At 35.2% G+C, this 56,169-nt stretch overlaps 7 protein-coding genes and 1 pseudogene across 8 annotated transcripts; 5 read left to right on the top strand and 3 right to left on the bottom strand.

Moving 5' to 3' along the window:
* Window positions 1-3,050: 3,050 nt before the first annotated feature.
* LOC108996755 lies at window positions 3,051-4,111 on the top strand. The gene is made up of 3 exons (XM_018972773.2): window positions 3,051-3,132; window positions 3,501-3,827; window positions 3,951-4,111. The coding sequence occupies exons 1-3, from the start codon at window positions 3,051-3,053 to the stop codon at window positions 4,109-4,111; spliced, it is 570 nt and encodes a 189-aa protein (XP_018828318.2).
* Window positions 4,112-5,132: 1,021 nt separating this feature from the next.
* On the bottom strand, window positions 5,133-8,168 carry LOC108996735 (annotated as a pseudogene).
* A 3,537-nt stretch (window positions 8,169-11,705) lies between these two features.
* Window positions 11,706-15,941, top strand: LOC108996846 (uncharacterized protein C683.02c). Its single transcript, XM_018972884.2, has 5 exons — window positions 11,706-12,157; window positions 12,599-12,740; window positions 13,887-13,978; window positions 14,155-14,248; window positions 15,659-15,941. The coding sequence occupies exons 1-5, from the start codon at window positions 11,849-11,851 to the stop codon at window positions 15,862-15,864; spliced, it is 843 nt and encodes a 280-aa protein (XP_018828429.1). The 5' UTR covers window positions 11,706-11,848; the 3' UTR covers window positions 15,865-15,941.
* A 176-nt stretch (window positions 15,942-16,117) lies between these two features.
* Window positions 16,118-18,311, top strand: LOC108996847 (actin-depolymerizing factor 7-like). The gene is made up of 3 exons (XM_018972885.2): window positions 16,118-16,580; window positions 17,000-17,259; window positions 17,858-18,311. The coding sequence occupies exons 1-3, from the start codon at window positions 16,578-16,580 to the stop codon at window positions 18,006-18,008; spliced, it is 414 nt and encodes a 137-aa protein (XP_018828430.1). The 5' UTR covers window positions 16,118-16,577; the 3' UTR covers window positions 18,009-18,311.
* Window positions 18,312-20,349: 2,038 nt separating this feature from the next.
* Window positions 20,350-21,290, top strand: LOC108996742 (heavy metal-associated isoprenylated plant protein 39-like). 2 transcript variants are annotated; one of them, XM_018972762.2, is made up of 3 exons: window positions 20,350-20,494; window positions 20,591-20,672; window positions 20,965-21,290. In XM_018972762.2, the coding sequence occupies exons 1-3, from the start codon at window positions 20,486-20,488 to the stop codon at window positions 21,204-21,206; spliced, it is 333 nt and encodes a 110-aa protein (XP_018828307.1). In that variant the 5' UTR covers window positions 20,350-20,485; the 3' UTR covers window positions 21,207-21,290. The 2 variants fall into 2 exon arrangements, with proteins under 2 accessions (XP_018828307.1, XP_018828308.1); XM_018972763.2 differs by having other exon boundaries at window positions 20,352-20,494; window positions 20,594-20,672.
* A 1,615-nt stretch (window positions 21,291-22,905) lies between these two features.
* On the bottom strand, window positions 22,906-25,079 carry LOC108996738 (pentatricopeptide repeat-containing protein At3g60050-like). The gene has a single exon (XM_018972756.2). It carries the CDS (start codon window positions 24,662-24,664, stop codon window positions 23,204-23,206), a length of 1,461 nt encoding a protein of 486 aa, XP_018828301.1. The 5' UTR covers window positions 24,665-25,079; the 3' UTR covers window positions 22,906-23,203.
* Window positions 25,080-31,635: 6,556 nt separating this feature from the next.
* Window positions 31,636-47,390, top strand: LOC109020469 (protein SHORTAGE IN CHIASMATA 1-like). Its single transcript, XM_035694809.1, has 11 exons — window positions 31,636-31,935; window positions 32,728-32,814; window positions 32,904-32,990; window positions 33,093-33,164; window positions 34,750-36,752; window positions 37,465-37,696; window positions 39,028-39,522; window positions 40,164-41,771; window positions 41,880-42,039; window positions 42,182-42,257; window positions 47,322-47,390. The coding sequence occupies exons 1-9, from the start codon at window positions 31,636-31,638 to the stop codon at window positions 41,976-41,978; spliced, it is 4,983 nt and encodes a 1,660-aa protein (XP_035550702.1). The 3' UTR covers window positions 41,979-42,039; window positions 42,182-42,257; window positions 47,322-47,390.
* On the bottom strand, window positions 42,264-48,599 carry LOC108996833 (golgin subfamily A member 6-like protein 1). Its single transcript, XM_018972863.2, has 7 exons — window positions 47,909-48,599; window positions 47,528-47,728; window positions 47,326-47,448; window positions 47,179-47,216; window positions 46,947-47,043; window positions 44,613-46,795; window positions 42,264-44,400 (listed from the first exon to the last, which is right to left on the bottom strand). The coding sequence occupies exons 1-7, from the start codon at window positions 47,975-47,977 to the stop codon at window positions 44,154-44,156; spliced, it is 2,958 nt and encodes a 985-aa protein (XP_018828408.2). The 5' UTR covers window positions 47,978-48,599; the 3' UTR covers window positions 42,264-44,153.
* Between the last annotated feature and the right edge of the window lie 7,570 nt (window positions 48,600-56,169).

Here is a 56,169-nt window from a genome sequence, read left to right as displayed (position 1 = left end):
ATCAGACATGTATGCGGAGTATAATGTTACGTTCGGTTCTTCCTCGAGTAGCAGAGAACATGTTTCCCCTCCGTCATCTGCCCTTCCAAATGATGCTGAAGACAATCATGAGTCACAACTTTTTTATGAGTGGTTGCTAGCATCGACTGCCTCTGGATCTACAGCTACCAAAACAGAGATTGATCGATATTTATCAGATGGTTGTGAGGCATTCAATTAATCTATTGACTTGTTGAATTGGTGGAAAGTGAATGAGCCTAACTATCCTATACTTGCGAGAATTGCACTAGATGTGTTAGTCATGCATGTTTCCACGGTTGCATCAGAGTCCACATTTAGTACGGGAGGTCGTGTACTTGATCCTTTTTGGAGTTCCTTAGCTCCGAGAACTGTTGAGACACTTATTTGTACTCAGAATTGGTTGCGACATCCGTCAACGCCAATTGATATTCGAGACTCCATGGATAATGTTGAGAGCTTTGTAGTAGAATCTGGTAATGTGTTTTTCTCATTCAATTTCCATATTCATTTATTTTTATAATTTAATTTAATTTTTTTTTTCATTATCCTAATTTATTAATATTGATTATTTGGTGTTTTCTTATAGAGTTAGGAGCATCATACATCACAACTATTGATGATTAAAGAGTCGAAGACTGCAATTGAAGAATGAATATTTTTTGGGTTTTATTCAAGAACAATTGTTATTTGTTCTTACTTGCTTAAGACAATTTAGTTTTGTTTGTAATGTGTATTAAACATGATCTAGTGGAGTTTTTTTTATTTATCTACTAATTAGTAATTTAGTATATGAGATAATAAAACTATAAAATATGAGTAGTATATATGTAGTTATTATTAGTTACTAATAATATATACATGGCATGATTAAAATTAAAAAGAAATTGTACTAATAATTGCAAAAAGAAATTCTGTAAAAAAAGTATAAATGTAGATGATCTTCAATAACAAATTGAGCCCAAAAAGAGGTTGAATTGGGTCTTAAAATGGCCCAAATAAAGTAGTTCAAACCGGCCCAAAACATGTGACCCAAACCTGCCCAAAACCGACCAACCGACCGTAAACTAGCCGGTAACCGAACCGGCCGGTTTTCCTCTCATGATGGGCCGGTTTTGGCCGGTTTAATTTGGTCTCCCCATATAAACCGAACTATCGGTTTCGGTTTGGACCCAAAACCAAACCAATAGTTCGGTTTTTCAGCCCTACTGACAACGTGAATTTGGTAGCAAATTGTAATTATTTGCAACCAAATTAGATTCGCGGGAATTGTAAATTTTTTGTCACCAACTAATTCCGTTACTAATAAATGAAAATATCGTTGTAAAAAAATATTATCTACAAACTTTTTCTAGGCTAGCTTAATTTTGTGGGAAAGCGTCTTTAATTTTCCCAGATTAAAACTCGTGACAAATCAATTTTGGTCCAATATAATTATTTGCGGCAAAAATTTTCTGACGACGTGAACTTGGTGGCAAAATGTAATTATTTGCTACCAAATAGTATTCGCGGGAGTTGTAAAGTTTTTGTCACTTGCCAATTCCATCACTAACGAATGCATATGTTATAGTAAAAAAGTATTATCTATAAACTTTTTCTGACGAACTTAATTTTGTAGAAAAAAATCTTTAATTTTCACAGATTGTAACTCATGACAAATAAAATGGTTCAATATAGTTATTTGCGGCGAGAATCTTCTGACGACGTGAATTTGGTGACAAAACGTAATTATTTGTTACCAAATAGTATTCACGGGAAAAATTATGTCCCAAAAGCTACTATTTGTTGTAGTGCCTACATAACAAAATATACAACCATGATTTTACCCTAAATATTGCAACAATATCAACCAGAGATTTAGGTTTGGTTTGGTTTCACAAATTTTTGAAATCTAAAAAATTTCAAAAATTTTTCAAATTTCAATATAAATATTTTTCAAAAATCAAGTTTTTATCTTTTCGACTTTTTTATCTAATCATTACCTAATCATTACAAATTTCCTTAACTTCTAAACAAAACATAAAAAATAATTCAATTTTTCAAATCATAAAATAAAAATTATATTAAAAAATTATATTCTAACTCTCTTTTAATTTTATAATTTTTTATTCAACTTTCTTTTAATTTTATAATTTTTTATTCAACTTTCTCTCTCTAAATATTTTCCAAAAATTTATTAAAATTTTAACATAAATTATTTCATTAATATTCACAAATTATTTTATTACTATTTGTCTCATTTTATCTTATCTCATCTCATTTTATCTCATCTGTATAACTTCCGAATAAAAGTAATAATTGCTCCTAGCATTAATGAACGCATATTTTTGCCAATTTAAATGCATGGTTGCGTACGTTACGTAACAAATTCCACGTACCGACACAGCCAAGGCCGCAACGCTAGCTCAAATATTATTTTTCCTTCTAATCATCATCATGTTCATTTTTGTGGTGCAAGAGAGAACAAAATTTAGCATTTATACTAAATACTAAATTTGGGAACCTTCATCGATCGATCAGTACCGACGTCCTGCAGATCATGAAAACGATCACCTAGTGTTTTCACATGCAAGTTAAGTGAGGACATGACGATACAGCTAGCTATAGCCATGCATCCGCCATTATAGCAGCATTCAGTCATTGACTAGTATTTGAAATCTTCTGCATGGGTCGGGGATCGTAGAGGAACCATTCAAGCACGGACCTCCATGCATATATGGCCGGGGTCGCATGCATCCATGCACCAAGCTCCATACATCTAATTCGCTAACATCCAAAGTAAGGTTCACTACTGCGACCTTGATTTCTTAAACTTGAAATTCTTCTTCGTGTCTGTTTTCTCCATTCTACAGTGATCATTGAAGCAACTATAAATGCTCCTAGCTACCCACTAAGCTTTGCAGAATACTGACTCGTACGTACGTAGGAGAAACACAGATCAGTCTTTACCACTACTTAATTTTACGAAAATCTAATTAATTTAGGCATCCAGTACCAGCAGTATATATCTTCTTTTACGTTGGAACTGTGTCATGGCGTCAAAATATATTAGCTTGAAGACCGGCCTGGCGATCCTGGCTCTTGCACTTTGCTTCTTTGTGCAGATCACTCTCGGTACGTATGGTATAAGTTTTCCAACACCAAAACCAGGATCAAGAAACCTACCTCTTGTCCTCCTTTATATCCTGCACGCATGTTCTTATTAATTTCTTAATGCTAGGATGTTGGATTTATTATAGCTACCTTACAATTTATTGGTACGTAAAATTGCATTTTCATGATATATGAGATTAGTACTCGTGAAAATTCACCTATTTTATATGTTTCTAATCCACTGTGATCATCGTATATATATATTCTACCTTCGAAATCTTCACGCACTACTGCATTACATTCATGAACCATTTAAGGCTGCTAGCTTCTTATGTTAGGAGTACTTATGATTCGGTTTTCATCCAACCATGGTAATTAATTGCATGCAGGAGAAATAACATGTGAGCATCTAGACCGGGACACATGTGCATTTGCAGTGTCATCCTCCGGCAAGCGTTGTGTGCTTGAGAAGCTTGTGAGAAGGAGCGGGGAAGAAGCATATGCATGCCGTACATCGGAGATTGAAGCCGACAAATTGAAGGGATGGATCGAGATTGACCAATGCATCAAAGCATGCGGGCTTGACAGGAAAACGCTTGGAATCTCTTCAGATTCCCTCCTGGAGTCTCGCTTCACGGAAAAGCTTTGCTCGCCTCTGTGCTACGACAGCTGCCCCAATGTTGTTGATCTATACTTCAATCTTGCTGCTGGTGAAGGTAAGCATCAAGATCAATAAAGTTTCGAGCATATATTTTTTTAAATATAATTTCTGGGAACTTATTTATTAACAATTTTCTCTAATTTATATATATATATATATATATATATATATTTGGTAGGTGTGTTTCTTCCCAGATTCTGTGAAGTAGATTCAAATCCGAGGCGAGGAACGTTTGAGATCCTAAGTTCTGGTTTTGTTGCAGCAGGACCTGTGCATGAGCATGTCAAGTCCACGGATGCACCAATAGCTGCCCCAGCACTGGCACCATTGCCATACTAAAAAACAAATGATTATTCCAAGCCTTATATATATATATATATATATATATATATATATATATATATTAAGTTATGTGTGTACGTTCCTAGCTAGCTCATACTCATGATCTGTAGAGGCTTTATAGAAGGTACTTGTGCGGTATCGTAGTCATGTACTTTGTGTGCTTTTTTATATGGTTTGGAAATGAAAGGAAAGTTTATTTATCGCGCTCATGTTGTGTCCAACTTAAAAATTATCTTTGGATTGAAATTCATATGATGGAAGAAAAACATAATCCCAAACATCTGATTGCACTCTTTTTATTCATTTCTTTTGTTGTCCTGCATCTAATGAGCTTCAAGTGTGAACTTTTATTATGAGAGTCAAGAGGAAGAAAACCATGGTTGAGTTCATGGGCTGCTGCGGTTCTCTTTTCAGTCTTCCAATTATGGCCCCTTTGGATAGGTCCCTGATCTTAAGCAATTTATACCGAATGCTTTTACTGAAAGAAAAATATTTTAGTCACAAATTAATTACATAAAAATAAATCTACAAATTGATATGACTTGATACAATATGTCAGATTGTAAAGTTATTTTTAATATAAAATAAATCTAACGTATCACATAAGTCACATCAATTTGTGAACTTATTTTAATATAATCTTTTTATATTTATAGTAATTCTCTTTAAGGAAAGAGAAATATCCCTCCGAATGCACGCTTCAAGTCATGTCACATGTCAACAATGAAGTCAGCATTTAGGTGTTTCTGCCTAATGTTTTTCAGTCAATTTTTAGTTAGTGGAATTGATATCAATAGTCAGAACCGTTGTTGGAAAGAAAGCAAAGGAGTTTGGATGAAGTTACTGTCTTTATACTTTTGACCAACTTATGATGCTCCCTCCTGATTTTTTCTGGATACTTGACTTCTCGGTTCAGCTATAACTCAAATTGGGGAATTTGAGCTGAAAAGTGAGTTTTGTAACGAGATGAATGATTACAAAATCTATCAAGGCAAACTTCTTAAACGTGGAAGAAAAACAGAAGAAAACTATGGGGCTAGACCAGAAACCGATTCACTCCACCTGCGAGGCTCCTACTTGATCAAAAACATAACTCATAGTATCACGTCTCAAAAACAGAGCTCCCTAGACTATAACACCGAAAGCAAACGAGAGACAGCATGCCTAAAAACCAACCATATTCCAACAATACAAACCTCAAATAAGGTATTCAGGAACAAAACAGACACATTTACACCACAACATGACTGTAATAAGCGGAGAAACAGAAATTATATTAGTACTTAAGCCTCCTCCTGAATTTCCTCCTCATCTTCATGATCATACCCATCCTCATCCGCTGTAGCATCTTGGTACTGCTGGTACTCAGAAACTAGATCATTCATGTTGCTTTCTGCCTCTGTAAATTCCATTTCATCCATCCCTTCTCCTGTATACCAATGCAGGAAAGCCTTTCTGCGAAACATGGCTGTAAACTGTTCACTGACTCTCCTGAACATTTCCTGGATTGATGTGGAATTGCCAATAAATGTTGAAGCCATTTTCAAACCAGTTGGATGGATATCACAAACAGTGGACTTCACATTGTTGGGGATCCACTCAACAAAGTAGGATGAGTTCTTGTTCTGCACATTTATCATCTGCTCATCAACTTCCTTAGTGCTCATCTTGCCACGAAACATGTCAGATGCAGTTAGATATCGGCCATGTCGATGATCAGCAGCACACATCAGATTCTTCGCATCCCACATCTGTTGAGTGAGCTCAGGCACAGTAAGGGCACGATACTGCTGTGACCCACGGGATGTAAGTGGAGCAAATCCAACCATGAAGAAGTGCAACCGAGGAAATGGGATTAGATTAACCGCAAGTTTGCGGAGATCTGAATTGAGTTGACCAGGGAAGCGAAGACAGCAATTAACCCCACTCATGGTGGCAGAAATCAAGTGATTCAGATCTCCAACTGGAATATACAAAAATTATTAGTCAGCTGGGTAGAGGTATCAAACATCGATTTTGTCTAAAATGAAGCATATACACACGATTCAAATAAAATAAAAGATCCCCAACTCTTGCACTATACCCGAACTAATGGAAAAAGTCCAAGGACCAAACATACAAATACTTAATCTCGCTAATTGATTTCCATTCAAATATTCCCAATAATATTATCTATCCAAATCTCTTTTTCTGATAAGTAATTATCTATCCCAGCCACGCATGTTATTCTGGTTTTAGTCACTCAGTACCAATCTTCCAAGAAAGCAAGAGGCTCGAGTCTGCATGTGGAACTAACCCAAACTAGTATCTTTGTGTTGTTTCAGAAACAAGGCTGAGCCAACCAACATCAGCTATCATTTTTCAATGAGTAAGCCAGCATCATCGATCTAAGATGAGAATAGAGGATACCTTTTAAGGTCACATTCCAAGGGTTCAATGAATTAGGTAAGACGATTTATGCTTTTCACCCCTTAACTAAATAAAATATAATAATGAAAAAAAAAAAGACCAAAAAAACTCACAGCTTGGAGTGGTGAGCTTCAATGTTCGGAAGCAAATGTCATAAAGAGCTTCATTGTCTAAGACCATACACTCATCTGCATTCTCCACGAGCTGATGAACAGAGAGCGTTGCGTTGTAGGGCTCAACAACTGTATCAGACACCTTAGGAGATGGGAAAACAGAGAAATTGAGCATCATTCGATCTGGTTACTCTTCTCTGATCTTGGAAATGAGAAGATTTCCCATGCCTGACCCAGTTCCCCCTCCCAAGGAGTGGCAAACCTGAAACCTTAAGAGTAAGAAAAAAAAACTCGTTACCATCACAGGATATGATATGCAAGCCCTTCGAAATTATAAAACATGCTACTTTCATACTGAAATCCCTACAAAAGTATAAGTTAAAATCAAACAAAGTCATGAAGTATTGATCAACAAAGCAACTCGGCACAGGACTTAGATTCTATTAGTCTCCAAAAGCATTGGAAGTTTTATACAACCAGCTGGAGGCCAAGTCCCTCACTCCTAATCGCAATCATCCAATGAAAACTAGTTATCAGTAACACAAACCATTTTTGGATAATGCGAAGAAACAATAACTGATTCTTCGAATTTCATTTCAGTACATCAAATTGTGCAGCTGTTTGCATAATAATACGTGAGGTCCCCAAAATATCAATCCATTGAAGTAGGTCGGTACCAAAACAAGGATTTTTTTGAAAAAAACCAAGTACGGTTTTTCCGAAGCACAAATATTTAGCAAGCGAGCAAAGTCGGATTTAGATGTTGGAAAACAAGAGTAAGTAATCCTCATTGCATGATGAGTGTTTAACATGATATCGAGAGCGCAATATAAACCAAAATAAAATCATAAAACGCAAAATGCTCATGAAAGCAATTTCCACACTTAGAATACAGGAATAACACAAAAAAAGATGTCCCAAAAAATAGAGGCTTCCTTAAACGAAAAGAGTTAGTAATACAACAAAGAAGAGAGCGACAGAGACAGAGAGAGAACAAAGTTAAAAGCTCGGTTTACCTAATAGAAACAAAGGAGACAGGAGACTGTCGAAAATAGAGAAGAATATTGGAGTGGAGGACCTTGCAAGCAGTCACAGTTCTCGGCCTCCTTCCTGAAGACATCGAGAACGGAGTCGATGAGCTCGGCACCCTCGGTGTAATGGCCCTTGGCCCAGTTGTTGCCGGCCCCGGACTGGCCGAAAACGAAGTTATCGGGCCGGAAAATCTGGCCGTAAGGGCCGGATCTGACGCTGTCCATAGTGCCGGGCTCGAGGTCCATGAAGACAGCGCGGGGAACGAATCGGCCGCAACTGGCCTCGTTGTAGTAGACATTAACGCGCTCGAGCTGGAAGTCGTTGTCGCCCTGGTACCTCCCGGTAGGGTCGATCCCATGCTCCGCGCACACCACCTCCAAGAACTTCGCCCCGATTTGGTTCCCGCATTGCCCGCCTAGTACGTGAAGGATCTCCCGCATCTTCAAGCTTGCTCACTGTGAGTGTCCGTCTGTTTGTGTGTGTGGTGCGTGATTGGGAATGACGGGAGTTTTGTGTTGTTTTATAGGCCGTCAATGACGGAGTATAAAGTAAAAACAGCAGCCTTCGGTCGGTCGTTGTTTCAAAAAGAGTGATTTTGCTCTCAAGTGCATAATAATTAGTATCTAAATATCTCTCGTCTAACCTTATCCAATTTTATCTTAATATCTAAATATTAAATAATAAATATTTTCATTTAATTATTATTTAATCATAAATTATTATTATAATTTTTTTTAATTTTTAAATAAAATATTAAAAAATAATTAAACTTTTACAAATCTCAAAATAAAAATTATATCAAAAAATTATATTCTAATAATATTTTAAATTTATAATATTATTTTAACTTTATAATATTTTTATATAACTTTTTTTTTCTTTTAAATTTTATAAAACATCTCCATTAAAATATTTTTATTATTATTTATAAATTATTTTATTATTATTTATAAATCATTTCACGTCACTGTCGAGTGGATAATTCTCGCACAGCCTTCAATCGGTCCTTTGAGTTTCAAAAAGAGTGATTTTGCTCTCAAATGCATAGTCCTTGGTGGGTGCGCGTTTCTATATAAAATTGAACAAATTTGATATCCTTACAACACCAAAAAAAAAAAAAAAAAACTTTATTTTAGGCTCATTTTTTAGCAGTAACGATACTTCCATATTCTAAATCTATATCTATATCTATATCTATCATTCCTTCCATACCAAATGTACAGCTGAAGCCAACTCCACAAAAGTGTGGCCCCAAGAATATACAAAAACCGATAAACAATTGAGATGAACAAGAACATAAGTAATGTTTGTCCCAAAAATCAAGTGAGACCAGACGTATAGATCACTCTGAAGTCTGAATCCTTCCTCACAAAGCTAAGATGTGCAGTCTTTTCCATGGGTCCAAGGCCAGCAACAAGGGATTACAATATCATCTCCAAAGCAATTACATGGTTGACTACCCATTTCATAACGTTTTGTTGTGCATTTTATGGTTATATCTTTTACACTTTGATTCCTTGACATAGAGATATTCAATCATTCGAGGCATCTATGGCTCTGGTGGTGACCCAAAAAAGGTGTGCATAGATCTTGGTATGCTGGCTTACCAAGCAACCATGGCCTCGAATGCAATACAATACATGATTATGGGAGATGATATGGGAAGTGTACAATGAGAGTGTTAATGTTGTGTTTCGCACGCCTTTAGGTCAAGTTTCGATAACTCGCATCTTCAAAAACGAGCCTGCAAAAGACAAAGAAGAAGACAACTAAGAGAGGGTGGTCTTGGGATTGTGAGTCTTCAATGCCAAAATTAATAAATATTCTTAAAAGTTTATAAATAAGTGAAAGAGTCTAGAGATTAGATGACGTTTTCTCGTACCTAAGACTTGCTATTTATACCATAAGTCTAGGGGGACAAATTGTGTCTGCGCTCCTATGAAGTTCGTGTCCTTTGTACTGTTCTATGTGTCATAATTATTTAATGTGACGTGGCTCTGTAACAGCGTCATTAATGTGGCGTGTAGCTCGGGTAGTAGTGCTATTAATGCGGCGTGGTTTTTCAATTTCCTTCTCCTAGTTAGTATCCTTGGTGGTCCGTCGATATTCTTTCTATTAGAGGATTAAGGATTTCCCGTACATTATGCCCACTATGCAAACAAGCACTCGAGAGTTGGACACTACTCGAGGGACCTCTAGATCGAAGAGTCTCATCCCTTGCAGCATACTCTTTCCTACAGGTTGCGTTCAGAAGAGCCTATCCATGGGCCAAGTTAGAGACTTTGTTCATTCTAGACTAGGCCTTCGGTCTTAATTCCCTTAATATTCTCAGGCCCGCTAGGTAGTTTATAAACTTTTAATTTTTTGTGAAGATTATTTCTTACCTCCAAATTATTATTTTTATTGGTAAACAAAATTTTATTGATTATAAGAAAGAAAAACATTCAGATATATGAGATATATGCAAGTTCTTATTCCTAAATTATAAGTGCAAGGAATATAACCCATAACCCATAAAGGAATTACATTTACACTTATGGTTAAAATCTGACTCTCAGAGCACTCCCAATAGTTTGTGTATATTTTATTCATAATAAATCATCAAAATTCATTTTTTTTTATATTTTAACTAATAATTTTTATAATATATCATACATCAGTTTATCTGTTTTTTTTTCTTCTATATCATTTGAATGTTATTTTTGAAGTATTTTATTTATTTCAAATATTCTTTCTAAGTACAAGTAAATTTGCAATATCCCAATATATTTTTATATTTACAATATCTACTCATATACAATATAATACAATTTCTTTCTATACACACAATAAAAAAAATTATAAGAAAATAAAATCAAAAGATTAAAAAATGTGACTATATTATGAGAAGACAATTATAAATATTAGATGCATAGCAAATCATTTCATTCCAAGTTATGCATCTAGCAAAATATTAAATCTCATTTCATCTAGCAACTAATAGAAAATACATGATCATTGAAACTCTTTTTTTGGATAAATAATTGATTATTTTATGTGTTTAGAATTATTTAAATAAGCATTCATTTTTTTTTTATAATATACAAACTTGTGATTAGATGAAAGAATCATGCGATCCATACTTTATGATTACTTAAATATTGTTAGACATATATATAGATATCGATTTTTTTTTTCTTTTTATAAAAGATACAACAAAAAACAAATGATATTTATTTTAAATTGAAATTTTATTTTAGAATATTTTTTTTAATTTCTAAACGAATTTTTTTGTATATTGTTTATAATGTGTTTTTTAGTTTTTAAAATATGATGCACACGTGTCTAGAATTTAATGGTGTTGACTTGATACTTTTAACAATTGATTAATGAAATAGAGAGGGAATGATTGACTTGATATTTTTTTTTTGGATTTGAAAAATTTAAATTGTTTATTATATCTTGTATTAAAATTTTAAAAAATTGTAATGATGAGTTGAAATGAATTAAGATTAATTTAATTTCCAAATGCTCAGTAGCAATGGTCACATTTTCTCTAACAAGTGCATGTGCCACTCTTTTAGCTTTCCTTTTAACATGCTGTAATTTTCAAGAAAAACTTCCAAAACTATACTATTTTAACGTGTTGTATCAGATGAAGAGAATTGAAATTATGAGTAATATTATTATTTTAATATTTAATTCTTAACTATAAAAAATGTACCTTATTCGACCGATTTAAAACATGATTTGTGATTTATCACTCTACTAAGATTTGACCCTAAAAATGAATCTAAAATAAGCGAAATGATACGATCTCAAGAGCTTTCCCAATGAATCAAAGACAATTTAATAATTCTTCATGTATATGCCCGTATAGTATATAATAAAGGAAAAATATTTGCATCAACTTACTATTTATCACACACTCAATGCACTTAGTGTATTGAGTTAAAAAAAAAAATTGAATGCATGGTATGTGGAGAGTATAGGCTGATGCATAAAATTACTCTATAATAAATGTAAAAATAATAAATTTATACCGTGCTAATAGTGATCTCGAGAATAGCCGATTGCAGCTCCTCCTGGCTTAAACAGTTAAACCCTCTCGTTTCGTCACATAGAAAAGCCTCCCTCCTCGGCTCCTACCTCTGAATCCCTCTTCTACTCTTGCTAGAGCCTTCACGCTGTCCGTCCAAAAATGGTGAGCCAAAGACAGAGGCTAGCTCGCAAGAAGTACAGAGAAGCTCACCCGGATTTGTTCCCTAAGCCGGAGCCAACGCCACCCAAAGACCCAGACAAGAAGAAGAAGAAAAAGAATAGCATGTTCAAGCGCAAAAAGGCAGACTCTAAAGCACCCAGAGACCCAAACAAACCTGTTAGAATGGGCTTTAAGAAACACCCACTTAGAGTCCCTGGGATGAAGCCTGGTGAGAGCTGTTTCATTTGCAAGGCGAAGGACCATATCGCCAAGCTCTGCCCTGAGAAAGCTGAGTGGGAAAAGAACAAGGTCTGATTTTCTGCGTTAATTCTATTTTTTTGTTGGGTTTCATATATCTGTACATTTCATTAATTGAAGAAATTTAGTTTGATATCGATTATCTTGTAGATTTTCCTTTCCAAGTACTCTAGAACCTGTATGTACATGGTTGAAATTATCCTGGGTTTTTTATTCTTTTTATCTCCAATAAGGTTAAAAAGGGGGAGGGTTACTGTGATTGAATTTCATGAGGGTTTTTGGTAGCATTGAATCATCGGGATTGTGTGTGATCGAATAAAATGAGCGTTTTCCTAGAAAAAAAAAGGAAATTATAAAATGTGGGTTTGGTTTTGTTGTTTGAAAGGATTTATGGAATTGAAGTTTAATTGGAGAAGGCAAATTGGCTGTTACAGTATAAAATGAACTTACAGTGTTGGTTTTCTGTGTCGTGTGAATCTGTGATGCTTTCAGATATGTTTGCTTTGTCGGAGACGAGGGCATAGTCTCAAGAATTGCCCTAACAAGAATGGTACGACGGTGGATAAGAAGCTTTGCTATAATTGTGGGGAAAGTGGACATTCGCTTGCGAACTGTACCCAACCTCTTCGAGAAGGTAAACAACCTTATGTTTGCTTTATGGAACGTCAATTTGTCTTATGATTTGGATTACGTCTTTGCTGAATCAATTTAGATATCATGTTAGCTTGTCAGAGAGATTCTCCACATTGCATTGTCTTTTATTATTAGTATTATTATTATTTTGCTTTTGACCAGAAATGGGTTTATTGGATATATCTACTCGTATTAGATAGTGAGCAAACCATAGTACATCATAATTGATGAAAGTAAAAAGAGAACACTCTCTACACTATACAAGGGAAAATCATTTAAATCTCAAAAACAGCAACTCCACTCCATCAACCAGCAACAAACCCCTCATCTCTCCCAGAATATCTAGCCAATCAAAATACAACTGTTTGACACCACTTGCACCAGATTTGGCTGGAGCATCTGCGACTTGATTAACTTCTTTGCCACTTTTTCTTCTCCTACTACACTAACAATCACTTGATATTTGACTTGCCTGTGTTTGGAAATTTAGGGCAGGTTTGGAGGTGAGATGAGAATTTTGTGTTTTGTTTTGAAGTTTAAAATATTATGTTTTAATATTATTATTGTTTTGGGATTTGAAAAAGGTGTATTGAGATTTGAAAAAGTTGAATTGTTTATTATATTTTGTATGTGGATTTGAAAAAGGTGTAATGATAAGATGAGATGAGATGAGAATTTTGTGTTTTGTCTTGTGCCCCAAACCTGCCCTTAGTGTTATGGAATTTCTACAGATATTAAAACGTACATCTAGTTTCTAATCTGGGTCACTCTTCCTTTTTGTCAGATTTTTTTTTTTGTTCTGTAATGATATTAATGCTTTATTCCAGTACAGCCTGATAACAGATATCATTTTACGGGAAGAAAGAACTGCATCTCTATGACATTTGCTCTATGAACCACATAAAATTTCTATAATGCTATTGGATTGCATGCATGATTTGGAGAGGTTACTTATATACCTTAGTGTGCTATGTACAAATAAAATGCACTAACTATTACTTGCCCAAACTTGTTGCATGGCTGGCTTTGTCCTCCTTTGATGAAAATCACATGTGCAGTTGAGTCAATCTGATTAACCCAGTCGTCTGATTCTTATGTTCTGTCCTTGTTTTGTTATGAACCATAATTGCTTTGTTTGGCATTTCAGGAGGAACTAAATTTGCCAATTGCTTCATATGCAATGAACGCGGACATTTAAGCAAGAATTGTCCTCAAAATACTCACGGAATCTATCCGAAGGTTTACGTTTAAACCATCTTGATGTTTAGATTTTCAGAACCCAGAATGTCATTTTTTGTTTGGGGGAGGGGGGCTATTTATAAGGAAGATATGTCATTTGTGTCCTGAATCGTCCTGGCACTTCCCTTGCAAGTTCAATCTGACGCTTCTCCATGTTTTGTCCTCTTTTTCTTCAGGGGGGTTCTTGTAAAATATGCGGAGGGGTAACACACTTGGCAAAAGATTGTCCAAACAAAGGTTCTGTAGCTGCCCGTGGACCTGGTAACACATGTAAGTTTAAGATTAAAAATTCTAGAATATTTCTTTTAATTCAGAGTTCTCAGTATTGCAAAGGTAGAATTTTATATTATTGTCACTTGACATTCTAAAAATAAGTATGGTGGTAAACCATTCATTACCATGACTCAAGCATGCTCCAAATATGTTGTGGATTGTTGTACACCTCACATATTTCAAAATTTAGAATTTTATATACCAAAATATTGGCATCCAGAATGACTATGCAAAGAAAATGAGTCTAATTGAAGTTTGGATGGGAAAGTTACAGTACTAGAAACATACACTTTGCATAAATCGTAACCTTGTATAAATTAATTAATGATAAATAAGACTCAGTTGTTGAGTCCTTTGATAGAATAAGAAGTTTCTATGATACATTTGGCGGTTTCATGACTGTAGAGTGGTGAATGATAGGAGAACTTGCTTTTGGCTTATCTATGGTACTGCATGAGGCCCTTTAGCGATGCTGTTCTTATTTTCTTTCTCATTGCTGAAAATAAAAGGAGTGTTCAATTACATGGGATGCTCTAGGTTTTTTTAGTTGTATTCAGCATTGTTCATCAAGAACCCACGACAAGATGTGTTGAAGGTTTTCAATCCCTCATTTGTTGGAGGTGAGATATTTTTTAAGGCTTAGAGAAGAGGATTGGGGTAATCTCGTCCACAGAATACTATTTGGTATGTTGTCTGTTTTAAAGAGGCTACTTTGCCTCAGTAGCCTCTTTAAAACATTCAACATACCAACTTTAAAGAGGCTACTTTGCCTACTTATCCAAAAAAAAAAAAAGGAGGCTACTTTGCCTGGACAGCTGCTGTACAATGGACGCAAGAGAGCAGTTTGGTTGAGATAACATCTATAAGCCATATCCTATGCTTAGGGTTTGGTAACTTGGTTGTGAGAGGAGCAGTTATACCTTTGATGGGGTTCGGTTTATTTGCGTCTCGTAGTTTTCCTTTACATTTTTTCTTTATTTTTTTCTTGCATCCTAACTTGGGGTTGGTTCTCTTTTTATTATTTTTGGGGGAGGGCTGAAGCGGGTTTGGAGGGGAGACTTCCCATCTTCCTGTCTATTCTTCTTTCATCTTCAACAAATTTCATTACTTTTAAGCTTTGTAAACAAAAACTTTGCCCCTGGGCTTGGCTAGCCCAGGTAAATATGGTGGGAATATATGCAGTTCAGTCAAGCAGGCCCAAATTTGGGAATAAATTTTATATATTGTGGATAATTCTCAGCGGATATGCAAAACATTTCCCCTTTCCCCTTCTATGTTTGTTTCATTTTATTTATCTTCTCATTATATAACAATTAAGTGTATACCTCTGCATTTCTGTTTGGTTGAAAGAGTCGTCCAGGTGTTCTGATGTCTTTATTCTGCTGGTATTCTACTTATTTTCAACAGTTGTTAAGGATGAAAGGCCAAGAGGACGGGTGACCAAATTTGTTAGCGGAGACGACATTGAGGATGATTTCTTGACTGATGGCACGAATAGTGGTAACAAAGATAAGTCCTCTGAGTCAAAAGTTAGTTCTGCCTCTGGTTCAAAAGAAAGTAATGTAAAACCAAAGAAGAAACAGGAGCCCAAAATCGTGAACTTTGTTGGTTGATAAATTTTGTCCCATGATGCAACTTTCGCTAGAAGCTTGCAACATTCAGTATATTGGAGAGTCTAGAGTTCCTCTTTTCCCCTAAATATTTCTTAATGGAATTTTGGCATTTCTCACCTAATTTTAATGCCATCCCTTTTTGGATGCCATATAATATTTGGTAATTAAGCTGCAAATTTTGGGTTCCAATTGCAGATAAGCCAATATAGGTTTTATAATATGTTTAAATATATTATATATATATATAAATAATTAGCATTACAATTTAAAATGTATACAATCATATTTACTTTGCAAGAAATGATCGTTTTGCTATTCTTTCTTTCTGTCTTTTTTCCTCTTTGGATGATCATGGTTTCTAAACAAACCAAATATGAGACACACATATAATGGTTCCGATCAGTCTATCAGGGCCTTGGAACAAAGAAACTCTGAAGAGTCTTTTGGGGTTTTTAATTCACCGAAAATATTGAACCAATCATAACGTGGCGATGTGCACTGTTAGTTGTGGACATAATCAGCCATAGAAGCATAGAAAATTTTCAACCTTTGTTTCCTCCCCCAAATTTCTCTTCCTCCTCCGCTTTCTTCTCAACTCTCATTATCTCCCCAGAAATAAGGATCTCTCTCCCTCTTCTTTGCTCTCCCATTTCTCTGTTTTCTTCTTCTTCGTCTTTTTGCAAACCTTTCTGTCTGTTATATTGCTGGACAACATGGTACGTTAGCTCTCTCTCTCTCTCTCTCTCTCTCTCTCTCTCATAATGGGTGATATGAAATCAGAAAGACATGTAAACCATTCAGGGATAGCAGGTGTTATTTTTACTTTAGCATTCTTTTCCCTTTTTTGTTTTATTTTTACTTGTATATATATTCTGCATCCCATCAGTGAAGAGTCCTAGAAATTAGGCGACGCAGATCCAGAAAATAGCTGTAGGGAACGTCCTTGTTACTCCTCCCATTACGTAATACGGCATATATTACAACTCTGGTAACACAACCAAATCAAGAAGTTTACATATGCCGGTGTGCATTTCTTGGCATTGTTTTCCTTAGAAACAAACAGATCCCAGTCAACTTTATTATCATTCATGTATTTCCGTTTATTTTCATTTCAAAAACAAAACGTTTGGGTTAGGCGAATGCGGTATCTGGAATGGCTGTGAGTGATGAATGCAAACTGAAGTTCTTGGAGCTAAAATCGAAGAGGAACTACCGTTTCATCATTTTCAAGATTGAGAATCAGACGGTTGTTGTGGAGAAGCTCGGAAACCCAGATGAAACCTATGAGGATTTCGCCGAGTCTCTGCCTGCCGATGAGTGCCGCTATGCCGTGTTTGATTTTGATTTCATCACTGCCGAGAACTGCCAGAAAAGCAAGATTTTTTTCATTGCATGGTAATTTATGTTCTCTTATAATTAAGTCTCTACATGCATGCTTGGAAATAAAGAATATTAGCTGAGCATATAACCACCATTAAATCCTCGAGTTAGCAGCTTCAATGTCTTGGCATTAGAAAATATAGAAAAAAAAAAAAAAAAATCCTTTCAAGTTCTTGTTCAAACTTGTGAGCTCAAGGGAGAGGGTATTAAATATTTAATAAATTATTTAAACTCCACTTCATGTGTTTATTTCTCTTTTAGTCTAAAACTCGAGACAAACTTGAGATCCGAGGGGATGATCTTTTCAAATTGTAACACTTACTGCTGCTTTCGAGCATAAATCATAGCGAATTTGCTTCCCAAAGTAATGAAAATATTTTCAAAATGGCAATTACACAATGAGGCTAGAGATTGGATGCCAAATTAAGTTTGGCTTCATGTCTGATCAAGGCTAGCTAGCTGCTTGTCATAGGATACATGCAAGTTGATTATACATTGAAGGCTGGCTGACGAACACAAAAGACACGCACACTCGATCTGAGATATTACAGTGGATCATAACTCATCTCTCTCCTCTCTCTCTCTGTCTCTCTCTCATTTTATCAATTTTCAGGTCACCTGATACATCAAGAGTGAGAAGTAAGATGGTGTATGCCAGTTCCAAGGACAGATTCAAGAGGGAATTGGATGGCATTCAAGTCGAATTGCAAGCAACAGATCCCAGTGAAATGAGCCTCGACATTGTAAAAGGCCGAGCTCTTTAATATTCTCATTTTTCCCTTTCTAACAATTACATTCTATATATAATCATCATGGACAGCATTTAAAACCATAAGATTCAAACACTATGTTTTTCTCTGCAAATTATATAAACCCTCATGCTTTGACGATGATGGCCATAAAAGAATCCCTTCATCATTCTCATGTGATCAATTTGTTCACTTTGAAGGCATTGAGAATTTATATTTGTCCTTTAAAGGATCATGTAGCTAGGAGAATGTGTGTAAAGATTCAGTTTTCCGGTCATACACAATTCCCAATGGAATGGAGCAATTTTGCTTTGGAGAGATTCTTGTCTTCTAGTTTGTCTGGCTGCGATAATACCCGCTGGGGCGTGCGTGTAGTAATTGTTCTACTCTTTTCTTCAATCTTCAACAAAGACTGCCAAGCGTTATCTACTTTGGTTCCTCGCTCGAGCCATCAATTTGACTGATATTTAACAATTTCATATAGAGCTTTGCTACTCATCATTCTACACATTAAATATTATACTTTTTTTTTTAATTTTATTCTTCTTAAACTTATTGAATTTTTTTACTCATTATTCATATATTACACATTTAGTAAGAGAAAAAAAAATATCGTGTGTGGAAATGATGAATAGAATATCTTTTATATAATATGTTAAGGACATATATAGTTTTTTTTTTAATATTTTTTGTGCTACTAGATTGATGTACTACATTTTAAAATGTCTTTTTCATTCAAGTTTAAGTGATTGACTTATAAATATAGCTGATCAAGTTAGTTACAAATTTTTTTTTTATACGAGTTTGAGATGAACTTGTTAGCCTTTATTTTTTGGTAAGATTCATGGTTAGGCCTGTCTGAAATTTGTATCTGACTTTAATATTTAAATACTCAATTTTTAAATTATTAAAATCATATCAATTCAAAACATTTTTATACGTGTATCTATAATTTTTTTCAACTCAACATCACTTTACACGTGAAATTCATAATTTTTTTCAACTTTTCATAAATATATCTAAATTTATTTTAATATCAAAACACATCTAAACTTATATTATATGACTTTTACAAAATTCACTTCACTATTTCAATTTATTATTATTTATAAATAACTTAAATCATCTCAACATCTAAATGATATCTAAATCTACGTGTGGCAGATCATATGGATTCCCGTAGATGTCTGACTATGACATAGTGGTCTTATTTGAAATCTTGCATAGCTTTACTAATTTTATTATTGAGAAAAAGAGAGCCGTCCCTTGCTGCTTTTTTGAAAGGAGGAGAATCTAAGGGGTCCCCCTTTTTAATGTGTTATTTCTGTTTTATTCCAAGATGTTATGTATGTGAGTCTAAATTTAGATGAGTTATTCTATCAAGTTTGACTATATAACATACCATCCACATCAAGTGATTTTTTTTTTTAAAAAAAAAGGTAATAGTAAAATTTAATTTGTAAGATTTAAATTTAAAAATTAATTTTTCAAATTAAATTATGCTAAAAAAATACATTATTAAGTGTGCTCCCGACAATCCAACTTGATAATAGAATTTTTCATTATATGAACACCTGAATTTATATGAATGGAATAAGACTAAACTAATTTTTTTGTTGGCCATTAGAAGATGAAGAAGAGGAAGTCAAAAAAATCCAACTCATATTAATAGGCTAAACCAACCGACTTTGGTCCACGTACGACCACATGAGGAAAAATGAAAGATAAGGATGCAGATACTGATAGATCCCCTCCCAGGTGAATTGCTAATAACTTAACATTTACAAGCTTTTACTAATGTTACAAAGATATGATACAAAAATCAAATAATTGATAAATAGGATTAATGTAAATTGATCGGAAGATGTAGAATATTTTATTATTTATATTATATTCTTAAGTCTTAACGTTTTTTCGTAACGAGTAGGTCTAATAAGTAGAATATTTAATTAAATAGAGATAGAGTATAGAATCAAGATTCGAATTCACGACTTATGTTTTGATACTATGATTTTAATAAGTTTTATTAGAAATTCTTTTATTTTTTGTTTTTGCCTAAAATAATTTTGAATGATACGATGATAAGAAAAGGGAAATGCTTTTCTCAGATAAGGTGGTGGCCATCGATTGATTTTTTTTTTTTTTTACTTAATTGTTAAGTAAGGATTTTAAAATGAATTTCTATTTTTATTTTTATTTTTTTAAATATTTAATGAATTTAAAAAAATAAAATTTTTCTTTTACCTACTCGGTGGCCTCCCTATGTGGGAGTAGCACCGTCCTTGAGAAAAACAAGCGTAATTAACCAATCAGCTGGAATAAAATAGACCACAACGGCGAACATTTGTCACATGTGCTACCCAATTATACTAGAAGGATGCGTGCCTCACAAAAAAACCTACCTTTAAAACTCACAGACTCGTACCTCTCCCTTTGAAAAGATTTGCTGGCTAGGCTTCATTCTCTCTTCTGTGTTCCTCCTACCTTTCCAAATGGCCCAGGTATTTTAATGTCTTTCATTTCATGTTTCTCAAATAATGGTTTGAGCTTCCAGTTTTCGTGCTTGTTATGTGTTGTTCTCTCTTTGGAATTTGTAGCAGAAGGTGGTGTTGAAGGTCATGACCATGACTGATGACAAAACAAAGAAGAAAGCAATAGAAGCTGCAGCCGATATATTTGGTATTTATCTTTGGAATTCTCAAAGAAATTCATTCCTTTCAAAGAGAAGAAAAACAGGGAGTTCTTGGGTCACTTCTAAGACAAATGGGTTTTTATATGTCTTCTTCACTAAAAGGGAGGGAGGGAAACGAAGAAGATGTGTTTTCTTTTTTTCACAATCTGGAAAAGAATGCTTGAACTGAACCCAGAACTAACTTTGTACCTCTTTAAGAATACACGCAGAATTATTTGATTGCTTTTGCATTTTCTTGTATCAAACAATTCATTTCTTGGGTAATTTTCGTACCAACAGGGGTTGATTCGATTGCGGCAGATCTGAATGATCAGAAGTTAACGGTCATAGGGCTAATGGATTCAGTGGCAGTGGTGAAGAAGTTGAAGAAAGTAGGGAAAGTGGACATAGTATCAGTTGGGCCGGCTAAAGAAGAGAAGAAAGAAGAGAAGAAGGAAGAGAAGAAAGAAGAAAAGAAAGAAGAGAAGAAGGAAGAGAAGAAAGAAGAGAAGAAGGAAGAAAATAAAGAGGAAAAGAAATAAGTAAAAAAAGGCTAAATTTCAATCAATACTACTAAGTGCTCTTGTTATTGCTATTTTCCCATTAATAAGAGGCTTGCTTTTAATAAGCTCTGCTTAAAGCTGCATAAATGAAAGAACGAATAGATGAAGAAGATGGGAATTTTTTGCTCATTTTTCAACACTACTTTCATGGGTTTTATTTTTGCCGGTGGTTTTTCTAATCCTATGGTTTTTAGACATCTTCAAAATGCACCTACTGCAGACGGGTTTTGAGGCTGTCAAAACACTAGGTTTGTCTTCTTCGAAACGAAGGAGTGCAGGAGTTTTGGCTTAATTTTCTTGAGTTGGTTATCCATGTTGAAGCTCAAACAAGTCTAAATGCGCCAAGAGATCCATCGTCAGAAAGGAATTGAATGAATACAAAAATAGCTATATTATTCTTTTGACACAAGTCCAATCCAATTTGAGAGCATATTCAGCGGCTGCCACCAAATGGGGCTGCGTGGCTTGATAGTGAATTGACGCTGATTGCTGAATAAACTACTCAGACAAGAGCAGGATTCCACTAACTTTGTGACAGGTTTAAGCAGGCTTGTTTATCACTAATATGGCATGCAGCCTCTGATTGGTAAAGCAGTCATCACCAATAGACGGAGATATAAGTGCTCTGAGCAGAGTTTTACTTGCTAGTATGGAAAACATACATTTCATGTAGCTAATATGGCAATTAAATTTGCATGAGAAGTTTAAAATTAAATCCTTCAAGTCGGGAGTGTGTAGATAGTTCATATCAGCTTGTATACATAATATTTCTCATCTGCCCTCAACAAAGTCCCCTTACTGCTATAAATGAACAGTTAGGGTGATGGGTTGGACCATCCACATGCGTCATTCGTTATCAAGATGCCCCCAGGCATTATAGCCTTTTGTATGCACAGCTTGAAAAGGTCAAAATAAAGTCGGCAACAAAAGGCTATACAACTTTTATGTTGTGCTACTGCGTGCTAAAAATGGATGACAGGGACTTGAAAACTACCAGTTGGTACCACTCACAGTGCAAATCAGCATTCTAACAAAATATCTGAGCTAAGCCATATTTGTTTGTAATTTTGTAGTTGTAAGCCATCAAAGGCTCAAATCTACGCCACAGCCAAAGATAAGAAGAAGCCATGATCAGGATATTAGCAAAGCAAACGTGTAGATAGCTTTGCTGGGAATAACCGAAAGTAGCGGATATGTAATGAGTAAAGACACCTCCTTTGAGACCCAACCTTTTGCCACTCAGGTTTCTATCCAGATTCTCAATCCCAATAATAATCTAATTCAAAAAACCCAACAAAGTAGTAATAAAAATCACAATGATGATAACGACCCCCACCTCCACAAGTCGCAACATTAAACAAACAAACAAACAAACAAAAATAATCTCTGCCAAAGCTTGGGGTTCATCATAAAGCATGGTCGTTCAAGACTCCGTATGTGAACCTGAGATATCAAGCTCACAGATGACTATGGGGAAGGGGAGGGCTACCCAACATTGTGTAGCCATTTGTTATCTTTGGGACTAGAGAAACTACTCAAATAATAGCAGTACAGCACTATGTATGATGAGAACTCGGCCAGGAAATTGCCTGGAGATAGTATTGTTTCAGCGATCACCTAGAACATAAGTAGTGATTAAGCTAGACTTAGGCATCCTTGAGGACATAAAGGCAAAATGTTAGAAAAAATGCTTATGCAAAGCAATAACCAGAATATAACTACATCACAGATTTCAAAATTCTCCGCAGACATGTGCTTACTTCAGGATTGCAGGAATCAGCCAATCATGACATAGTTGTTGCCACTGGAAAATTCAGCATTGGCTTGAAATTATCGTGGTGTTTTTGGTGGAATTGGTGACATATCTGCATGCAGGAGATAGAATCTTGTTGTGTCTTCAAAATTATCGCTGGATGAATAAGTTATGTCTGTATGAGGTTACAAGAGAATGATCTCCAGTTAAATATTTTACTGCTTTAGCATCTCCTATATTTCTTGAACTTCGAGAGAAGATGGACATACTGCCCCTTCTCCACCATATGTTTTATTACTTCATGAGCTTCAGAAAGCTTTCCAGCATTTCTCAAATTACTCACTAAGGTGCTGTACACAAGGAAATTTGGATTACAACCTCTAGATTCCATTTGCTTGAGCATTGAGCATGCATCCTCGAATTTCCCCTCCATACAAAGCCCACGAATCATGGAATTGTATGTGAATACATTTGGAAGATGTCCCTGGATTATCATCTCATCAAACATTTCCTGAGCTTTTTCAAGCTCCCCAGCCACAATATATCCCGTGATCATCACAGTGTAACAAACCACATCTGGCATACACCCATTTTTTATCATTTCACCGAAAAAATAGTTGCAGGCATCCAAATTTCCAGCCCGGCTAAGTCCATCTATCAATGTGGTGAAGTGAAGAACACTTGGGTAAAAACCCAATTCTTTCATGTGATTCAAAAGATTAAGAGCTGCAAGCGGTTTATCTCCTTTTCCTAGAACATGAAGAAGGATATTATATGTATGAATGTCTGGAGAAAATCCACTTCTACCCATTTCATCAAGCAGTCGATGGAACTGATCCAACTTCCCCAACCTATACCTTGCACACATGACAACATTATAAGTTAGAACATCCGGAGAATGACCCTCACGTAACATCTGTTGATACACCCACTCAATCAACTTGTACTGGTTTACGGTGAGAAGAGAAACTAGAATTGCATTGTATGAATGTTTAAATGGCCTATAATTAAATGTCTTTGATCTGATGAACCTCTCCACAACTTTCCTTGCCAATCCTGCCCCACAAAAAGTACATATCAATATGTTAAATGTTCGAGCTGTAGTTGGGAACCCATTTTCAATCATCTCGTCAACCATCCTCCACACTGCCTTAAACTCCTCACAATCTGCAAATATCTTCATTATTAAATGGTAAGAATTCGCAGTATGCCTGTAATGCTCCTGTTGACCAGACCACACAAAAAACTTATACCCTAATTTCGCAGACCGCAGCTTATTAGCATAATTTACATTCCTCAAAATTCCCAACAGAACTTCCCTCACGAGAAGCCCTGAAAGCCTTATAGACAACTCGTTTAGAGCCAATTTCGTATCAAATCCGGGACCATCTTGCTCGAGAACTTCAAGAACCCTCCTAGCATCAATCTTTACATTATAAAAAAAACCCTGCCTCGCTGATAAATGACGGGCACGTGTTTCATACTCATTGGCAGTGGGCTTTTCATCTGAAACGGGATCAAAATCTGAACATCTCCACATTCCTTTCAAGGGCTCCTCAATTAATCTAAACCCATCATCAACCTTATGACCATCGAAGGTGTGGTCACACAATTCCCGAGAAATACAAAAAAAGTACGATACTTTGCGGAAAACTCTTGGACAAAATAGATAGATAGAGTTCATTTCTAATGCCCATTATATCTGAAACTCGACAGTACCCAACAATTCCAAGAAGCCCACCAACAGATTGAAACTTCTTAGCATATGCAGCAGCAAAATATTCGTATAATCAAATTTCGGGAACGCCATTAAAACGAAAAGTCGCATGAGATATTCATTGACGCTGGAAATCGCTTGTGTAAGCGCGGGAGTTTGACTGATGAGAAGGACTCCAGTCAGTGAAGGAGACGAACGACTTACCTGGGATTGAACTAATTGGTAGAGCGATATCCAGTCTTTCTGAGCTAGCTCAAAGTCCCGCCCGAGCCTTTGATGGCCTGAGTGTGAGTGAGGGGAAACGGAGCTAATTTGGGAGAGAGCGCAGTTGCTCTTCTTGCAAGGGAATTGGAGGGGAAAAGGAAAACCCGGAAAAGGCTACTTGGGGGCTATTTCACATGCCAGGCCGCAATCTCGGTTTACTCGGGAGACACTGCTCGACCGAATAAGCTAAAAGCCTCGTGGACCGCCCGCTTCCTATATTAGATGGGCTTCAAGGCCGATCCCATCAGCTTGGACTGGTTTGCTATGACCCATCCAGTCCAAGTATTGTTGTCAGTAATATGACTCTTACACAGGTGATATCAACATCAGCCCCTATTCTCAACGGGTAAGCCGTTCTCGAGCTTTCTAGGACAACAAATGACTTTCTTATACGTCAATAATTATCATGTAAATTTTATGAACCACGTTATAGGATAGCAAAATCAAATACATAGAATTTCTTTTGCCCCTCTGCACTCCCTCCTGAGTCCCCATTGCCCACCACGCTGTCGAAACCCCCTCTGCACTCCACACCGTTGGACCTTACAACCCGTCACAACTCGTCTCAAGCCCGTCTCAGGCCGTTGCAGCCAGCTCATAACTTGGACCTCCACAGCCCGTCGCAACCCGTCTCAGCCCATCGCACCCTTCAGTCGTCTCACCTGTCCAGCCTGTTGCACCCTTCAGCCAGTTGCAGCCCTGTCGCCGCACATGGTTTGCTTTTTAAGATCATATTAAATTTTTGTTTGAGTTCCTGTGTTTCAGTCGTATTTTTATGTTTTGCATTTAAATAAATTGAGGAGAATAACTTCCTGCAAGAGAAAAAATTGAAGAAGAGGTTAATGAGAGACCATATACTAACAATGTTGTAGTTGATATTTGGAGGAAACAACTAACAGAATGACAGATCAGTTTGGCTAAGACTTTCATACAAAACTAACAGAATTTCATAGTTCATTGCATAAACTCGTTTCTAGTATTACACAAAACCACTCCAGCTTATTTTCCTTCACAGTTGAGCAAAATACCATTAGCTAACTTCAACTGAATTTTGTCTTTAATTTAAATGGGCAAAGGCCTTTTTTTGTGGCTATGGCATGATCTTGAAAGAAAGAAAAGAAACAAGAACAGCTGAATGTTTTATTGTTTCTTTCTTTCTCTTTCTTTTTAATTTTTTTTCCCAACAACAACAAAAATCCCATGATTAGAGTGACTTCTATCATTTTTTTCATTGTTTTATGTTTTAATGAAGGATTTTCTGTCAAGTTCGGATAGTGACAAAGTTGAGATAATGATGAGTAGAAACTGTCGAGAAGTTGAAGATGATAGTATTAGGCCAGAAATTGGAGTACAACAATGTGATATGAATGTACTACATGTGCCAAATGTGGGAGATAGAGTGAATGTGGAAGATGGAGTGGATATAAAAAATGGAGTGAATGTGGAAGATGGAGATAATGTGGGAGATGAAGATGGAGTAAATACGATTTCTATTTTTGTAGTGATCTTTTTGAGCCATTTGTTGGGAAGGAGTTCGATGAGGTAGAAGACGCTCAAGCATTTTACAATGCATATGTAAGACGAAAAAATTTTGCAATGAGGACCAACCATACTCAATTATCAAAAGAGGACAGAAAACTAATTTTAGTAGAGTATGTTTGCTCAAGGGAGGGATTTCAGCGTGAAAGTCGGAAACAAAAAGAACGAAAAATTTCTGAATCTGTTGAGACAAAGATTGGGTGTAAAGCAACGATGCGTATAAAAAAGGATTGGGAGAAGTGGATAGTATTCAAGTTTGTCGTTCAACACAATCATGAGCTACTTACACCGAGAAGTACCAGTTTGTTTCGTGGACATAAAGGAGTGACGCGTAGGGGTGTAACCGGTCCGGTCCGGTCCGGTTTTGGACAAAATCTATGACCGAACCGGTATGTACCGGTTTTATATTTTTCAAAACCGATTACACACCGGTTACCCTCCTAAACTGGTACTTCTGGTTTTACAGGTTTCCGGTCCGGTCCGGCCCTGTTTTCCGGTTTTTTTAAAATGTAAGTTTCACAATTTGTCATTATAAATTTGTTTATAAAAAAAACTAATTTAAAAAAATATTATTTTATACTTTTATTATAAGTTATATATTAGTATTTGTTATAAACTGTATATTTAATATTAGTATTAGTTATAAACTTTTAGTGATTTAGTATTAACATTTTATGTAATAATTTATAAATTATAATAAGAAATTGTTTCATATATAAATATATATAATTATATATAAAACTTTCACATAAAAAATGATAATTATACATAATATATAAAACTTACATATATTAATATATATAATATTTTGTATAAAACTTATATATACAATAATATAAATATTTTTTTTTATCAACCGGTCCGGTCTGGTCTGGTCAGAAAAATCCTAAAATCGGAACCGGCCGGTTTTCACATTCTAAGAACCGGTCCCGGACCGGTTTTCCGGTTTCAACTTACACCCCTAGTAACGCGTGTCCAAAAAAAACTCATTCTCACTTTGAATGAGTCTGGTGTATCAACAAAAAAAATAATGTCAGTGTTGAGTAAAAAATCAGATGGTGATTTTAACATTGGATGTATTGGTAAGGACGTCGAGAATTATTTGAGAAATAAAAGAATGAAATTATTTGAAGAAGAAGATGCACAAAGGTTGTATGCCTACTTCCTTGATCGACAGTGTAAAGAACCTGGGTTTGTGTATTCTATGCAAGTTGATGAGAATAAATGTATGGACAGTTGTTTTTGGACGGATGCAAGATCAAGGGCGGCATATTAATATTTTGAGGATGTTGTCACCTTTGATGCGACGTACTTGACAAATATTTATAAAATGTCATTTGTGCCATTTTCAGAAGTTAACCATCATCATCAAACTATAATGTTTGGTTGTGCGTTGTTAGTTAATGAAACATTCGAATTCTATGTGTGGTTATTGAGAACATGACAAGAGGCAATGCTTGGGAGTGCCCCTTTAACCATAATTATTTATGAAGACAAGGCGATGGCGATGGCCATTTGTGAGGTACTCCCAAATACACCTCATAGGTTGTGTTTATGACATATTTTACAAAAAATTTCAGAACATTTGGCACATGTATATAATAAGTTTCCGGACTTTCAATACGAGTTCCGTCATTATATCCATGAGACAATAACAACTGATGAGTTCGAGCACGAATGAAGTTCAATATTAGTGAAGTATGGTCTAGTAGATAATGATTGGGTGCAAAATCTTTACAACAAACGAGATAAGTGGCTTCCGGCTTACTTGCAAACAACGTTTTGTACCGGTATGTCAACAACTCAAAGAAGCAAAAATATGAATAAATTTTTTAAAAATTATGTTCGTTCGAGCATGATGGCGAATGACTTTATATATCAATACGAGAAAACTTTAGATGCATGTTATTTCAAGGAGAAATACAACAACGTGCAAACAAAATCGACACAGGCAATTATGAAAACGTTATGAAAAATTGAAGAAGATGCAGCCTCAGTCTATATAAGGAAGTCTTTCATGATCTTCCAAGATGAGTCATTCAATAGCCAACGGTACAAATCAACCAAAATTGACAAAGAAGAGGGTGAAAGTAAGATATACAGAGTCGCACCAAATGACAAAGATAAATCTATTTATTATGTGACCTTGGAGAGTGGAGAAGCGAAGGCAATATGTACATGTCATATGTTTAAGTTTATAGGAATTCTTTGTAAGCATATTCTATGTGTCCTTGGGAGGAAATCAAAATTAGATATGTTGTCACATCATTATATTCTAAAGAGATGGAGCATCAATGCTAAGAGTCGGGCTATTATTGACATACCAAATTCTGATGGAGTTGTAATGACACAAGATGATCCAATCATAAGAAAAAATAAGTTGATGATTCAATTCTACGATATTGCAGAACTTGGATCACAATCAATACATAAATGTAACCATCTCTCTCTTGCCTTAGATAGGGTCCACAAGGAGTTGCTCTTGATGAAAGAAATTGAAGGAAAATAAATTGTAGAAGGTGGAAATATGTTACTGAATGATTCGCAAATGTTAAGATCACAAGTTGAATCAAATTTTACACAAATTTTGTTGGATCCTCTACAGGTGCCAACAAAAGGCCAACCAAAATCGCTGAGAGCAAAAAACTCGAAAGAAACTCAAACCACAAAGAAAAGGCGTTGTAGCATTTACAAGACTGAGGGTCATGCTAAAAATAACTGTACTTAAGTGAGGATTATTTACAAAGTTTTGAACTTTGTGTTTTAATTTTTTGTCTTTTAATCACTACTTAAATAATTGGTTATGGTTTATTATCTTTTATGTAAGGATCTTGAAAATACAACTGGGAACAAGACTTCAAGCTTGGATCCGTCGCTTCAAACAACTTGGGGTCATGCTAAGAATAACTGTCATTCAGTGAGGTTTGTTTATAAAATGAAAATTTGTGTTTTCATATTTTGTGTTTTAATCACTACTTCAATATTTTTTTATGATTCATTCTCTTTTATGTAGGGATCTTGGAAATACAACTGGGAGCATATCTCAAAGTTTGGATTCGTCACTTCAAACATGAGGTTGTTGGTGTTTAAATTAGTGTTTAAGTTGGTGCTTCAAACGTGATGATGCTGTTTAAGATGTTGTGTAATTGTTTTTTTTTTTTTTATGTTACAGTTAATGAGAGTGAAGAATTGGAAGACTACGGTGATGGCTCAATTAATGGAGCAAGTTAATGTTATGTTATATATGGAGCAAGTTAATGAAAATGTTATGGATCGTGTTAATGTTAATGTTATGTTCATGATTTTATGGAAAATGTAATTGAGTTGTTTTTTCAGATTCTGGATCATGTTAGTTAATGTTATGTTCATGATTTAATGGAAATGTTATGTCTATGTTATGGAAATGATTGATTGAGCAAGAATTTTCAAATTCTGGAATACATAAAGTTAAGCATCATTACATTTCTTAAAATATAAGTATCATTACATTTCAAAAGTACAACACTACAAAAGATAGAAATGGCCTAATGACCATTTTTACAACACACCATAATTGTTGTTAGGATACAAAATGATTACACAACCCAAATCACAACAAAACAGGACCATGACAATAATAAAACGTTCTTATACTTTTTCTCCATAGTGGTAAATTTGGCTTGTTCAGTCATTATATGTTCTTGGTTTATGATGTCGTTCCTTCTTTGAGCTAGCTCTAACGTCATCTTACAACATGTGTTTAGTTTCACTTGAAGATCAATCCATTGAAAAAATTCACATTACTTGTTGCTTTTATAATTTGGACAGTTGTAAAATCTCCTGCCAAAACTGGTAGTCTTACCCGAAATCCTTAGCTTGGATGGCATCCCACAGTAGCAAAATGGCCTCTGCGTCCAAGAACTTGAATTGGCACTATTGTCATTGTATTTCATATTGCTTGATTCTGGATCACGTTACTGCCAGAAGAACAGTACAAGAAATGAAGTACACGCAATAGTTGAAACGGCCAGAAGAACAGTACAAGAACAACTTGATTGCATCAGCTGCAATACTTCTTCCCAGATAATACATTCCTGTTTTTAGACCCTTGCATGTGACTGAAATTTTCTTACAATCAATAGTTGAAACTGATAAACCCTCGACACAATGACTTCCACCATAAACGTGTAATGGGTTAGAATGACTTCAGAATATATAGATGAATATGGGATCCTTAATTGATATCTATCTACTAAACATGTTAATACCTTTTGATGATTGGCCGATATTTAAATCAGTAATTGGGTAAGACCCTACCAATGCATAAACTTTCTTTCTGAGTGAAAGAGCAGATTAGTAAATATTTGAGCAAGTGAACAGAATCATTTAATTTCTAGATTTAAACTTCACAGGTATTTGTGTTATGCTTTGTGCAATACAAAGCATGACATAGACATTTAAAACACTTCCCTCACAGACTTGCACTAAGTAATGAATATGGATGAGGTGTACAGATTTAAACAAAAGAGTACTGATGAGGTTCCAAGTGTCACACGTAATTATCACCAATTTTTACTTGGCCACTTGTGACATTGGCCAAGTATACAAATATACAAATATTCAAGCAAAAACGCCTCTACTTGCACTAAGTAGATAGGAACATTAATGCTGGAAAAACTTAGGATAATTTGTTGTTCAGGTCAAAACCATTCCTCAACCCTAAACTCTCACTCGTATTGAATTGCTAATGTTTCACAGTTTCACTTCACCCAATCACTCATTTTGCTATTTATTCTCTCGTTTAGGATTTAACTGTTAATTTTGTGTAATCATCCATTTTAATGTTGGATACCATAGAACTTTTTATTTAGAGTTGGGGATTAAGTGATAGCTTGGACTTGGAGTATTAGTGGTCACATTTAAAATAAATAAATGTAATTTGAGATAATAAAGTGTGATTTATTTTTTCATTTTTTTTTTTAATTAAAAATTTACACTTTCCCATCAAACTACAATTGTTTCTGCAATGGAGGCGGGTAATGCACCACGCCCACTATAAATACCTATCCCCTTCCTTTAGACCGCCAAAATTCAATTCAATTCTATTCCCGAAGAAGTCCGTTGCATCTTGGTCTCTCTCTCTCTCTCAAAGTGAAATGCAACTCAACGTCGACTACTTCTCTCCGAGCGAAAACCTAGAACCCCCGACCTTCCTCCGCCTCCCAGTCCCTCACCTCCCTCCTCCCACTCTCTCCACCCTCCCTGATCTCATCCCCTTCCTCTCGCCCCTCGACTTCTCACTCCGAATCCATCATTTTCCCATCGACTCCGCTCTCTCTAAGTTCTCCTCCGCCGTTCTTCCTCAAATTATTGACGATGCAGATCTCGGAGACTTTGACGTCAATGTTCCGTCTTGGAGTGGAAAAGCTTGCTTCGACGAGAATTGGCTTGCGCAGGTAAAAACGGCCAGATTACTATATGTGATTGTCGGCAGATTCTGCTGTGAAATCGTATGCACTGAAGATTTTTCTAGACTTTTTTATGTGAAGTTATTAGGATTTGGTTGTTGAAAATAAAAGTAAGCTTAAGCTTGGTTTAGCTCAATTTGATTCTATAAGTGTTTTTTTAAGTTTTATTTTGTTTATCGTGGAGTTTTTCTCAATCGTTTAATTCTGCTGTGGAATTTTACTGGAAACTCTAAATTATGTCTTCTAGGGCCGAATCAGTAAATCTGATCTAATTTAATTTGGTTGCAGTTCGCTATTTCTTGATTTAAAATTTTCAAAAACCCGTTTTTGAATGTGAAGATCTGATTTGTTGGATAAGAAAATTCATTTGTGTTTGAAGCTAAAACCTTGACTTTGATTAGGTGAACCGGTTGCACGGAGCTATTTCGCTCCGGTATATGTCAAACTGGCGACGCCAAAGATGTTGGAGTCATACTTAATTTTGTCCGTTGGATTTTTTGCTCCTCTCACTCTTTTTCTCTCTCTCAAAAATCAAAAGGAAGAAAGAAAATGATTCTTCTTCAGCTCGTTTTTCTTCTTAAAACTTCTATTCAAAGCTTAAGTGCTCTCTCTCTCTCTCCCCAGGGGGTAGTTCTTGCTTTGACGACAACCCGTGGCAGCAAAAGATTTTAAATCTGAACATACATTCGTAGAATTTTGATCAAAATCTGTTTGAAATACCTGTTGCTTTAAGCTCATTGGGGTTCCTTTTTAGTTTATATAGTTTGTGTTGAGTTGCAGCAAGAAAACGGTATTTTCTCCAAAGAGAGGGAAGTGGATGGCCAAACAACTTTTGGATACGAAACTCTAGAGAGTGTATTGGCAAAAGTAAGACAATGAATCTGTTGCTGGTTTCATGTCATACTCCTTTTTGGTCTTTCTAGGGGTTTTTCGTTAAGTATGACTCATTACTGCAGAAGGCTAATGGAATTGCTGTTGATGATAAGGATGCAAGCAGATATGATGTTATCCAATTTGAAACACCAGAGCTGGATGCATTGTTGGTAATAAAATATCCACAAGAACATTGATTATTTGGTTTCTACATATTTTTTAAACTTATTGGGATATGCTCCTGGCATCCTAATTGTGTCTGTACATTGCAGGAAAATGTCTGTTTTTTTGAGGAAGAGGATGTACAAATTCTGTCTGGAGTTCCAGAAATTGAAAATTGTCTGGTATTTATGTTGGCAACCCTGTAACTTGTAGTCTTTGTAATAATTTTTTCCCTTATAATTTGCTTCGCCTCAGACTGTTTGTAGCTGATTCACCATGTTGGATAATTTGTCAGTAAAATTCCAATACTTTGGATGAATAATGCCTCTAATTCTGTACTTGTTTTCCTTTTGAAGCTGTAGTGGCTATAGGAGTAAGGTACTAAAAGTTACCATATCAAATAGGTTGATTTAAGTTGTTCTTTTTCCTTCTTTTTTTCAGTGTGCAAACCGGTTCAGGTCTGCTTTTGCAGTAAAAGTGTAGTTTGTGTGCATGCGTGGGTAGTTGCTGTTTGGTTTCAAATTGTCTGAAAGAGACATTATTGAGTAGCCCTCCTCTTTTGTTTCTCTTTTTCTTGCTATATATCTATTTCCTGACTACTTTTACCTGTATGTCTCCTTGTATTGGTATTATCTATATTTCCCAAAAATAAAGCCAAATGAAAGTTATTTACCTTGAAATAAACTTTTAGTTTGGATTTCCACTTGTATAAAAAAAACCTATTAGTTTGGCTACCTATATTTGATGGGTGAATTAACTGAGATCCTTTAGCATGAACATTGCAGGCTCTAGGTTACAGATTAGGAGTCATTATACCTGGTGTTAGCATCATTTGTGATTGATCATTCTTGCTGTCTATTTTACTTCAATCATTGATTTGCAACAAAGGATAAAACTGGTTTTAAGGCTTGAATAGGATTAAGTACTCATGCTTAACATTTTTCAGTTTCCTTACTGTTCCTGTGTGCATGTGCTTGTAGGTTTAGGCTTTGTGGCAACAGGAATCTGGTGAAACTTGATCATTGGTTGGTCTAAAGAAAGTGGAATTATAGAGCTAATTTATTCATTGAAAATAGGATATATTTTATTGTGCACCCTCAAACTGCCATCATTTTTCAAATTGCACTCCATAATTAGCAAAACCAACAATTTGGTACTCTAAACTACAATTTCTTTCAATTTGCAACTCCATCCAATCAACCCATTAAGGAGTGGCTGGCAGGGGCCACCTTGCTACTGGCCAGATCTTGAGCGGCCCAATCTGGGTCACTCAAGGTGTGGTAGAGACACCTCGTGGGTGGCCAACATTTTTTTTATTATATATTTTTAATTTTAAATGAGGGTATTTAAGTAATTTTAAATAATGAGAGATTTTAGATAATTCACTCTAAATCTAGGGTTTCATCACAATTAATCTGTCAGATGGACAATAAGATGAAAATTGAAGGAAAGCAGTAGTTTTGGGTACCAAGTTATTAGTTTTGGTGGTTTGGAGTGCAATTGATAAAAGGGTAGCAGTTGGTGGGTGCTCAATAAAATTTCCCTTTGAAAGTATTTCCATAGATACTTTGTTATAGTTCATTTTTATGTTAACTTGTTCATTATTGCTGCCTCACAACACTAGCATATTTTATAGGTAGACTTTTTGCATGGGATCTAACAGTATCCAAGCATCATTTATGTGTTCTTGTTGTTTTGCATTTGTTTAGGATTCACAGAAGCATAAATCACGGCTTGATCTGTTTCTGGGCTTGGTATTTCTTGCAGGAAATGCTTAGGCAAGAGTTAAGAATGCAGGACCCTTGTGAAGTTCAAGGACTGATTTATTCAGTTGAAGATGTTACGTCAAAATACACCATGGAGCAAAAGGCTTATGTCTTGGAAGATGATGGTTATGTTCAGGATCAAATATGCTTTCATCAAAGCCTTTTTCCTTCTCTAGAAGTTGATGAGACAAGTTTGGGAACTTTGACGTGCTTGTCTATAGAGGAAGAACTTCTTTCACTTCTTGAAAACGCTGAACACCTAAGTTGGCTTCAGAAAGATAACATGGTCAACAATGTTGAGGAACTTTTTGGGTCTAGGGCATATGATATATCGCAGTTTCTTCCAGCTCATTGTCTATCAAAGGATTGCCCTGATCATGAGTTGGCATCCATGGAAAATTTCCCTGAAATGGACTTCATAAGCATGGTGGAACATTCACAGATTCAAGGAAACCCCTCATGTAAAGGGAAATCACAACTTGACTGTTTATTGGCAGTGAGTCCTGTAATTTTTCAGGAATTTCAGTTTCTTGATGTGGACTCATCTCAACTTTTTGGGGCTGTCTTTAACAGACAGACAGCATATGAACCAGAAACATGTGACTGGTTGTTCACGGAAGACATGAACTTTAAAAATTTCAATGAATTGATTGTTAGTTATGAGCTAGCTTTGGTTGATAACACATTCAAATCATTGCCTGTACCTCTTTTCTCTGATGATGAAAAGACAAGGTCACTGTGCTCCATTATTGAGGATATACTAGCTGGCTTAGAACCACTGCCTCGATCTGCATCTGATGAGATATACTTGGATTGGCATCTTTTGGAGGAAGATAAATGCAACTCTAGAATTTATTCTTCCTATCATAGTATGTTGGAGGATGTAGATTCACCTACCTTCGATTTTGATTTGGGGTCTTTTGATGATGGGAAGTTGTTATTTGAAATTGTTTTCTCAGATAATGTTTTGAATAGGCCAAAGACAGAAGAAAAGAAGGAATCGTTAAACTTCCTTCATCATGGCATATCTGTGTCTACTGCTCCTGATGTGGGAAGTGTTTCAAAAAAATTGCTGGATGATGAATGTCTGAATCCTGGAAATGGTGAACAATTAGCCGAAAAAGATGCTGAGAGAGCTTTTTTGTTATTCAAGTCTATGTCACAATTCAATGATCTTGATTTTTTCTTGAATCCCCGGAAAGCTAGTGCTGGGGAATATAGTGACTCTGCTATTAAGGCAGTTGTTGCTGATGCTACATTTTCTGAGGTTCCATCCAGTAACTCAAGCGCAGCATGTGCATCCACTGGAGTACAATTGCATCATTGTGATGTTGTGTCATATAAAGTTAAGCTGTCTGATATTATTGTGGCCATCGTAGACAACTTTGAAAAGAGCTATCTAGCCATCTTGCAGAATGAAAGAGAGATGATAAAGACATATATCCCATTTCTAGCTGAAGAAAATTTTAAATTTCTTAGCCTTCCAAAACAAAAATTGATGAACTGCATTAAGAAAATAAATGCACAAGGAACCACCTCTCACAGGGATGAAAATATTAAGGTATTTTTTACCTTATGTGCACTCAAACAGATGGCTTGGTACGTGTGTTTCTATGGAATCCACCCAGCTCATCAATACGTGGACAAGTTATGTCAAAGTTTGGGATTCTTGAGATTGAGACTAGGCAACCTCTGGCCCTTGATTGAAGATGCAGGCAGGAAAGTTGAGAGAGAAATAACTAGCTCACATCCGTCCCTGAAATTGATCCAGGAGATTTTGCATTCAAGCACGACCCAGGGAAATTTGAAAGTGTTGATTGTGGCTGAAGAAATTTTCTGGGGGTCATTGAGGAGTTTGTTGATGTCAGTGGGATTATCATTTATTGAGTTTGAGAATTATTATGCAGATGCAAACCAATCAGAGCTACTTAAAAATGATGAAGACTTCATCAATACTAGAATGGATGCCTTGCTGGTTGCAGATTGCCTATTGGTATCCCATGCGTAAGTTCTAGTCTCATAATGTGGTTATCCATTATCCACAGAATCCCATTTGTGGGAAATGTGGCTTTGATATCGTGGTAGTCTTGCAAGATATAATAAGATATGACCACCATTGGTAGATTGTAGAGCTCTGCATTTGCCTTTAGTTATGGCAGTAAATGATTCTTTTCCGTTCTGAACAGTATCACGGTTGTCTTTATATTACTTGAAGTTTCTGCTATATCTAGCTTCTTTTGTCTTTCCTGTGAAAAAGGTTTTTAATCATGTTTAGCTTGTAAAATGCTTCCTGCATGAAAAAAGTCTCTGATCAATGCCTTTCTAATCCTTGTGCTTAAGTCAGGATTAATTAAGAGAAAAATCCTTGCTATGTTGAACTCATGTCTAATTTATCCTTGTTATGGTTTATTTCCATAGCATGAGGACTTTTTCTCATTTTCCCTCTGAATTAAAATATGTACTGGTATTGGACTTGGAATCAAGCCATTCCTGCATGTTGTTTTCGTAGTTATCAGTTTTTATGATAGTTCAGAAGTTTGTGTTTCTAGAATATCTTTTTTTTTTTTTAAATTATTTTATTTTTTATTTTTTAAAATCTGTATAGATTGATCATGTTTGTAGAACTCCTCCATATACCTGAAATTCCTGTTGCAAACTGTACTTATTGTTGAGGAGTTCAAAAGCTTTTAATAATAATTGCTTATCTTTCCTCAAGGCGTGTTTCTGCATCGTTTCCCTTCAACAAATTCGGCATCATCTTGGAATATGGTGGTTCGTATGGCTCATCTAGAATAAACTATCTTTCCCCAAAGTTGGTAGGGTTTCCTCAACTTCACTTCTTGAAAGTGGAACTGGATAAATCTAGTGCTTCCAAAGCACTCTGTGAAGGTGTTGATATGCCCCGGATCACAGAAATGACAATGTTAACTCTGCCCTACATGACAATGGTAAATCTTCCCCACATACTTAAAAACATATTTCTTATTTGTCTATTCCTATTTCTATTCGTCAAATTACATGTATGTCTTTGCTAATCACCGGTCACATGTCAGTGGGCATAAATTAGTTCTTATTCATATTTGTTCATATTTATGTTGCACAGTTTTTAGTAAAGTGAAATATTAGAAGATAAATATAGATTGTTATATGTTAAGAATTTGTCGGCTTTGACTTGCACGTCTATGAAATACAAAAGTGTACCTGATTTCTTTCAACCAAAAGCTTTCTAACTTCAATATCCTGAATGTGAAAGTTATCACTTCGTAGGTGATGGAGGCTCTATCTAATTAACTTTGTAGCATCTACCAATTTTGACAAAATCCCCGATATATATATATATATATATATTTTGTTTCAAGGTAAAGTTTGATATGTGCCATTCAATTTGATATTCGTCATGAGCAGAATGAAATGGAAATTGAATATGACACTGGAACTGTCTGGTATGGATGTTAACTTGCAATAATATTGTGGAAGAGATAAAAAATTTTAATAATTAAAATTTTCATCAGGCAGACATGGGGTTAGATCCATTAATTGATGTAGGGCTTTAGTCTGTTCAGGCTTTACCTTGACGCGGTAGCAAGTTATCTGTACCTTGATGTGGTAGCAAGTTATCTGGAAAATAAGTAGCAATTAGAAAAAAGGCCATCACTCAATGTTGGTCCTGCCACAACAGTGTTCTGGGAAGGGAGACAAGCATATTGCTTGTCCAAATATTTCTCCTTTTATGATGTGCACTTGTGTGTAGATTAACCATTTTACCAAGTTCCCATTTTTTAGGTTGACTATTCCATCCTGTAAAGTAAAATTTAATTCTATTCAAAACATGGCACGAAGTTGCCGCAGAGAATAAAATACTTGCAACCTGTAATCTAATGAGATCAATAAAAGCTAGAAAATGTGCTGGTGGTAAATTGAAACATGATACTGATACTTTCTTATCGCCAACAAGCGTTGGTCATTTTCTCCCTTATAACAAGACAAATTGACTTGGAAAAAATCAGTGGCATCACAGTTTGATCTGATATTAATTTCAAGCTTAAAAAAACAAACAACAATATGGTTTGTCGCATGAGCATTAGATAACATCAAATTTGAGACTACTTTCAATAATGGGTTAGAAGTTCATGATACCAATCTGCTAGATTGATGTTCTATCTTTTTATTGCAATTAATCGTCTCATTCTAAGGGTAATGCCAGTTCTCAGTTCATGTTGTTGACTTATCAGTTTGTGGGCTTATTTAAATCTCTAGACTAACACTTGTTGTATCCTAGGAAGAGAGCGAGAATATGAACATCCAAAAGCTAGAGAAACTGATAAACTTTTTGCCCATCGAAGGCAAGTTCAATATGGGACCCTTGGGAGCTGCAGATGAAGCAGAAGCTTGCTGTATGCCTCTGCCAGTTCCCACAGTGCCATTTGCTATGGAATCAGAGAATGTTTCACAAATCATGGTACCTTCCCCTGAAAGAATCATTATTGTGAACACTCAAAATTTTGATAAGCAAATGATAGTATCTAGAAGAAGTACCTACCAAAGAATTCTTGCAATGGAGAAAGAAGGAGCACAAGTTGTGGAACGAGATTCAGATTTGCCTGTGGATGTTATAATCAGTTCTTCTATTTGCCTAGTGTGGTATGATTGCAGAAACATTGGAAAGAAAGCAGCTGCATTAGATGAGGCTTCTTCTTGCTTACCTTTGTGCATTGAGAATGTTGCATCAAATGTTTTAACATTGCTGAGTTTTACTTTCAGTGGCTGCTTTCTGGTAATTTCTGTATCTATATGGCTTACCTTTAGGGCGCTAGCTATATCTGATCTTTCATTTTTCAAACGGTTCCATGGAAAAAATAATGCATTCTCCAGTAGGGCTGCAATACAAAACTGAGCAACTCGATCTTCAGTTGACATGATCTTGGTGACTGGTGAGGGCTATTTGAGGAGCCTTTTGTTCAGATTCTAGAAAATACAAGCTGATCTGGAGCAACCTATTATTTGGCTTTACTTGATTGTTCACTCAATGCTCCTAAGATGATGAGCAAAGCTTGAGCAGTACCCTACTCATATTAACTCTTTTAGGCCCTTGCCTCGAGAGGCAAAATAATACTCAAAAACATACACGTGTCTTCTTTTAGACCTTTTTTCTTTTGAGGATTTTGGAGTACTTTGAATAAGAATGGTAAATCTGACCTCATTCATATGCTACCACCAGGAAAAAATTGCTGATATATTTTCTTTTGTTGGGGGGGGTTAGCCTACCATCAGCCATTCCATTATGACTCCTACATTTTATGAATTAAATTGGATATTTACTTCATATTTTAACGGTGAGGTAGAATAATCTAGAATAGCTAGTTACAAGATGAAATTTATTATTACTTGCTAAAAAAAGTGTTTTTTGTTTCTCAGGTCTTCGAGGGAGAAATCAGCTTCCTTTCCACCATAATGGAATCATCAGATGGACTCTATGCTGCAGCAGCGAGCCTGGGAATTGATTTACAGATCTTTTGCTCCTATTCATCTGAGATGACTGATGAAATTATATTGAGCTGCATCAGTTATGCCACTAAGTTGACTAAGGGCCTATATCCTAAAATGCCTGAGTCAGAAACTCTTGCAGAGTCATTTCTCACGAAATTTCCTTCCATTAATCCTTTGATGGCTCATGCTATATTGTCTTCAGGAGGCGTTCTCATTGAATTTCTTGAATGGTCACCTGAATTCAGGACCCGTGCAATCCAAAAATATAATGTTTCTGAAGAGAGTGTCAGATTGTTTAGTGCTTTGTGCAAATACGGTGAGCGGGAGGATTCTAAATCAATAATGACAGACTGCTCCTCAGTATCTTCTGGCCCTGACTCAGAAAAGTGTAATTTTAATATTGGTTCTGGACGAAGACGAAAATACAGCGGTAGCCCTCACAAAATTGACTTACATATGGATGCATTAGTGAATTTCGAGACATTATACAAATTCCCTGATGACGCCTTGGATCCTTCTCCATTGTCCAAGCCAAATAATATGTGGATGTCAAAAGATCCTAAGATACTTGATGAGTTCAGAAAACCTAGTATACTTCCGAATGGGCGTTTTGGTAAAAAACAGGGATTGGATTTGGATATGTTGACAGATCCCTCCAGTTTACCCAATCCATGGGATTCTCAGTTCTCTAAGAGTCCGCAGATGTCAAATGACAAAAAAAAGCCCTATTTCTCTTTGAGTGATATAATGCCTGGTCATAATCAGGTATCAGATACAGCTATGATGAACAATTTTGATTGGCATGGCATGAGGAAGTCTGAGAATCAGAGTGGGGACATTATAGGTGAAGTTATTGACCTTACTGATAGTCCCGTATCAGGTCAGGATTTTTCCTCTATTGGTAGTTCCATGAAATTCTCACTTTCTGTGCCTGAGATGGATAATTACTTGACAAGAAAGACTAAAACTGCTAGAAAATTGTCATTTGGTAAAAGCAGTCACCCACCTTGCTCAGCGGCTGCTGAGATTAACTCAAATTCAGATATCTGGAGTTTTAAGAAAGTTCAGAGGCAAGATTTCCCAGAAGTAGCCAATGATTACCAAGTGCTCTTAGAAGAGGGCTCAACAGAGAGAACTGCAGCAGATTCAATGGGGTTAGCATTCCAAGAGAACAAGATATCATCTTACGGGGCAACACCACTCTCAAATGCCCTCAGTTCAACTCATCCGCAACAGAATTCACCCTGGACGATAGAATTTCTTAACAGAATCAGGGAAAAAAGCAGATTGCGTCAGCAGACCCTTCCATGTGACACATCTTCTCCTTGTTTAGGGTATTCAGGGAATATATCAAAAGTTTCTAAGAGAAAAAGTCCCTCTATTCTTGAATTTTACAAGTACCGAGGAAGCAGCATGCCTAGACCTGAACAAAAGAGGCAGAAGAAATCTGTACAGTCATCAAACTCATCCAAAAATAAAAAAGCTTCATCATCTGTTTTTCCCACATGGACCCCTTCTGACAAGAGAGCACGAAAGGTTTGTCTACACTCTCTTTTCATTTCATAGACAGTTGCCTTTGTGTTCTATGTAACTTCACAGCAGTTTTATTTATCTTAATATATATTAAGACTCAACCAACTTCAGACACTATCTTTTGCAATGAATGGAAGTGGAAGCCAAAGTAAGCTGGTCTGGAGCGATGGAACTCATGGTCTGAGTAAAAAGTTTCGGAATCAACTATAAGATGGCGAGGAAGTTTTTCAGCAACATCAATTAATTTAAGATCGTGACGAGAAAACTTCAGGTTGGTTCTGAAACCCAGCACAATAACAGCGGCACCTTTTCTCACGTTTAACTCACGTGATATTTGAAGTATAACAGGCCAACTATAATAATAGAATGCTATTTGAAGTATGATAACTCACGTTTAACTTGGTTGTTTGCAGCCACCTAGAGTGCATCTGTTTTAGACAGAGACATTGCAACATGTTTCGAAGCATATAAATAAGGGGCGTCTCAATGGTAAGCTTCAACATCCCATCTGATACACTGGCCGTGCTATTAGTAGTATGTTACATCACAGTCTGAAGCACATCTATAGTTGGTCTCTTAATGGTAAGCTCCAACATCACACCTGATAGTCTAACCATGCTACAATAGAATATATGGCCAATACTATTGAACTGACTTCACTGATGCATTCTGGTTTACGCTCAAATGGGCATTCTTCAACGATTTTGCATAAAAGCTGTCTTTCTATGCGGCACTTAGTAGAAGTCAACTCCTTCTCAAACTGATTACTAGATTCTGATTGAATAAATTTCCCTTAAACGTGGCACTAGCGATGTACTCAGGAGGTATACAAAGATTCCGATGATTTAAAATCTTGCAAGAACTAGCGCACTGGAAAACATGGAAAGATCAAGAAAAGAGGTGTGAAAGATAGAAACCAGTACGAATAAGGAGGTATGGACACCCTGAGGATAGTTGACCTATAATGTGAGAGAGGTTTTTTTTAATCAGTGACTTATAATGTGAGGAAGTTTGATTATAACTTGCATGATATAATAAAATATCAAACTGATCCAGACAACTGAAATGTCAAACTAGTTTCAGATCTCAAATTACTTCAAACTGGCAGAAATAAAGGACAAAAGTTGACAATTTTATCTAGATGATAGTTTCCAAAATCTGCGCCAGTAGTTCTGTTACTACACATTATATTTGGTAAATACCATGTTCCTACCCTAAACTATAAGGCCAGTTGCAATGTTCCCCCTATAATTTAAGTTCAATTAATCAATGCTGCTCGGTATGGGATTATTAACAATATCCTCCTATCTTTAAAGGTTCTCTAATTGTATTTATACAAATGGTGGAGAGGTGCAATTCACTTCTCTTTTTTTCCTTTTCCTTTTACTCGCATGGTCTATTTATTGTCAATAAACATACATCGAAAACATGAAGCTGATGTTAATTTTTTGGAAGCTCTTCAAAATAGTAGTGAACATGGTCGATATTTTTACTTTTGACAAGGCTACAAACCTTTAAGAGATCTTTTTCATGCTGTGTTTTCATAGAATGGAATGAGATCCCAGCTTTGTATAGTTCTTCATTTTAGAGTGTCATATGCCAGTGAATATGGGAATCACATAGTTCCTTAAGCCCCAGAATGTAGAATTAACTGGACATAGAAAACCTTTATATTGAGAAAGCATTTATAGTTTCACAGTATTGGGATTCCATGAGAAATCCAAATCTGCTCAACCAAACTTAGTATCGATATTTATAAGTGGTTATATGACGTGAATCTGAATTGGTATTCCAAGACACATACCTGTTTTTGAAACTCTTGGTTCACCCTCCAACCCTTATTTATGGCAGATAGAGATGCCATTTGGACCAAAGACCAACGGTTTAGTACGAGTATGAATTCATTGACAGCTGTTACTTCCGTAATTTGGGTCATCTTATAATTTTTTAAGAAAAGAAATCATAAACCATTTCAATATTTGTTTCACTGTCATTATGAGCAATATAAACATTTTACAGTGTCAAATTCCAGAGATTAGATAGTGTCTCCTGCAACTGTATTATCCAGATGAATATCATAAATGAGTAAGTAAAGGCTGTATCATGTAAGAAATGTGTCGATGATAATTGAAAAAAATACATTCTTCTTGACCAGATCTAAAGGAATGCAGATCCTTGATCTCCTGCCTGAGCATATCAGGAAGAGACGCAAGAGATTTTCTTGCGTACAGAAGTGTTACTTCACAAACTTTACATTGTTTTCTTGACCACAGTTCAATGAAGGTAATGGTCACACCTGGTTTTGGTGCTCAATTGTTTAACCATATCTTGCTGCGGCACTAATGTGAGGCTCCATGGCTCTTATATCCATCACGTTATAGAATGCTAATTCTTCTTTCCATTCTTGAGGTTTCGTACAGTCATCACTAGTTGTTGCCTTTCACCTTCTACCTCTGCGAACTTGAGACTTATCTCTGAATACCTCTCTTCCATTTCTTTCAGCTCTTTTTCCATATATTTGTTCCTTTGCTTCAGCAATGCCACTTCAGATAACAAGTTGGTATAATTGTTGTTGTCCCCAGTATAGAAAGTGGAGACCTTCACCTCTTTCTCAGAGTGGATATCTCCTCTCCTGTTTAAAAAAAAAAAAAAAAGAGATAAATAAAAAATTATATATAAGAAAACAATCAGTAACTCAACTTTGTCTCCTATGACAAGCGCACCTATGCAAATAAAACGTGACAGCTTGAAAGCTAAATATATCCATAACAGGGTACTTGTAACGGTGCAACAGATTGAATTAAAAATATATGAACCTAAGCTCACTTAATCCAATGCTTGTACCTTTCATGTGGTACTACATTATCTTCTTTCTGCAATGACTTGTCTTCGGTAGCGCCCATTTTAGAAAGCAGTGGGTTTTCTTGGGCATTTTCTCTTTCTTCAGATTGTCCATTGCAGTTCATGAGCTTCTTCTCCATACCAGTCATTTCTTCTTCCTTCAGTAGCTGATATTTAATTTGAAATATTTGCCTCCTTAAGTTTTCCTTCTCCAATTCTTCTTTGTCCAAGACATGTTTTAACTCATTATGCCGGGCTCTAAGGTCTTCCACTTCTGACTGCAGATCATTACTCATCGCTTCCTTCTCATCTTTTAAGGACCTCATAGCAATAAGCTCTTCATGTATTTTTTCTGTTTCCTTCTTTGCTGAACCTAATTTTTTCTCCAAATCACCCCTTTCTTTGTTCCATGTTTGTATGAGCATCTCCTTTTCACCAACATATGTCTTAATTTGTTCCCTATCCACCTGCTCAGAGAAGTTATACTTTTCTTTTGTGAGCCTTTCTACCTCTGCTCTAAGCATTTGGATATCCATCAAGAAAGCCTCATGGTCTTCCCTATCATGCTTTTGTGCATATTCGAGTTGCATGGACTTTTGGTCTAGTTCCAATGACATCTTCTCTATCTTATTTTCATCTAAATGTATTTGGTTCAAAAGCTGTTGCTGTTTTACTTCATTCTGATGTTTGATTAGTCCAAGCTCTTCATTGGCTTTTTCGAGCAGTTCTTCCAAATTTATTTTCTGCAGACGCAATTCTTTAGCTTCTGCCAGTGCTTTTGTGCCCTGCTTCTCATGCTCATCAAACTTAGATGCCATTTCCACTGAAAGCCTTCTAAACTCCTCCTGAAGACGCTCAGCCGTAGCAGCATTGTTCCACCTGGTCTTCCTCAAGCCCTCCTCTGCTCGGATGGCTCTCTGTTCCTGCTCAGTTTTGGCACATGTCATGGCATTGAGATTTTCTTCAAATTCCTGTGCCTGCTTCTCCAGTTCTGTTTCTAAATTCTGAACCTGGATTTCAAGTTCATTTATGGAGACCAAAGATTCTGAGAATTCCTCAGTCTGCTTCTTGAATTTTCCTTCTAATCTCTCTATCTGAGATTCAAGTCCTTTTATTGTTTCCATAGCCGCTAAATATTCATTTTGTGTCATTTGTTCTTGTTCCTGGTTCTTCTCCAACTTCAATGAGATATCTTGGTTTTCCTTCTTCAAAAGCTCATAGTCCAAGACTAGCTGTTTCATATGCATATCTAGCTCTTCCTTGTGTTTCTTGTAGAATTCTATTTCCCCATTCAGGTCTCTAATATTCTGCTTCAACAAATCTACTTCCTCCGAATTATCATGCTCTTTAGCCAATTCTTCCAGTGTTGAATTTTTATCCCCATTCATATTGGAGGTGGAAAGATCAGTTATTTCCCTATTTTTTCTCTCCAGCATTTCTTCAAGATCTCTCACTGCATGAATTAAATCCGTGTTCGAGTCTTGTGTCTTCTGCAGCTGTAACTGAAGATCCTTATTGGTATCCTTTTCATAATTAAGCTCTTGCCTCATTGCTTCTAATTGAACTCTTGCACCTTTAATCTCAGACTGCAATGTTTTTGGAGCTTCTGCCTCATTAATACGTTTATGTTGTGACTTGAGTTGTTCACATTCTATTTTGAGTGCATCTTTCTCCTCTTTGAGGCTAAAAACATTTCTCGATAGGATGTCTCCTTGTTTCCTCTCTTTCACAATTTGTCTCCGAAGTGACTCTAGTTCCATTTCCGATACTTCTGCTTGCCTCAGCAGAGCAGCAATTTCATTTTTGAGTATTTTGATGGAATCATCTGATGCCTCTTGCAACTTTTCTCCTGGAAGGTTGTCCTCGGGGCTGTTTATTGAGTCAACTAAACTTCCGTATGAAGCTGAATCCATTGAGCAATCCGTGTTTGACCTCCGATGAACACGAGTTTTTGTGATTATGGAATCAAGAATTCCCTTCTGAGGCATGGAGTTCCGTCTGATATGTGTGCGCAAGCTGGTAGGTTCGTGATGGATGCTATTACTTCTCAATCCAGGATCTTGTTGAGTACTTTGTATAGAGCTGGTATCCCAGCATGATGCTAATGTAGCACTAGAACCAGTAGATGCTCTGGAGATGCCATTTTGTTCAGATATTTGAGACATGGTTCCATTCTGGTGCCTATCCTGTACAGCAATCAACAAAGAATTCTATAATGACTCTTCAAATGATGCCATAAATTTCTACTATTTTGATATTGTGCCATTTAAGCTTATTGAAATTGTTATTCAGGAGCAAATAGGAAAATACTAACAGGTATATGACCCGAGACCTTACTTTTGCAACACTGTACAAGTTTTCATCCGTACTGCAATTGCCCGGTTGGTTCTTCAGGTCTTTGTCATGGGAAAGCGATGGAGCTCTATATTCTTCTCTGCGTTCAAAATCTTAATCATGTAATTTGGCTTTTTTAACAGAGAACAAAAGAAGAGAAGAAAAAAGCAAGCTATGGTGAATAAACTAAATTTAGTCATTTATTTATTTATCTATTTAATTTGCTTCCACTTACTTTTGATCAGTAGCTTCTTCCATCTTCTGAATTGTCACCTGCATCAATAATTATTTCAAATATCAGGAATCACAGAAGAAACTAGAATCCAATGAAGATGCAGTTCTAATAATTTTTTATTGTGTTTTTTGTATGTTTGTAAGTTACATGTAGGACGGCGCCAGAGTTGGCAAACTTGAGGGGCAGAGAAACAGCGGATGGCTTGGCTTCTGCGGCAAAATCTGTAAAATCAATTGAAGCTTCTCCGAGATAACCAGATTTCGATGATCCCTGCAAGAACACATCAACTTGCCATGAAAACCCACTCTGAAAGTAGAATCAAAACTGAGAAGCGGCGACAATGCCATACAGTTGAAACAATGAAATGGTAGATCTTCTCGTTGAGATTCCCTGTTTTGGGATCCTTGATGAATTTCACTTTCTCATATATAGGATTCTCCCAATAACAGGTTCCATCCTGAACTGCTGCTCTCTCTAGTCTCACCGTTGGCTTTCCAACATCCTCTGGCACCAAAGATATCATCAATGTAGATTTTTTCAGCTTTGGCACCTGAAAAAATGGAGATGCAAAAACCAGGTAAATTGCTCCATCACACTATCCACTCTATATGCATTTCCATGTATATTTCACAGATAAAGTCAAACCAATCACACCCAACTAAAACAAAGCCCATCTAGAAAATAGTAACAGGAAGAAACACTCTTTTCTTTCGCTTCCCCAAATTCATACCTGAGTTGCCTGAAACTCCATTTTGAATACAGCTTTGACCGTTTTCTTCTTGCTCCATGACTTGAACATGTTTTTCTGTCTTATATATATATATATATATGTATGTATATATATTTCAGATCTCAGAGAATCCTCATCCCAAATCTATCTCACTCACCTCACTGAGATTTCAGGAAAGATAGTTTGGTCCTCTACTGCTGCTCAATTCAAGAATATTCTGAAAGCAAACAAAGGATGTGTGGTACAGTTAAAACCTTGTAATTTTCCAGCTTAAAACACTAAAAGGATTCTGGTAAAGGGTCTGCAATTGAGAAGTTGAAGATGCTTAGAGCCTTAGATAAAGAAATGATGGCAACGTAGTACATAGTAGAGGAAGCTTCTTGTTAATATTTTAATCAAACCATACATAGTATTCGTAAGGGGAGTCAGACATGAGTGAATCACATCATCGTTTACTTTTGGCTCGCATAAAGCACGAGGCTTTATGGTTTAAATGACATAGATGACCCTGTACTTCAGTACCGTCTACTGTAGCGTGTCATCCTCACTTATTAGGAGCCATCTTTTTAGGTTTGGGTTTCAATGTGGCCTTTATGGTTTTGGTTTGCTGCTTCTTCCATTTATGTATTCCGATCACATGAAGATCGTGAATAGTTAATGATTCTAAATTCTACGTTTAAAGTTGAAAGAACACACATATATAATATGCATGAAGTCGTTTTTTTTTTTTTTGGAATATTCTAATTAAATTAAACATCCACATTTCAATATAGTAAAAATACTTTATTTGTTTTCTTTAATTGACTGAGACACCTATATCTTTTTTTTTTTTTTTTTTTGGTCTCTTTTCGCTTTTGCCTTCTATGTGTTTGCTGTTTTCTCTCTTCACCCAACTTTGAAGAGAGCCTGCGGTACAATACTGGAAAAACATTATTGGACCAAGACCGTAGTGCTTTGATATGTGCTCTTGAATAATCAATGAGACAGCGGTGGCCCAACAAAACACATACGCCCCATATTTAAAAAGGACATATAATATCATATCATATCCTCTCCCTACAGAGCACGATATATAAAGGTGACTTTTCTCTTTTCACTGAGCAGGATGCATAAAGCTGCTACATTTATTATTTGGCACCTCATTTGGGATCAACGGCAACCACCACTTAAAATGAGTGGGAACACGTGGGGACATGTGCGCTCTCTCTCTCTCTCTCTCTCTCTCTCTCTGAGTTCTTGGGGGTAATATTTATCTTGTTGAATGTTGGATATACAGCTGTTAAGCAAAAAAGAAAAACAATTTATCGGGTCAGACTCAAAATGACTCTGGCCAATATATATCAGTATTTCCTTTCTGAAATTTCGTATAGTAGCCAGTGAGCTTGCCACACTTGCCAGGTATATGTTGTACACGCCGCCCTTTCAGTGTTTGATCTTAATTCTTGATCTGTGTTTGGAAATGAATTAATTCTTTGAGCTCGGATCTACTACTCAACGCCTACCCTTCTTAACTTCCAATTGAATTAGTAAAAGTAATACTCTATACCACAACCTTCTTGAATCATGTGTTTAACTTGTCTTCTCTTTTCTCGCGGTGTGCAATATTGGACCCCCACCCGGATTAATAACATGACTTTGGTAATATAATATTATATGGGTCATGAACGTTGGTATTATTAATTAGGTGCTTTTGCATGCTTTGGTACCATATCTTGGTCATCATAAACATTAGTTAGGTGCTTGGAAGGTAAAGTACAAGCTATTTCATTATTATTTTTTATTATTTTGTCTGTGAGCTACTACCCTTTGATTCATCCGGGGGAGAAGAAAAATATGCTGAAAGTAAAGGAAAATAAATGCTACTAATTAGCTAATAAAATAGTGCAAAAACAAATAATATTAAATTACTAATAATTAGACTACTTACTGTATTCGAGATAAAGAAGTATTAAATAGGATCACGAACTTTGGGCAGTGCAGGGTTTAGTTTGACTTTACGAATGTTAGTACTCCAGCAAACAAGTAACCGAACCCAGCATGTACAAGTAGCTATAAATAAATAGGGGATTCTTTGATCAACATCTATTAATTATCTTTACTTTTATCTTGTTAATTTCCTTTTATAAGCAATTTCAAGTAAAAATTGATTTTACAGTTATAAAGAGATCTTATAAACTATTAATTATCTTTACTTTTATCTTTGTCATTTCCTTTTATAAGCAATTTAAACTAAAAGGTGATGTTAGTTATAAAGAGATTTTACAAAGTAAATTAAAAAATTAATATAATTTCTTATGATATGTTAAATTTATTTTATAATAAAAATAAAAATATTATAATTTAACATATCACATCAAATCATGTCAATTTATGAATTTATTTTTATAAAATCTCTTTACAGTTAAAAGTATTTCTCATTTAAGTTTGTTTCATGCAATATCTACCGTTTAAAGAGTTATTGGGAAAAAAAAAAAAAAAAACCATCCTCAAAAAACAGTTTGAAAGAAGCGGTTTGTTTCTAACTGGGATTAGGGAAATATCTGAAGCCCGCAGAATGGTGACTAGCCGAGCCTTGAATTCTTAATTGTGGGCTAGCCCAACAAGAAATTAATATGATGATGGGCTTATAACTTACAAAATCTTGTTGAATGCATGCTTTTATTTCTTGTGAAAAAAATATTATTTTCTTTTATAAACTAAAAATACTGTACTTAATATCTTCTTATTCACAAAAAAAATCTACCTACAATTGTTTGCAATTAATATATGGATTAGACTCCTGAAAGAAAAGGCGGGACCTGAGGTAGTCGGTAAGTAGAGGAAAAGACACGAAGCGGGCTGGGCCCCAAAAGTCATCCATCAGAGTAGGCAACGTGGCATTCATCCAGAACACATAAACATCTTCATATGATATAGGTCAAATAATCTTTTAAATAACTTGGCCGGAGAAAGATCGTAAATAAAAACACGCGGAAGTCTTCACATTGGACACGTACGTACACAATCTATAAAATGGTAAATATGCAGTTTAGTCCATATATTTGATTCATCATCTGAAGAGGAAGAGAGAAGCTAGCTTGCTCGCGATGGCCCTGGATGTGAAGGCTTTTCCATTCGCATTTGTGGTTCAAGTTCTGGGGAATTGCTGGTTTGGTTTTGGTGTTTGTTTGGACCCTGCATTTTAGAGGTGGTTTTGCATGGGAAGCTACCAACAAGAGTCTCATGATCTTCAACGTAAGTACAACGTTTTTTTTTAAAAGACTATAATATAAGAAAAATTCAAATAATTGAATTATTCTACTCATAATCCATATACCACACATTTGGTAAAAGAATAAAATTAAATAAATTATAAAAATGATGGTGTGTGGTGTATGAACTTATGAATAGCAATGCTCATAATATAATAATTACATATATCTCTTCTTATCAATTTAATCTTTTAAGATAAGCAGTGATGTTACATGATTTTAGAAGAGAGGTTCTGAGTTTAAACCTTGACTTTATATTTTACTTCATATAATTAAATATTTCACTTATTGAATTTAATGGATTTATGTGATTTTGTTGGTGATATTTTCAGAGATGGTTTTATCGTAATTGTCTAGGTTTCCATATATTACTCTTTGTTTGCATTGGGTTCATTTTCTCTTTTTTTTTTTTTTTTTTTAAAAAAAAATTTTTTTTTTTTTTTTTTTTTTTTTTTTTTTTTTTTTTTTTTTTTTTTTTTTTTTTGTATGTCAAAACTCAAGTTTGTGATTTTTTTTAATATTATCTTTTGACAACAATATTTCCATTTTTTTTAATGTTTTCATATATTCGTTTTAGAAATTTCCAACTCTTATATATATATATATATATATATATATATATACATATATACACACACAAAATGTGTATTGCCATATATAGTATTTACGGAGGAAGGACATCTGCATGTACACATTGTACAGCAAACGTACAGAATGCAAAAATAATACCGAGTGCAAAAATAATGGGATACAGATTTGTAGTGAACAATTTGTGGAAGCTTGAACATATATATATATATATATATAATACACACTAAAGCTTTAGTGTGTATTAATTAATCTATTCTTCATGAAACATTCAGCAGTAAATATGAGTTTATGGAGCATCATGATGGTGTGATCTAATGGGTTGAGTAAAGCTAGCTTTAGACTAATATATTGATTTTGCACTCGATGGTGTGAATTCAGGAGAAAGCAATGGTACTGTCATTATTCAATTTTTTCATGCTATGGTACTGTCATTATTCAATTTTGTCATGCCATGATCATTGACCTCAACTATCTCCTCAAACTCGTAAAAGTCCTACATGACAGATTAGGTAAATGGGAAAGATATTTTATAATTGTTTCAGTAAAAATTTTTTCCTAATTTTTTTTTTTTTTTGGTGTGTTTTATTATTTTCTGTTACTTGGATGGAATACACCAAAGGAGAGACACTTAAACAAATTACCCCATTTTTCTTTCCCAATCACCAATTTGACCTACTATATAGTAGGTCAACTTGTTACAAGCCACCATTGTTTTGTTTGGGATCCAGCTTTGGATTCCCCCATGCTTTTGGTTCTAAAATCATAATCATTTGTTTATTAGTCAGTCACACCTAAAATTGAATGTATTGATTTTAAAATACATTATAAGCAATTTCACAATTACATTATACATACACACACACATAGGCAATTTATGTATAAATTGAAAGAGCAAACCGCCCTTGTATCTAATTGACCTAAACAGTTTCATTAAGAACATAGACTAAAAAAATAAAGTATCTTACCGAGTGGAGGGAAGGACGGGATGGAAATGAGTTGGATAACCCACTACTACAGGAAATGGGTTTGCTTGATGTCGAACGACAGAGTTGGGAATGTCAAAAGTTGCACTATTTGAACTGGAACTGGTAGAAGAGCGAGTGATGCACGATGATGAGTGGATTTTGCTTCAGATGTGGCCAAATCAGAGGAGTAGCTTCGCTATTAGTGATTGATTTCGGTGGAAGAGACAGTCGCGTAGCAAAGCATTTTGAGTGAGTTTTGCTTAATGTGGAGGTAGAGAGAAAATTAGTAGAGAAGAAGAAGTTGGGGAAGAGGGTGAACTCGAGATTTGGGAGTGTACGGGAGCAAAGCGACGGGGAGGGGGGGAAATGTAAGATTTTAGTGCATTTTGGCGCCTTTTCATTAAAGATGTAATTGCAGCGAAACTGTCCATCGCAACAAATTCTTTTTCTTTTTTGGCAATTTTTTTCACTGCAATTTAAGTTAAAATCGCTACAAAAAATATTTCTAAAGTCGATTGGGTTTGGAGGTCGTGTCGACAAACAAATTGCCGAGGTTATAAGCTATTGCGGCGATTTTAATAGCGACAAACAATAAATTACCAGAAATAACGTTATTTCTTGTAGTGAAGGTTAAGTTTGGATACCAAAATCAACTTAAATCATCTCATTTCATATAATTATTACAACTTTATTAAACTCTCACACAAAATATAATAAATAATTTAATTTTTTTAAATCTCAAAATAAAAATTATATTATAATATTATTTTATATAATTTTTAATAAAATATATTATTTCACCTCATCTTAACTGGATAATGAAATGAATAATTTTGTTGGATTTTTGAGCGTTTTGCCGTGCGATTAGTTAGTCATGTCTACCAAAGGTCTGTGTCTGTTTGCTGATTTTCGTCTTGGGCTTGTGTTCCTCATAATTGTTGTTTTTTTGTTGCAGTTACTATATATAATATTAAAATTGATATCAATTAATTCCTCAGCTTTTAATTTCAGCAATGGCTCATGAAAGATAAATTAATTTGATTTTTGTTTTTTAATTTCCAAATGCCATTAATAATTCGGTGCCTTCTGTGTTATAGCATTCACATTGGACTATATATATATATATGTAAAGTTATATTTGCATAATATGATCTTAAAATCTTTTACATTGACTTATATATATATCTAAATATTTAGTTAGTTATGAACAATGCTTATATAAATTTAGATAACTACTATTCACTCTCCAAAATATATTTTAATCATTATTTCTCTCTCCTCCCACTCTCTCCCACAATTTTTTTTTCTCTCTTTCAACAACACAACAAATCTTCACTTGTATATTTATTTTATTATTATAATATATTATATATATATTTTTTCATTTTATTATATTTTTAATATAATATATAAAAAAAATTATATTTTTTATTACTGCATTTGTATTATTGATGTAAAATGTATGTAGTTGATGTTAATTGTAAAATATATATAAAAAAATTAATTTTAGCAAAAAATTAGTAATAATAAAATTAAAAATTATTTAAATATATGATTATCAAATAATAAATAATTTTTTAATAATAAAATTTATTATTTAAATTATAAGTTTTAAAATTATAAATTATATTTCTGTAACAATTCTAAACATGCACTTTAGACTTTTTGGCAATTTAATTTGTTTTTCTCAATGTATATGTACGTTGATAAATTATTGGGGCACGTGGCAACCAACCCAAATCTTGATCAACCGTAATTAATGAGATGTGGGATTTCTTCACTACACCATGGTATGTGAACCTAATTTTATGCTGAAAAACTCTACATGCAGTTAATGCGCGCAGTCGGGACACAATTCTCTGACAGCTTAGATCCTACTTTTTATTTTGAAAAATGATATTTATAATTCTATATAAATATTTTATATAAAATTTACATGAAAAAAAATTAATATTTTTAATAATAAACTTAACTTTTTTTTTAAAGCGACTGTACAATATTTACATATTTAATGATTATATATAACATTACTTTTTTTTTTTTACTCCTTTCTCTCCTCCTCCTTTTTCCATAACTTGTTTTTTTTCAGCCACTCTCACCGAATGCACTCCCACTTTCTCTCTTTGGAGTTTTCTGGATTTTGTGCTAGCAATGAGTAATTCATGCAACTAAGGAACCCGATCTTGAGGGGGATGCATTCCATAGATCCACCATTGTCCACAAACTACAACTAGTGACAAGCTCAAGCCTCCCTTAGTCACTAGCGCAGCCTTACTTCAACCACCCAACAATGGAATAATTTACTTAGACTTAAAATCGAAAAAAAAAAACAGCAAGAGAGAGAGAAGATACTCACTTCATAATCAAGAGCTATGGAGATTAAGTGGTTGGATGAAGAAGAGAGAAGCGAGAAAGAGAAAAATGGTAGTGAGATTGGCGTGGAAGAGCATTGCTTGGCGCTTGCTCCTCTTTTTTGCTCAGTAGATCTTCCATAGGTGGTGGTGGTGGTATTACTATCGTTGGTATTTGAAACTCCAGTTATTTAAAATTCTCCAAGCTTATTTGATCTCGAGGTATTTCCATCTAAGAGATGTTTTTTGTTCGTTTGTACAAACAAACTCAGAACTTTAAAACTGAAAAGATCTTCCATTGGTTATCTAAAGGATCTTCAATCTCTCAGTTCATCTCCCACTGTAAGTTGTCCGACAAATTCTACACCGTTGAATAAAACCTCCCAGATGATGCAAATGGTCATAGGCCATCATCTTGCCCACCGCATTCAAGAAGCATTATAAAATACCCAATCATGAAATAGAAGTATAAAAAAGTGATTTACCATGAATGTCGTAGAAATCACCCAATACGAGAAAATAATTGAAGAAAGCTATATCCCAAAAATCAAACAAGGAAAAATAGAGAAAGATGTATGAGAAAAGAGGAAACGGAAGAAGAAAGAGAAAGAGAGATTGAGGGGTCTGTTTTTGTCCTTTTTATTTATTTTTTATTCAACATAAACTCTCACATGCAGCCCGTTTACCTCCCGCTTGCACATCCTGTTTGTGTCTAGCAAAACTATTTTATGCTTGTGCATATTATTTTTGGAAAAATAACAGTATAATTATCAAATATGTCCATTATATGTGTCCACTCATACATATATATATATATATTAATAGTTATATAAAAAAGTGATTATTAGTGAATTTATATATTTTTTATTTTTTTGTAAATAATGGTTAAGGATGTTTAAAAAATGATTAAAGAAAAAAAAAATTAAAAAAACTCAATTATACTAGTGTGCATATTTGTCGATGGCCGGACATATTAGGCGCTCTAGCATTGTCAATTTTTTGGAGCGATCCTAAACGTTACCGAGTCGAAATAATATAAGTTATAAGCAAGCACTTCCGTTGAGATTTGACAATTAATGAAGATAAACAAAAACTCGATATAT

The sequence above is a fragment of the Juglans regia genome, chromosome 10 (genome assembly GCF_001411555.2).
Source record: "Juglans regia cultivar Chandler chromosome 10, Walnut 2.0, whole genome shotgun sequence".
In the NCBI taxonomy this organism is placed as follows: domain Eukaryota; kingdom Viridiplantae; phylum Streptophyta; class Magnoliopsida; order Fagales; family Juglandaceae; genus Juglans; species Juglans regia.
The sequence above is the reverse complement of the archived record's forward strand: the minus strand, read 5'-3'. Positions and strand labels throughout refer to the sequence as shown.

Excerpts from the sequence above, each read along its gene's own strand:
- LOC108996755 (XM_018972773.2), top strand. The coding sequence starts at position 3,051 with ATGGCGTCAAAATATATTAGCTTGAAGACCGGCCTGGCGATCCTGGCT. Across the intron at positions 3,133-3,500 it reads CTTTGTGCAGATCACTCTCG|GAGAAATAACATGTGAGCAT; the intron begins GTACGTATGGTA and ends AATTGCATGCAG. Across the intron at positions 3,828-3,950 it reads CAATCTTGCTGCTGGTGAAG|GTGTGTTTCTTCCCAGATTC; the intron begins GTAAGCATCAAG and ends TATATTTGGTAG.
- LOC108996846 (XM_018972884.2), top strand. The coding sequence starts at position 11,849 with ATGGTGAGCCAAAGACAGAGGCTAGCTCGCAAGAAGTACAGAGAAGCT. Across the intron at positions 12,158-12,598 it reads CTGAGTGGGAAAAGAACAAG|ATATGTTTGCTTTGTCGGAG; the intron begins GTCTGATTTTCT and ends TGATGCTTTCAG. Across the intron at positions 12,741-13,886 it reads TACCCAACCTCTTCGAGAAG|GAGGAACTAAATTTGCCAAT; the intron begins GTAAACAACCTT and ends TTGGCATTTCAG.
- LOC108996847 (XM_018972885.2), top strand. Across the intron at positions 17,260-17,857 it reads AAGATTTTTTTCATTGCATG|GTCACCTGATACATCAAGAG; the intron begins GTAATTTATGTT and ends ATCAATTTTCAG.
- LOC108996742 (XM_018972762.2), top strand. Across the intron at positions 20,673-20,964 it reads AGCTGCAGCCGATATATTTG|GGGTTGATTCGATTGCGGCA; the intron begins GTATTTATCTTT and ends TCGTACCAACAG.
- LOC108996738 (XM_018972756.2), bottom strand. The coding sequence starts at position 24,664 with ATGAACTCTATCTATCTATTTTGTCCAAGAGTTTTCCGCAAAGTATCG.
- LOC109020469 (XM_035694809.1), top strand. The coding sequence starts at position 31,636 with ATGCAACTCAACGTCGACTACTTCTCTCCGAGCGAAAACCTAGAACCC. Across the intron at positions 32,991-33,092 it reads CAGAGCTGGATGCATTGTTG|GAAAATGTCTGTTTTTTTGA; the intron begins GTAATAAAATAT and ends TGTACATTGCAG. Across the intron at positions 36,753-37,464 it reads TGCCTATTGGTATCCCATGC|GCGTGTTTCTGCATCGTTTC; the intron begins GTAAGTTCTAGT and ends TCTTTCCTCAAG.
- LOC108996833 (XM_018972863.2), bottom strand. The coding sequence starts at position 47,977 with ATGTTCAAGTCATGGAGCAAGAAGAAAACGGTCAAAGCTGTATTCAAA. Across the intron at positions 47,217-47,325 it reads ACTCTGGCGCCGTCCTACAT|GTGACAATTCAGAAGATGGA; the intron begins GTAACTTACAAA and ends TTATTGATGCAG. Across the intron at positions 46,796-46,946 it reads ACTTGTACAGTGTTGCAAAA|GATAGGCACCAGAATGGAAC; the intron begins GTAAGGTCTCGG and ends ATTGCTGTACAG.